The sequence below is a fragment of the Meles meles genome, chromosome 17 (genome assembly GCF_922984935.1).
Source record: "Meles meles chromosome 17, mMelMel3.1 paternal haplotype, whole genome shotgun sequence".
Lineage (NCBI taxonomy): Eukaryota > Metazoa > Chordata > Mammalia > Carnivora > Mustelidae > Meles > Meles meles.
The window spans coordinates 50992210-51063335 of NC_060082.1; the positions used below are offsets into that span (position 1 = coordinate 50992210).

Genomic DNA, 71126 nt, shown 5'->3' on the forward strand with positions numbered 1-71126 from the left:
TTTTTTTTAATCATTTAATCTTCACAAAAATATCTGAAATTATGCTAATAATAATGCTAACTATTGTCCTCACTTTGGAATGAGGAAACTAATGTTGAGAAAGGCTAACTAATTAGGGGCGGCTAAGTGCCTCAGTTGGTTAAGCGTTGGATCTCAGAGACTCAGGTCCTGATCTCAGGGTCACAAATTCAAGTCCTGCTTTGGGCTCCACTCTGGGTGTAGAGTCTACTTAAAAAAATAAATAAATAGATGGTACTTGGAGCGGCCAGACCTTCCGGCTTAACGCTCATCTTCGGTGCCTGCAGCATCTTCTGCTTCTTTCCTGGGCAGTGCTATCTGGCGGCCAGAAAGTCACCATGTCTATTCTCAAGATCCATGCCAGAGAGATCTTCAACTCTCGTGGGAATCCCACTGTTGAGGTTGACCTCTACACTTCCAAAGGTCTCTTCAGAGCTGCTGTGCCCAGTGGTGCGTCCACTGGTATCTATGATGCCCTTGAGCTCCGGGAGAATGACAAGACCCGCTACCTGGGGAAAGGTGTCTCAAAGGCTGTTGAGCACATCAGTAAAACTATTGCACCTGCCCTGATTAGCAAGACACTGAACGTTGTGGAGCAAGAGAAGATTGACAGACTGATGATTGAGATGGACGGAACAAAAAATAAATCTATATTTGGTGCGAACACCATTCTGGGTGTGTTCCTGGCTGTATGCAAGGCGGGGGGCCATCGAGAAGGGGGGTGCCTCTGTACCGCCACATTGCCAACTTGGCGGGCAATGCTGAAATTATCCTGCGGGTTCTGGCTTTCAACGTCATCAACCGTGGCTCCCACGCCGGCAACAAGCTGGCCATGCAAGAGTTCATGATCCTGCCCGTGGGTGCGGCTGGCTTCTGGAAGGCCATGCGCATCAGGGCCAAGGTCTACCACAACCTGAAGAATGTTATCAAGGACAAATATGGGAAGGAGACACCAACGTGGGGGATGAAGGCGGGTTTGCGCCTAACATCCTGGAGAGCAAAGAAGCTCTGGAGCTGCTGAAGAATGCTGTCGGGACAGCCGGCTACACCGACAAGGTGGTCATGGTATGGAAATAGCTGCCTCAGAGTTCTTCTGGTCGGGCAAGTATGACCTGGACTTTAAGTCCCCCAATGACCCCAGCAGGTACATCACGCCCGACGAGCTGGCCAACTCGTACAAGTCCTTCACCAAGGATTACCTAGTGGTGTCCATCGAAGACCCCTTTGACCAGGATGACTGGGAAGCTTGGCAGAAGTGCACTGCCAGCACCGGCATCCAGGTCGTGGGGGACGATCTCACTGTGACCAGCCCAAAGTGGATTTCCAAGGCCATGGGCGAGAAATCGTGCAACTGCTTCCTGCTGAAGGTCAACCAGATCGGCTCCGTGACTGAGTCTCTCTAGGTGTGTGCAAGCTGGCCCAGTCCAATGGTTGGGGCATCATGGTGTTACATCGCTCTGGGGAGACCGAGGATATCTTCATCACTGACCTAGTGGTGGGACTTTGCACTGGGCAGATCAAGACGGGGCACCTTGCCGATCTGAGCACTTGGCAAAGTACAACCAGATCCCCAGAACTGAAGAGGAATTGGGTAGCAGGCTAAGTTCGCCGGCAGAAACTTCTGAAATCCCCTCACCAAGTAAGCTCCAGGTGGTGCACCCCAGGTCCTGTGGTCCTGAGTCGGCTCATTAGACCTCTGCTCCCCCTTTTGCCCCCAGCCAAGAGTGGCTGGGGCCTCTGCTAGTTAACTGCCCACTGCCCCCCTATGCTGTTCTCGCTGCTTCCTTAGAACTGCTGCAGAAGCCTGACCCGACCATCTGGAACCCTGCTGGAAACCCTAGCTCTGTAATCATGAGGTTGGCCCAAATCATTGTTTTCTCACCTCACTTCCCACCCAGTGTCTGGAGCCAAGTCTGTCTACATACTAATCTCTAGGTGTCCACAGGGGAGATCCCCAGTGGTTCTGTGAGCAGAATAAAAAGGCCTCAGTGACCCGTAGGGAAAATAAATAAATAAATAAATAAATAAAGGCTAACTAATTACCATGAGTCCACACAGCTAATAAATGCGAGTCTGGGTTGGAGCTCCAGACCCCAGGTCTGGGTCTTCATACAATGGCAGAATTCAGGTATTTTGGCTCATGGAGATCAGGGAAAGGGAAGAGGCAGCTTAGAAGAGATTCTGGAAGGTCCTTCATATCACACCCTGGTGTGTGGCTGTCTCTCCACCTCTCTCTACAGGCACAGAGGCTGCCCTGGCCCCTGGTTCGTAGGGCTAGCCTTCAAAGTTCCACTTGAAGAATAATTCAAACTCCCTTCCAGATGGAGGGGCCAGACTCAACTCCCGACCGGCCATACTGAATTCCTGTGGCTGCCGGTATGTAGTCGGCATTGCAACTTCTCCACGGTGCAGTGGGGTAAACCAGGCTCTCACACTCGTAGAAACGTGTCTGGTGTCCCAATCATCCCAGGCAGCAGTTGATGATCTAATAGAAAGCTACAGATTAAGATGGTTAGAGAGTCCAAAGTCCCCTATTTACATTTTATTTGCCTGCTTGTTCCCTATAGCTATGTACCTGTCCAATCTCTGTGTAAAAAGCCCAGGATCCAAAGGGATATTGACTCTGAATCTCATAATCTTTAAGAAAAAATTCAGAAATGACTGCAATCTCCTGTTTGAGCTTTCCTTATAACCTGTACCATCTGAACAAAATAGGATTGCCGAAGAGAACACTATAATCTGAGGCATAGAGGGGTTTATCTAGGTGGAACCATCATGTTCCAGCCTGAAACTCTGCTTCTCCCTATTTTTCTCCATTTACTCATTTGTTGACAGGACAGAACTTAAAAACTAATGGCAGTAATAAATATTCTTCGTATCAGCAAATGCTGGTGACAACTAATGCTTACAACTAGCATCATCTCTATTTGACAGATAAAGTAATCAAGGTTCAGAGGCTTGCCAAAGGTCCCGAAGGCAGGAGGTGAAAGATTGGAATTCAAGCCCAGGTCCAGCTAGAGCCAAAGACTGGTGGTTGCTCCTGGGCCACAGTGCCTCTTAGACCCCTCCTCACCACTCATTCCCCTGTGTCCTGGGACTGCACCAACCATATCTGGGGAGAACCTCAAGACCATATGGGACACGATGAATGGCCCTGATTCTAAAATAACCAGCGAGGTCACTCCTTCCTCACCCTGATTCATGGAAATGGGAAAGATGCCATTAAGGCATATACACCCCTGCCTCAGAAACGCGAGACAGCTGCTAATAGGGCCAGCCTAGACAGCAGTCCCTGGCTTTCTGCAGAAACAGTCTTGTTTTAAGCCAACATCAAATGTGCTTATTCAGAGGACCCTTTCTCCCCATCCCTCCTTAAATCCCTAAAGTGCACTTCTATTTTCTATTAATTTATTTATATATTTTTATTATTATATTTATTTATTAATTTTCGATTTCTTTATCCCCAGAATTTTATTCCCAGGACTGTCCCAGTCTAGGGAAGAAACTAAAGGTTGGAGTGAGCATGAAAACATGTGCTTCTCATTAGATTGTCTGGAACATGAGTTGTAACCTGCCCAACTTCAACACTTGGAATAGAAACACAGCACACGGTTGAAAATACAATTAATGCTATATTCCCACCAGAACTCTGACTGCTCAAGATCTCTGGCTCCCTACTGACTCATCAGACCCCAAATAAATGCCACCGTCTGGCATTCAAGGTCTTCTGTTAGCTGTGTCTCCAGGTCCTCCTCTTCAAGCCTCCTGTTTGGAGCCCCCCAAAACTCCCTGGCTTGGCAAACAGGCTGCCCCTTCCCTCAACATCTCTCCATCTTGGTTCCTCGGCTTGTGCCTGAAACTCCCTCTCACCTCTATGCACCTCCTCTAACTCCATCATTTCTTTTAAAGCTCAAAAGAAAAGTCTCCAAGAAGCCCTTCCTCACCAGCCCCTATGCCAGTATGTCTTTTTATTAGTACCCAGTCAATGAACCATTTCCTGAGCACTTCCCATGGGTCATCAAGCCCTTTTCTGACCAACATGTACTGGGCCCTTTCTATGTGCCAGGCATTGTGCTAAATGCTCTGCATGTCACCCTAGTGCTCTGCTCCCTGTTACAGAAAACCTTCTCAAAGAAGTTGTTTATCCTCATGTCTCAACTCCTGTCCTCTCACGCTCTTTTGAACCAACTTCAAACGGACTCTTGTCCCCACCTCTGCGCTGAAATTGCTCTTTTCAAGGTCACTAATGATTTCTATGCTTCTAAATCCAACGGTCAATTTCCAGTGTTCTTCTTCATTGATGTCTCAGCAGTATTTGTACAAGAATCTGACTACGTTATCTCGTTTCATAATGAATGAGTTTTTTTTAAAGATTTTTATTTATTTATTTGACAGACAGAGATCACAAGTAGGCAGAGAGGCAGGCAGAGAGAGAAAGGGGAAAGCAGGCTCCCCACCGAGCAGAGAGCTCAATGTGGGGCTCGATCCCAGGACCCTGGGATCATGACCTGAGCTGAAGGCAGAGGCTTAAGCCACCCAGGTGCCCCCATAATGAATGAGTTTTAAGAGACGTTAGATAATATTCCAAAAAATTCTTCATATTTGACCTCATGAAATAAGAATGGGATAAATACATATACACATACACATAAAATCACTATAATTGTGTCAGCTACAATTGTAGTCTGACATAAGTACAGTTACTCAAATAACTGGTATTGCTGTTAGCGATATATATTTTTTTCCGTAAATGTTAACTTGGATAGAATTCTAAACAAAGCAAAGTACGATTTTTTTTTATTTAAATGATTAAATATTACATGTTTGGTAAGTTATACTGAAGATATTTTACAAAGTAGAGATAGAGTCTAGACTCAAATAATTTAATTACATTTTTTTCCACTAAAGTGAACGCTTGATAGTAAAAGTTGTATGGACATGGGGCACAACTCAGGAGCAGAGATGGTGACCGGCTTTATTCTGAACTATCTTTCTGAGGTTGTTTGCATAGCAAACAGATTTCAAACACAGAGCTAGTGTCCCCCTCAGAGCAAAGGGTAGGCATACTTACTGCACATTACAAAAGATTCAAGTTTCCTCCGCCTGCGGTTCCACTCCTGTCATGCAACTGTATCTCTGTCATTTCCTGTCATTTCTTGTATCTCTGGCCCTTCCACACTGCCCTGGGGAACTGAGACTCAGGGAACTAGGGAAGGAAAAGGCAGATACTCTGTCTACCGTGATTATCGTGATTATCGTACTAAAGGTCTTTATCTATGACCCCAGAGGCTCATGTCTTCTGCCAGCATCCGTGAGGCTGTGGTAGGCTGACTTCCTGGCTTGTAAATCAGGTAAAATTCAGACCCTTCAGAGTTCTTGACAGTCGTTCCACTGACACTTACTACAAGTATATCCTTACACCCAAATCTATATTTTAGTCTTGATGTCTTGCTGAACTCCAGGCATTTCTAATTAATTGCCTTCACTACCTGAATATCAAACGGGCATCTCAAACCAGATAAACTCCTTATCTTTTCCCCCAAATCCTTTTTCTCCTGAAGCATTTGCCAACACACACACAAAAATGCAAATTCATCTTTCCAGTTTTTCAGACTGAAAAATCTTGGCATCATTTTTGGGGCCTTTCTTGCTCTTATATTACTCATCTAATGGCTCTCTCAATCCTTTTGGCACTACCTTCAAAAAACATGCAAAAATCTGACCACTTCTCACCATCTTCACCCTTCCTCCTGGTTGTCAGCACTATTGGCCTCCATGTGGATAACTGCCATAGTTTTAACCAGTCTCTCCCCAAATATCCATGTGACTCCCCAGCTTACCACTCAGGTCTCTGCTCGAATGTCACCATTGGCCTTCAAAGATGATCCCACTGAAAACAGCCGTCTCTCAAAGGCCTGGCATGTCCTATTCCTTTGCCCCATTTCATTTTTCTCTTCAGCCTTTACCAGCATCTAATACATAGATGCTCATTTTTTATTGTCTTTCTCCTTCCAATAATTTCTTTCCCATTTCCCTCTATTCCGTTGGAATGCTACTGTTAGTCTTTTCAGGGTGTGTCTTTTTTTTTTTTTTAAGATTTCTTATATTATTTATTTGACCGAGAGAAAGAGGACACAAGTAGGCAGAAAGGCAGGCAGAGAGGGGGAAGCAGGCTCGCCGCTGAGCAGAGAGCCTGATTCGGGGCTAGATCCCAGGACTCTGGGATCCTGACCTTAGCCTAAGGCAGAGGCTTTAACTCACTGAGCCACCCAGGTGTCCTGGGTGTGTCTTTTATTAAAGGTGTTCCTGTTCTTTAGCAGCTCCTAGACTGCGGGTACTGGGCCGTGTTCACCCTTTGACTCTCACAGCTCCTAACACAGTTGCGGTAACAACATAGACTCTAGTTGGTTGAATCAGCCCAACCTATCCAGGTGCAAGCTGGAAGCAATTTATTCTTTCCTACCATGGCCCCCTAAAACTTGCTCTGTGGAACCAATTTTCTTTGCTCCTGGGCCAAAATCTCAGTCACTCAGAAACAAAACAAAACAAAACAAAACAAAATACAAGTGTTCAGTCTGGTACAGTCATCAAATAATCTAGCCCAACTCATGTGCATTATCTAAACTCCGAACTTTTGTCCAGTTTAAAACTCATCTTCTAACTCAGGCTGCTCTTGGCTAAGAAGTTCACAGAGGTGATGGGGATGGCTGAGATGGTGTGTGGTCAGTTTTGCTCTCTTCCTCGCTTCACCTCTGTCCACTCTCTAGCTATCCTTCCTGATCTGTCCCAGGTTGGCTCAGAGAAAACGAGATTGCGGAAAGGCATGTGGTCATATGAGGCTAATATATTTGCCCATGCCCTCTTCATGATCCTCTTTCTAGAGATAACTCTGGTGCGTCCTCAGAGATTGTACACTGAGGCTACCCCAATGCTGGCTATGCCTTGTCTTCACATGACCACCTGTGACTCCCCCTTTCAACCCCTTAGGTCCCTTCACCCCTCTAGGCGGCCTTCTAGGGAAAGAACCCTTGAAGAAGCCCAGTCCCGCTGACTTCCATAGGGTTTATATGCAGACTTCGGACACAACCGCCATTGCCCTTCTGTCAGTGGGCATGCACCCCACTCCCTCTGTGCCAGCTCTCAGCACTCTGTACCAGGTAGGAACAACCCCATGCAAACTTCCTGCTGCTGGGCTCCCAGGTGAGAGTCAGACGTAGCCCTCCCTCCCTCCAAGTAACACAGTTCTACTCTCCTCCCAGCACCTCCTGGAGTCCTTGTCCCATGGCTTGACATAGGGGGAGTGGACCTTCATCCCTCCCACTAGCCAGTGAGGATGGTTCAGAAAATGCACAGGACACTGACAATTCTCTGCAAAGAAATCCCCACTTTATAATCTTTTGTCAACATCAACTTCTTAGATGAGCTAGAGGTGGGTGGTAAGCAAAAGCCAGCAGCAGCATGACCCCAGGATTTCCTACAAAATCTGGAAAGCAGCTCCAGCCCCTCCACTTGGGTGAGAGGCAGCCCAGCGGGAGTGGAGTGCATGCCCACTGTCATTCCTCTTGGAATGACAATAGGATTTCCCACCAACAGTTTTATTACTAGCCTTTGAAACTCAGGACAAAAGGATGAGTTACAGGTAAGACCCTGTTTTAACATTTGTTGAACTGAATACCACAAACGGAACATGACAAGATACATCTCCAAATGAGGTCTACTACTCTTGAGACACATCCAAAGTCCATCTCTGCTAATCTGATGGATTGGATCATCTGATGGATTCTTAAGTTCCTTCCTGGGAAAGTCTTCCACCAGAAGCCTGGAGAAGCAGTGAAGGAGCAGTCTTTGATAGGAGAGATTTTTGGGTGGTGTGGCTGTAATGGACACTTGGAAAAGATGACCATGCCAGCCAAGAGTTTATAATGGGACAGAAACAGTGTGGGCAGTCCGTCCAGGACTGATTCTATCCAGGACACTGGGACCCTTTTATGACCGGCGAAAACTGCCTCTGCTGAGGTCTGCCTGTGGCAATCCTAAATGTCCTTATTTAAACATTAGTATTGACCTGAAGCTCCCCTCTCCTTTTTTTTTTTTTTTTTTTTGCCCCCAAACTCCATATCCCAGTAGAAATTCCTGGGGATATGCTTCTCACCAGCTTAGGGACTGGAATAAAAGAGAACAACAGAAATAAGCACGAGGGACATTAACTCTCATTATTCAAGCACATACAATCACCTGCATGTTTGCCTATTATAAAACAAGTCATCTAATCTCTGCAATTATTCTGAGGAGTAAATAGAACTAATCCCTGGAAAAACTGAGGCTCGAACCGATTAAGAGATTTTCCTCACGAACACAAAGATAGAAGAAACAGAATAGGTACAACTTGCTACAACCAAAACATTCCCTGGATTTTCCTGCCAGTTCTCACTGTGTGCACCACCTGAACGACCACTGCTCACCCCTACCTTTCCAGATCCTACCATTCTTAGAGGGCAGCTTCTATCTACCTCCCTGCATATGGCAGTCTTGGTTCCCTCCAAGGTGGAAGCAATCGCTTCTTCCTCGATCTGATGGAAATGTGTACCTCTGTTGTGACATGTCACAGTCATCGCACCCTCCCAACCCCACATAGAATGTGGCCATTTGTGTGCCCCTTATTTCCTCTACTACAACGTGGAATCCTTGAGGGCAGGGACAGTGCCTCAGCCACCTTGATATTACCCAAAGCATATAATAAAAGCCTTAGAGCACATTTCTTGTGCTCTACAGATGGTATTCCACACACGTTTGTTGAATGAGCAACAGAGAGGCATTGCAAAAAATGAAATCTTGGGTATACTGATTTCTCAGAGCACCTTGTTTGCAGCTCAGATGAACAAGATCTGAAGGTCCGCTGTCATCAAAAGCAAACGCTGGCCCGTCTCCAGAGGGCATCTACCCCATCCTGGCTTCTGCTTCAAAGTTTCCCCTAACTCCCAGTCTCAGCCTCTTGATCTTTCCCTGTTTGCTCATTAAAGTTAATTTGGGACACGAAAAGATCTAGGACTGAATATTTCATTAAGGTCAGGTCTTCTCAATGCACCAACTGCAGACAAAGCGTAAACATAGCACAGAGGTCGCCAGTACGAGGCCAGTGCCTGTAGTACCTGTTTAAAGCCCAAACCCTCTGTTCGTGGACTCATATCTTCAGTCAGCTTTGGGAATGCTAAGTCTACCGAGAGAAGTAGGTCATGTCTCTTTGTGAGTCTTCAAGGAGCTCCGAGGCTCTCCTTCAGGGAAGGGGAAGGGGAAGGGGAATCAGGAAACAGCAATTTGTATGAAAATAGTCTTGTCTAGAGTCCTGGGTATGGACTAGGACAATGGCTAACAATGTCAGCTACCATTTTCTGAGTTCTTACTGTGTATCAAGGATTGTACCTAGTGTTTTTACATGGATTACTTTTTTCTAATCTTCACAGTGACCCCCTGAGGAGATATTATTATTGATCCTATATTATACTTATGGGGAGTAAACAAAATTCCAACCATGGAATAAGAGAGTCTAACTATGGCAGAGTTCTCCTAGAGTCTGGACTACTCAATGCCTCACTATATTTTTTTCTTAGGCTATCTTAGAATGTTCTAGTCTTTCTTAGCAGGCAAGAAAGATTCTAACCAAGAGCTGGTACAGCCGATAGTGTGGCTTTGAATGAGATACTGGTGAGGCGAGGCCTTGATTTGTATTAAATTTCATATATAAAAATTCATTTATGAGGAATGAAAGAATAGAGGTTGTCAGTTCAACTACTGGTGCTACAAGAACCCAAGGACACGGGCGCCTCGGTGGCTCAGTGGGGGTAAAGCCTCTGCCTTCTGCTCAGGTCATGATCTCAGGGTCCTGGAATCGAGCCCCCCATCGGGCTCTCTGCTCGGCAGGGAGCCTGCTTCCCTTCCTCTCTCTCTGCCTGCCTCTCTGCCTACTTGTGATCTCTGTCTGTCAAATAAATATATAAAATCTTTAAAAAAAAAAAAGAACCCAATGACAATTTTGCCTTACGTGACATGTCTGGTGGCACGTCAAGTTTCCAAGATTCCACAAGATCGTTTGTAAAGTTTAACAAAACAGGAGCTGAAGGAGTCGGGGAAGTTGGAGAACACAGAAACACAGTAATGTGTCAACCAATCTCAAGTCCCCAAACCTTCAATTTCAACAGACAATTTCAGTGGAAATTTTAAATCTAGTAAGTGTAAGTTACTCATTCGGATGGAAATATTTTCGAAGGAGGAACTGGGGTCAGGACCAAAAAATGTAACATGGAACCATAAAAGAAGTCCAAATATATCAAATATATCACAGTAAGAGTGAGTGTCTTAAATTCCCCTGTCGAAGTAACACAGATTTTCCAGAACAAGTTAAAATACAAAGTTAAGCTAAGTATATGATAAGCTTAAACAATAAGCACAGGAGGGTTGAAAACATAGGCATTAAAGTAGACTAGAAAAATTAAAGAAAGTAGATGTTAAAATGCTAACATCAGACAAAAGAAAACTAAAGATGAGAATCATCAGTAATTAAAAGGGGACATATGTGTTTTCTTCTATTATATTCAATTCACCGAGAAGACATGATAAGTACATATTTAATGTATTAATATTGGGCAGCTATATACATAAAATAAAAATGGAAAGAAATAAAAAGAGAGTGAGCAAATTCAGAGTCATAGTCAAAAACCATAATAGAGAGGCATCTGAGTGGCTCAGTCAGTTAAAGTTCTGCCTTCAGCTCAGGTCATGATCCTGAAGTCCTGGGATTGAGCCCCATGTTGGGCTCCCTGCTCAGTGGGGAGTCTGCTCCTCCTTCTCCCTCTGCCCCTCCCCCTGCTCTTTCTTGCTCTCTCAAATAAATAAGTAAATAAACAAACAAATAAAATGTTTTTTAAAAAAATAAATGACATTTTTTAAAAAACCATAATACAGCCATCTCAGAAGTGATATCATATCAAAATGAATAGGAATATAGAATATTCAAACACTTCTCATGGGACCTTTATGAAGAAAAACAATGTAGTTTTTTTTAAGATTTTATTTATTTGTTTGACAGACAGAGATTACAAGTAGGCAGAGAGGCAAGCAAAGAGAGAAAGGAGGAAGCAGGCTCCCAGCCGAGCAGAGAGCCCGATGCGGGACCTGATCCCAGGACTCTGGGATCATGACCTGAGCCGAAGGCAGAGGCCTTAACCCACTGAGCCACCCAGGCGCCCAAAACAACGTAGTTTTAAGAAACAGAAATAACATCAACATAAAAAGGATAATTTTAAAAGGATGCAATTTGTTTGAAAATTTAAAGATGCTTTCCTATATAACGTTTGGATTAAGTAGAAAATAAAAATAGAAATGTAAAAACTGAACGGTGAACGGTAACGAGAGCACTCCATATTTCAAAACTTGTGGGATGCAGCTAGAATGGACTTAGGTAAAAAAGGAAGTGTCCTTGCCATTCCCCTGAGCCTTCAGGCTTCCTACACCAGAACTGTACCGTTCAGCACAACAGCTACTGTCCACATGTGGCTAGTTAAATTTAAATAATTAAAATGAAAAATTCACGTTCCTAGTTGCACTGGCCACATTCCAAGTACTCCATAGCCACCAGGGGCTAGAAGTTATCATATTGGACAGGAGAGATTATAGAAGACCCCCGTCTTTACAGAAAGTTCTCTTTGGTAGTGTTTCTCTGGAATTTGCCGGGGAAATTCCAGTATGTCAACTTCACTGGGTGTAAGCCAACATTAAGTCCATCTTTCAACTGGCCAACCTAGCAGACTCTTTATACCAGAATCTCAGGAAAGTAAACTCATATTGATGGCTGTGTTTCTATCGGTGATCCAATCTCACTTTACATGGTCAAACATCTTTAGAATTTATTCACATCCATGCTCCCCACACTCTTGCCAATACTGACTGGTGAGGCCTTGTAACTCCTTGGATTTATTGGTTTCCTCTCCCACTTCAGACAAGGTCTTGTATATCCTTGTCTGGGCTATATTGAAATCTACTCTTGTTATGGACATAGTGGTATTAAGAGTGTTGGAAGTGGGTCCTATAGAAACTGGGATCCCCTTGGACGAGACTCTCCCTGGTGCAGACACTGAAAGGTGTTCATGCAGAGGAAGACTTCTCTCAGGTGGGAGGAGGGGTTTCCTCCATCAGAAAGGCAGGTTCAAAGGAACTGAGGAAGTCAAATTTCTCAGCCTCACCTATTTCCTGGTCCTGTCCCAGAATTACTCCTCCTATAAGTGCCCCTGATTTTTTTTTTAAGATTTTTTTATTTACTTGTCAGAGAAAGCACAAGCACATGCAGGAGGAGTGGCAGGCAGAGAAAGAAGCAGGCTCCCCGCTGAGTAAGGAGCCCAAGTTGGATCGGAACTCGAACCCAGGACTCTGGCATCATGACCGGAGCTGAAGGCAGACGCCTAACTGACTGAGCCACCCAGGCATCCCTAAGTGCCCTTGATGTAGAGACTGGTGGACCAAGCACTTGATGGACACAACCACTCTAGAACCCATATGTTACCCTGGTTTCTTAGCTGTATCTGCCTTGTAATGGTAAGAGAAATGAAGGATTCCTTGAAAACAGGTATAAAGGCTTTTGAAAGAATCTGACTCTAGAACATTCCCTGAGTTACTGGCAGTTTTCAGGACATATCTAGGGATGATTCTGATTAAACTTGAACCTCCCCCATGAACAACTCCTGTCAATGAAATCTTCTAAAATGCACTCTATATACAACCCAGCATGACATTCTCTAATTCTAACTAATTTTGTAATTAATATCTATTTGTATATTTTCTGTGTCTGTGTGTACTACACACTTAATTACATTGTAAGCTTTATGAGGACAAGATTATCTGACAGCATTTAGTTAATTCACATCCACTAGCTTCCTGAGGACGTTCTTGCTCACCTTGGCATTTCACACCAGACAAGTGTCAGTGGTTGTGCCTGAGGATCCTTGAGAACGGGGGTGGGGGGACAGGTCTGAGGGGCATTTCAGTGTGGAACAATGTGGAACAGGCAGCACATGAAGGACCTCCAGGGGCTCCTGTGGTCAAACGGTTTTTCCCTCATGAAACAGCTGTCAAAGCACTCATTGTCCACAGACTCTGGAGCTGTCTGCCAGTTCTGCTAATCATTCACCACCTTTGGCTTCCTTCTCAGCTACTTGTGGGCAGTGTCTGGTTTGGGACGGGTGATCCCTATCTTCAAAGCCCGAGATCAGGATGTTCATGTTTTAATGAACAACACGTAGTGCTGGTGCCTGGCCAAGGTGGGGGGCCTGAGCATCCCAGACGGGACCTTAAGTGCAGCTACTTGTCCTCATACATGCCCCTTCCAACCTGGTATTGCTGCTGGGTCAGTGCTGGTCATCTCCCTCCTCCCCTGACCACTGCTTCACAGCTGCCAGGAGTGGTCAAACATGGAGATAAATGTGATGGTCAAACGATGAATGGTATCTGCTTGTCGCTCAACGTCTACTATGTCCATTAAACCCACAGCACTGAGGTGCTGGAGATACTACTACTAGTATTAGTAGTATAGTTACTTCTGATACCTGCAGTCCATTCAAGGTAGAGCTGGGCTACTCAGGAACATATACTTGCTCTTTGCTGATGGTAAATACTTAGTAGAGCAATGGGTTTTGCTGTACTGAGGGCCAGTTCCTCTCAGAGAAGCTCAACAATTTGGCAGGTCAAGGCAAGAACCACAGAGATTTCTCCTCCCTAGTCCACTCTATGACAATGTCATACTCTTGGATTCCCTCTGTACCTCCTCTCCCCGAGCATTCAGCTCTTTGAAGTTTCCTGGGTGATTTGACCACTTAAAAAGGAAAACTTGTGGGTGACAAAATCATTCCTTTCTATGCAAAACCCCCAAGTGTTTCCCTCCCTCCTCCTCCCCATCTATTCCCCCACCTTGCCTCTCCATTTAGAGAACACAGATGACAGTTCTTTCTTTTCTTTAATAGAGAAGCCACAAGTCAATTAGGGGGAAATTGGGACTGGAATCCTGGTCTCTCAATTTCCAGTCATTTTTCTCCCAAAGCTGGGATTTTACAGCAAAATGTTAACAGTCATTCTCATCAGGTTTGGAACTGCAGGTGCTTATTTTTCTCTCATTTTGCTTATGTGTTTTTCTAAATTTTTTCTATAAAGTCTATGTGTTAGTTTTGGATTTGTTTGGGTATTCCAGCTACAATAGCAAACAGATGTGAAAATTTCCATTGCTCAAGAAAAACAGTTCATTCCTTGTTTATTTATAGTCCAAAATGAGTGTTCCTGAACAATGTATAGTTCCCTAGGAGGAGTAACCCAGGAAACCTGTTCCTTCCATCCTAGGCATCCTCCATCCTTAACAACATACGGTAATCTATGATATTCTGTATAAAGCCAGAGAAAGGAAAATACATTGGAAGAGTATGTGAAGGAGGATTTTATGGGTGAGGCCAGGAAGTAATCGGTATCATTTCCATTTACACCCCACTGGCTAGAACTCAGTTGCCAGGCTACATCTAACTGCAAGGCAGGGTAGGACATGTAGTTTATCAATGCCCAAAGGAAGAAAAGGAAATGAATATAGTGAAATGCTGGCCAATGTATGCCATGCTTGTGTAAGAAAGGAAAGTTGAATTTTAAAGTGGGATAAGGAAGTCAGGTTCCTCTGTAAAGCAATCTTCAGCTCTCTCTTTACAGCACTTTTACATCCAAATCCTCACTCTCCCACTACTAAGAAATGGCCTCCATCTCCAAGGGCATGGACGGATTGGATTTTTTCCTGTTATTTATTAAGTAGTGGTAGGAAAGGGAGATAGGTGGTGAGGGTTCATAATCAGCACTGTGATCTGGGTGTAACCACTCCTCCTTCCCACTGGGGGTGCTATGAGCATACAAATGTTGCCTCTCTGCCCCACAGCATTGTTCTAGCCTGAGGACAAATCATTATGCAGAAAACTGTGATGTCAGCATCCTTCACATTGAGTGATGAACTTCCTCCTCTTCCACACACCTATCACTCTCAGAGTAACTCCTATTCCATATACCTCCTGCAATAAACGAGAACCACTTGTGTGCCAAGGGCCTGCCTCACATTCTCTGTACCTTGTTCTTTATCATCCCCTCAAATGAAGACTCTTGCCCTGATGCATTGACTTAGATGCAACTGGCTATCATCTAATGCTTAGGTCTTTTCTTAACTATATGTATTAGATACATAGTAAATGATAATTTATAAACTTCCATGTTTGGAAAGAATATGGTTGCTTTCAATATATGGCCAAAGATATGAGTATGGGTTCTTAAAAGATGAACAAATATTTGTGAGTAGCCCAGGCCTTTTCTGGTTAGTCTCCAGTTCATGTACCACTCCTCTAAGTGCTGCTCCTCTAAGCACTAGACAGAAGCAGAAGAAAGCAGGCCACGGGAGAGAGACAGTATGACCAAAAGCATCGGAAATTGGAAGGGGAGATGAACCATGAGAGACTGTGGACTCTGAAAAACAACCTGAGGGTTTTGAAGGGGCGGAGGGTGGGAGGTTGGGGAACCAGGTGGTGGGTAATAGGAAGGGCACGTATTGCATGGAGCTCTGGGTGTGGTGCAAAAACAATGAATACTGTTGTGCTGAAAATAAATTAAAAAAAAAAAGTCTAAACACAGAGCTCATGAGAACATACATTTTCACAGGTGCATACTAGGAAATATTCACCTTCCTTTTTTTGGGCAGACGTCAGTTTGTTCCCAGTGTACTAGAATGGAATGGAACAATGAGACTCATATCACCCAAAGTATAGGCTCCTGTCCAGAACTTTATCATCTCTCTCTGCAGTGGGAAGAGGGAGATGATAAAAGTAGGTAGAAGTTAGCTTTGAATATGCAGTCCAAAACTTGAAGGGCCCTCAATGGAGAGGAAAGAAGAGAGATCCTGAGTTTTGGTCTTCAGTCTGTAGTAGGACAGACCTGTAATTTCATGGAAAAGTTCATATGTCATTTCTACCTAGGGCTATATCTTTGCTCTTATGGACTGTATCAGGCCACAGTGGTTTTTAAGACCATGATAGTCAGTGACTCACTCCTTTATCCTTCATGCTCCCCCTCCCCCAAGAATAAAGGAATATGGGCCAGGCTGTGGAAAATATCCTATGGAGGTTTGCTGAAGATGTTGACTGGTTCCATCTTAGCGGTTTATGTGGTCTTGTCCTGATGATGTGATGGTACTCATGGACAAGAATGCTCCGAGATTTCTGTATCCCAGAGAGTGGCAGGACCTCACCATGTTCATCCTCCTCACCCTCAACCGCTGTGTAGATGTCATGAGCAAGACCTTGCTGCCTCAGAGGTGTGTGCTTCTAGAAAAAGGTTCCCTGACCCTGACCTTCTATGTGCTCCTGTTATTGTTGACGTCACATGTCTAACCAATTTTAATAAAAATCAGATTTTTTAAAAGTAGGATCTTTTTTTTCACTGTCAAGTTGTCAAAAATTGTCCAAAGTATTAAAGAAATAATACTACCTATTGCTGGAGAAGATGTAGAGAAAGAGATCTAGGGAATTATCATACACTGTCTACATTTCCTTGAAGTCAGTTTGGCAGAGTGTGCGAAGTAAACAATTCCATTTCTTGCTGTCTTCAGTGGACATCTGTCGTATACACCATCTTTGAAAGAGCCTCCCAACATTTTGGACAATTTCCACATTATCAGGCCTGACTTTTTGGTAGATTTTTATATTTAATCCCTGCTCTCCCTTGTGGCTAGCTAGGGTACAGGTATGTGACCAGTTAGACACACCTACTTATGACTCAAAGGCACCAATGAGCAATGTGAGGAAATTGGCTGTGCATGGGTTTCTGTTCTGTAGAGGAGTAGTGACAAAGATAGGAACCTATGTTCATCACTATACTGGTTCTGCCCCATAGTACTGGGGTTAGTGCCAAAAAGAGCAACCTAAGCCCATTTTGTGAACTAACTTATCTATTTAAATAGATTCTTCCTCTTAAACTAGCCAGAATAGATTCTTATTATCTGTAGCTAGGAACTCTGATACAGCATCTAGTCTAGAAATACTCATACAACTATATAAAGAGCATATACAAGAATGGTCACTGAAGCATTTTTTTTTCTATCAAGAACTTCTAGAAACTTTCATCAGTGGTGAAATTATTAAATAATTTATAGAGCACTATACAGGAATTAAAAAGAACAGGGAGATCTGAATGTCAGGACATTCAGATCTCCAAGATGAAGTGAAAAAAGCTAAGTCCAAAAAATGTGGGGTGGTTACGATCCAGATTCTGGAGACAGGTAGGTTCTTGTTGACCTCAGAAGGTCTTAATTTTTCTCCTTATACCTGCCAAGAATGGTCAGGACCACAAGGCAATCAGGAGAGATGGTATCATAATGGTGCAGTGAACTTCACTTAACATATCCTACAGAAAATTCCCGATTTGAATACTAATTCAATCAGATTTTAACCTATAACTAATGTGACTTTATAAAATTTATCATTAAAGCCTGGATACTTGAGGGAAAAAAAGGCAAAATTAATATTTGTACTGGGACAACAGGTAAAAACCAAACTGCTACAGACACACCGGAATTTATGGGTACCCTTCCTATAACCTAAAAAGAGGTGTGCTGTATGTCTTCAGTTTGCCCTTCCAAATCCACCTTTCACCTCCATTCTGTTCCCTCTCCCAGGAGACTGCCCTGGTCTGTAGCACATCACTGAGCTCCTCATCCTCTGGCTTCAGGCAACCTTTGGTCAATGATGAACCCCAGGAGGATGATGGATGAGAGTGAGATTAAGGTTTTTATTCTTTTAGCTCCTGCTTCTGGGGTTACCTTAGGCTGGCAGTACCTTGCCCCCAGGACACCATCAGTATCAGTTTCTCTGGCTACCATAAAAAATGATCACAAACTTAGTGGCTTAAAACAGAAATCTATTTTCTCACAGTTCTGGGTGTCAGAAGTCCAAAATCAAGGTGTTGATTCCTTCTAGAAGCTCTTGGGAGAATCTGTCCTGTATTTCTCCCCTAGCTTTTGATGACTGCTGGCATTCCTTGGCATTCCTTGGCCTGTAGATACATACTCTAATCTCAGCTTCCATCTTCACATTGTCTTCTCTTTTGTGTGCTTCTGTGGCTCAAATCATCCTCAGACTTTCTCATAAGGTTTCCTGTCCCTGGATTTAGAGCCCACCTTAAACCCAAGATGCTTTCATCTCAAGATCCTTTTTGTCACAAAGACCTTTTTGTCAAACAAGGTCATATTCACAGGTTCTAGGGGCTAGGACTTGGAAATATCTTTTTAGGGGCCACCATTCAATCCACTACACTGTCCTTGCTTATAGGAGAGCTTCTCCTATAAGCCGAGAGTTAACAGCTCCAACTGTTGCCCAGCTCTCTCTTGTGGTCTCCTTCTACCCTGCTGACATCTACATACGCAGTATCTTTATGAAACCCTCCTTGAACTATCCCAATTTGAGTTGCCATCTATTTCCTGTGGGGACCCTATCTGAAACGCCAGTGGAGCAATTTGCCCAGGAGGCCAGAATCCTTAAATACAATTCATGCTCAGATGTTCAGAATAGTGACAAGAGGAAAACTACAACTGGATTTCACAAACATGAACATACAAGGAAGGAGACTAATTTGTAAACATGTGGGTAATAAGGGGATTTTCCAAATTCAATCAAGGCAACCAAAGGATTAAATTAATTTATCAAAAAATCCTAAATGGCTACTATTTTACAAGTACTATGCAGGGATTAGCAATACAACAAGGAGAAAGATACAAAGATGTACATGATTATATTGCAACTTTTAATAAGGAATGGAAAGGAGGACTGAGTGGTGTGGTAAGCTGAATTCTAGGATGGCTTCCATGATTCCTGCCCCTGGTGTACACTCTGTACAATTCCCTCCCTTCGAATGGGACCAGTGAATATAGTGGATTATCAAGACCAAGATTGGTTCCTAATTGGTTGAGTCTGAATTACTGAAAAGAGATTGTTTGACTTTGTCAGGTGTAGTCTTTAGAAGAAGGTAAATCATCGAGGAGATGTACTCCTGTTGGCCTAAAAGAAAGCAAACATCCATGCTGTGATCTTCCTGTGGGGTCCCATGGCAAGGAACCCTGAGCAACCTGTAGATGCAGAGAGCCATCCTGGCTGACAGCCAGCAACAAAACAATAGCTTCAGTCTTAAAACTGCAAGAAACTGAATTTTGTCCATAGTCAATGAGCTTGCAAGAGGACCCTGAGCCTCAGATCAGAATCACAGCACCAGCCAATGTCTGAATTCAGCTTGGTGAGATTCCCAGCAGAGGTCTCAGCAAACCCATGTTGGATTTCTGATCCAAGGAAACTGAGATAATAAGTGGTTCACCTAAATTCCTATATTTATGTGAATGTGTTATGCAAAAATAGAAAACTAATATAGCTGGTATTAGTTCTGGGTGAAGGTGTACCCAGCATGGTCAGTGATGAGAAACACCGTATCTCATTAAGATGTGCGGGCCATTGCTGAAAGATTGTAACCAAAATGAAGCAGGGATCCTAATGAGAATGAGAAGCTTCAGGACCACCAAGTTCTTTTGCTCTCTGGCTATAACCACAAGGCAGCCTTTGTGAACTTGGTTTCTGGGGCTCCAGAAACAGTGGCTTGGACAGGGCCCCTGAGAATAATTCTAGACTTTGAGATACCAAAGGCAGAGGAGAGAACTGGTCGGAAGAAATCAACTTAACCTCTCAGATGGTTTATCACATCAAAGTTGATGGCCAAGTGTTGAATTTACATGAGCTTCCAGGGGCCTCTTGGACGCCTGGCAGACAATACTAACTAATGGATTTAAAACAGATAAATCCTTAAATCTTATTGGCTTAACACAAATGAAGGTTATTTCTCCCATGCTTATAAGCCTTCTACCTGGTCTCTCAGATATGACTCCTCCCATCTCATGACTTTGTTCTTCTCTAGTACCTCACAGTCTACATAATCAGCCGGTAAATATGGAAAAGGAAAGGGTGAAAAATAGGCAGAACTTTCAGGAGGCCCTGTCTTGACGTGGTGTACCTCACTTCCACACACAGTCTGCTGGACAAACGCAGTCACTGAGTGGCGGGGAAGTGTGGTCCCAGAACCACACTACATTGTGGGAGGGCAGCAAGAGTATTCAGTGATGATGAGGATATCCTTCCTAAATAGAAACGAGACAAATTAATCTCACACATGGAATTTGGAAATTTACCGTGGGGTTCCCAAATTACAGAATTAAGAATTCTGAAGAAGAGAGAGCAAAGGTTAACTCCTAACCTGGGCAGGCATATCTGGTGTAGAAGGGAAATGATCTATGGAAAAACAGGCCCAGGGTCTGTCCTTCAAGCTCTATCCTCAGCCATGGTTATGAGTTGGTCGCACAGTCATAAAGGAAGGACTAGGTAAAACAGAGGTAAGGTGAGTATATACTTCCACCTTGCCAAACGTTTCCAGAAGAAAAAGAAATTTGCAGCCATTGAAATGTGATCATTGAAAAGTACCTGAAATCGAGTATATAAACTGCGAAACCTAAGTCATAATTATACAATGAGTATAAAGCTCACATTCTAGAAAAATTCAAAGAGGAAAATTATGGGCTGGTGTGCCAAGAGAAATAAAGTACATATATCCTTTCAAACTGAGAAATTAGAATGTTGTTTTCCATCTCCTGTGAGCCTTGTTTTGGTAAGTCAATGACAAACCCCAAGGCTTAGTAACCATTACTTGAACTAAGATGAAAGTCTGGCCCAGGAACAAATGGGCTACTCTGACCTTGTGCATATTTCCATGGACCCACGTCCTGTGTGGTTCTTCTTGAGTTCTCAGCCTCTGGCTTTTTCTTCCTGTGGTGTATTTCTGCCTTGCAGCAAGGTGAGTTACAATCATTTTTTTGTTGATGATGATGATGATATCCCTCCTAAAAAGAAAGGAGATAAATTAAAAGATGGTTTTGGAAGACACCATACTAAAACCCCACAGCTATTAAGAAGTTTAGAGTGTAGTTCTCTAGATGTCATTTTTTTAAAAAAGAGTTTATTTATTTGAGATAGAGAGAGAGAGAGAATGAGTGGTGGGAAAGGGTAGACAGAGAGAGAAACAGACTCCCCGCTGGGCAGGATGACTGATGCGGGGCTCCTTCCCAGGACCCAGAGACCATGACCTGAGCTGAAAGCAGATGCTTCACCAACTGAGACACCCAGGGGCCCTACTAGGTGCCATTTTGACCAAACTTTTATCTCCTCCATGATCTGTTCTTTTCACTAAAACTTTAAAATTCACCTAACATGTCATTCCATACTGTCAAAATCTACACAATCCAATATGGTAGCTACTGACACACTTGAGTCATTGAGTGCTTGTAATATGGCCTGTCTGAACTGAGGTGTGCTGTAGGTAGAAAATAAACACTGGAAATTGATGACTTAGTATGAAATGAGGAAGCTGGTATACTTTATTTATAGTTTTTATATTAATTGCATGTTGCAATAACATTTTGGATATATTGGGTAAAAATAATCTCATTAAAATTAATTTCACCATTTTGTGTTTTCAATGTGCTGTTAGAAAATTTAAAATTACATGTAATATTTGATTTCTATGAAACAGAGTTAGTCCAAAGAGTCTCTGATGTCTGTTTTTTGTGTGTTGGTGTGTATGCAGAGGTATATGCCTTCAACTAAATTGTAAGCTCTTTGAGGGTAAGAACTATGTCATATACTTTTTTTATGTGCCCTGCTATACTCAGTAGAATCCACAGGAGTAGCAAATTCTTATTTACTGAATTCCTAAAGGCCTTCTTGCTCATTCTAGCATTTCATGCCAGACATGTGGGGTGGAGGGTGGGGCACGTCTGAGGGGCGTCTCAGTGTGGAACAGTGTGGAACAGGCAGCACATGAAGGACCTCCAGGGGCTCCTGTGGTCAAGCGGTTTTTTCCTTCATGAAACAGCTGTCCAGGCACTCATTGTCCACAGACTCTGGCGCTGTCTGCCGGTTCTGCTAATCATTCACCACCTTTGGCTTCCTTCTCAGCTACTTGTGGGCAGTGTCTGGTTTGGGACGGGTGATCCCTATCTTCAAAGCCCGAGATCAGGATGTTCATGTTTTAATGAACAACACGTAGTGCTGGTGCCTGGCCAAGGTGGGGGGCCTGAGCATCCCAGACGGGACCTTAAGTGGAGCTACTTGTCCTCATACATGCCACTTCCAACCTGGTATTGCTGCTGGGTCAGTGCTGCTCATCTCCCTCCACCCCTGACCACTGGCAGCCAGCTCACAGATGCCAGAAACAGCTGGGGAGATGAGTGTGGGAGCTGGAATGAACCCGGCTGCCCCCAGCATACAGGGACCACAGCCTTGAAGTATGAGGAGCAACATTAAAAGTGACTAAATTCAGTTCCCTGGGGCCCGTAGGCCTCGCACTCCCCAGCCCAGCCCTACCATTACTTAGGGGAGGGATGAACCCTGCGCTTCTCCCAGAGCAAGTCTAAAACCGAAGAGAATCCCTGGGCTTCTCTGCTCCCTGCCTCACTTCAGAAGTGTCAGCTCAGACTCTTCCTTTGAATCTCCCTGCTCCGAGCACTGAGCGCTGCTGGGGTCTCCGAGCATTTTGATACTTCACCAAAAGGAAGAAAGAAAAAGGAGACAAATATGCTCACTTCTGTGCAACAACATTCATGCTCTTTTATTTTCCCCTCAATAGAAAGTCAAGTTCAACACTCAATTTTTTTCAGCTAAGACGTATGACATTGAGCAGATGAGGAAAGAACTGGAATCAGGACCCAGATTTATGACTTCTAATTGATGCATTTTTCACTGCCATATACTGCCTTCTTAAAACGGCATTTCTATACCTCAATGGTGGCAATGGTCACCTCCAGGTTACAGGATTAAAGATGATTGTTAATGTTATTCTTTTTGCTTATATATTTACCTGATTTTTCTACAATGACTCTACATTAATTGAAAAAAAACAAAACAAAAAACCCACCTGAGTGCCTCAGCTTAACTGCTCAGCCAGTTAAGCATGACTGAGGGTCCTGAGATCAAGCCCCACACTGAGCTTCACACTGGGTGTGGAGCCTGCTTAAGATTCTCTCCCCTCGGGGCGCCTGGGTGGCTCAGTGGGTTAAAGCCTCTGCCTTCGGCTCAGGTCATGATCCCAGGGTCCTGGGATGGAGCCCTGCATGGAGCCCCGCATCGGGCTCTCTGCTCAGCCGGGAGCCTGCTTCCTCCTCTCTCTCTGCCTGCTCGTGATCTCTGTCTGTCAAATAAATAAACTCTTTAAAAAAAAAAAAGATTCTCTCCCCTCTCCCTATGCTACTTTCCCACCCCCGCTCACATGCTCTCTATAAAACAAAAGGAAAAAAAACCCCACCTAAAATTAAATTTTAAAACAAGCAATTCCTTCATAAGGCAGAATTAAACCTTTTTCCAAATTGCTTTCATCCTCAAATCTCAGCCCCTGCATATCTCTCAATAAGAAGAAGCAATCTGAATTATTGTCATCCTCAAGGGCAGAGAGAGATTTAATTTTTCTGGAATTAAGTGAACTTGAGAAGAAGTAGGTATTTGGATAGGAGGGAGGGATCGGAGACAGTGCTATAGCTGGGTATAAATTCTCCTCCTCTCTTCTAGGGCCATTGCTGGCATACAGGTGCTGCCTCTCTGCCCCTTGACATTGCTTGTACTGTAAGGACTGATGATTATGCAGAACACGGTGATGTCAGCATGGTTCATGCTGAGTGATGAACTTCCTTCCCCCTTCGCACAACTGCCATGCCCCGAAAAACTATTTCAGTACCTACTGCAATAAACCCCAATCCATGTGTGGGTCCAGGGCATGCCTCACATTCCTTCTGCCTTTTCCCTCCACCATCCTCTCTTGCTCTGTTTTCATTATTTTTTTTTCCATCCTCTCTGCTTTATACTCAGCTTCCTATTACCCAATACGTAGGACTCCGTCTTCTGAGGTGCGTCAGACACGAGTGGAGTAACAGATACATGAAGCTGACGGGCTAAGTCACACTAAAATAAAATGGCCAACAGCAGCTCACGGGGTCACTCACTCAACAGTGTCTGCATTTTAAGGATTTGACCTTAATCCCTTGTACCAGTTAGGGATGAATCCTGGGAGCAAAGTGATATGAAATATGAATTTCTTATGGCCACTAGACCTTACAGATTTGTAGCGGAGAAGTCTAGGGAAGGCTGCTATGGAATGCCGGTGGAGGTCATTTCAGGTCAGTGTGGCAGCGGTCAGGAGGAAGAATCCCGCAGCGAGTTAGGGAAGAGCAAGGACAGACCGAAACGTACGAGAACAATGTTTTAATTGTTCTGTGTCTGCCTCTCGCCACCTCATACTTCAATGGCAAGTGACCCTCCGAAGAAGCTGGTGCCCCGCCTCGAAGAGAAGCGAAGGGAGCTATGGGCGTGGTTGCTGCCCATGCCAAGGAGACGAGACAACAGATCAGGAAGAGAATGCAGGAGCTGCAAGGGCACCTGGCACCCTACACCTTCAGGGTGGGCTTGGGTTGCTCCTTCAGTTTTGCCTTCACATGCTCATATAAATCTCTCCTGTAGCCAACCCAACCTGGAACCATAGAAGGAAGGGTATTCTAGGAAATATGGCTTAAGCTCGGTGAAGCTGACCCACTACAAACACACCACAGTCTGTGAAAATCAAGGATCAGAGGACAGCTTTTTGGATCCATTTATCGTCCCGTAGAGATGCTGACGTGGGGGTAAGGGCACAGATGGAGATGTGAAGAAGTAAGAGGAGGAGGTGAAGGGAGATTTCTTGGGGATCTTCAGAATGTGTCTGTAAAGGAAAAGAAAAACCGCACTGGTGCTAGGTGTGTCATATATGGTCCCATATCCCAATGTTTATAAATATAGGTGTTCAGAAAGAAAACCCTACAACTGGACCAAAATTATGTCTGAATGGCCAGGCTACCTCAGGATACCACAGCAACCCTTACCCCTACCCCATGCCCCTTTCTCCTCGTTTGAGTGCTGGGCAGCACACGGGCAGGAAGCCATGGGAGAAAGGGACAGGTGTGCACAGGTGTGGACCCTTCTCAAGGGCCACAGAGAAGAGCCTCTAAAAGCACATTCACAAGCTTCCTTCTCTGGCAGAAGTCAGTTGGTTCCCAATGTACCAGAATGGAATGGAGCAATGAGGCTTTACGCCACCAAAGTCGTAGGCTTGTTTCAAGAAACATTTCCTCTGTGGGGGAGCAGTGGGTGGGCTGAGATGATAAAAGATGGTGGAAGGCAATTCTTTCCAAAGGCCAGAACTTGAAGTGGTCCCAGAAGGTGTGGACTTTCCCAAATTTTGCTCTTCTCTTTGTTAGGCAGATCTGTAGTTCAATGGGAACCTTTATTGGTCATGTGTACCCAGGACTATTTCTAATCTTATATGGACTGTATCAGTCAGTAGTAGTCTCCAAAGCTGTGATATTCAAAGACTCTCTGCCGGACCCTTCATGCCATCCTAGGAAGAAGGGAAGGTGGGCCAGGCTATGGAAGATATGCCACGGAGGTGTGCTGAAGATGGTGATTGGCTCCATCTTGATAGTTTATGAGATCCATTGCATTAAAGGAGGGTTGATACTGATGAACAGACTGTTGCCACCAACATTTATGTACCCCAAAGAGTGGCAGCACCTCACCATGTTCATCCTCCTCACCCTCAACGGCTGTGTTGATGTCATGAGCAAGAACTTGCTGCCTCAGAGGTGTGTGCTTCTAGAAAAAGGTTCCCTGGCCCTGACCTTCTACGTGCTCTTGCTGCTCTTGACATCACATGTCCAGGACTCAACGGGGATAGAGTTTCAAATACATTGTCTGCTCATCTTGCTGGTGTTCCTGTTGATGCTGGTGTTGACTGTAGAGCTGTGGACTCCTGACACATTTCACCTCTTGCTGATTGAGACTTTTCTGTTTCTGATGATGGGTTCCTGGCTGATACAGGCGGGCTTTATTCTGTACAAGCCAGTCACTGGTTACCCATGGCAGGATGATGACATCAGCGACATCATGTTTATCACCACCTTCTTCTGTTGGCATGTGATGATCAATGCTTTGTGTCTGCTGGGAATCTATGGCATCTCTTCCCTTTGGCATCGTTGTTACCGTCCCAGCTTGAAGCTGATGGGATCCAAAGGAGCTCCGTATCACAAGGACACTGTAGGACCCCTCTACAAATTACTGCAGGAAGTGGAGCAGTCAGAAAGCGAGGGCCAGGCTCTTCTCCTTTCAGAAAGCTCTTCCTGAGACAGCCTAGGATGCTCTGCACATTGTCCACCCATCTTCCTCCATGCGGGGTCTCTCAGTCATGTGCACTGGACCCTTTTTTGGGACCGGGTGAAGGTAATGGTCATGAAGGAGCACAGTTGGTTTCCATCTGCTGGCCCATCTCCTGTCATTGAATGTCTAATTGCTGAGGAGATGAGGAGAGAGGGGCCTGAGAAAGGGATGCTGATGGGATGGTGGTGGGAAGAGCACCAGGGGAGCAGGTGAGTGTGCCAATGAAGCCGGGGTTGGGGGGTGGGGGACAGTGGATGTGATAGAAGGGAGGCTTTCAAAGGAAGGAGAGCAGAGTCATGCCTTCACCAGCTACTTCTCCAGGGACGAGTGACTGCCTTTCACCTGAGACTATAATGATTTCTCACAATTCAAAACTGGAATCATTGAAGTCTCATCCTGATAAGAAAAGTGGGTACTTCAGTTTGCTCACCAAAGTGGCACCATCACATGGAAGTAATATAAACAGAATTTAGAATTAATTTATACTGGTTGAAAGCATGCTTTGTATCCCCCTTCCCACTTCTAAGGATTGCCTTCATTTCAAATCCGAATTAATGAGACTTGATCAATGTTTTACTTTAGTAACACTTCAAGTGGGCAGAATTCAAATATAGAATTCAAAGGCTTAGTACTTCTTCGGATTCCTATTTTATTACTCCTGTTCCAGTCAAAGCTTACCTATTTCCCTATCGCCACCTTTGCACATGTTATTTCCTCAATTGTACACTTGGGTCTTTGCAAATTTCACTCCCTTGCATCTCACAGAAAGCCACCGGACAATCACATGTTTACCATGTTGTTTGGTACCCAGCATAAAACCCAACTTCACCCTCACCCCACTGAGTACCCTCCAGGAGGCCCTCTCCAAGAACTCTTATTGACTCCTCTGTTCTGGAACTCTTAGGTGCTTATACAAAATCCACTTTATTAAGCTGTTCATATAGCTGATACATTGCGCTTTGTACTATCTCTGAAATCATCTTTTTTGAGGGGAGGTTTTTCTCACCACCTAAAGACTCCTAACGGGTAGGGACTTCGCCAGATCCAAGTGACAAACTTTCCTGAATATGCACCGGATGTATAGCATGGGTGATGCTGAATAAAGGCTTATTTGCTTCCAGAATCTCCGCCTACCCCTGTTTCTTCTAAATGTTTTTCAAGACAGGTCCAAGGTTCTGTGAAACTTCGGGAAACACCAACAGTCCTAAAGCCTGAGTCATGTTCTTAGTAATGGGCCCACTCTCTTCCTCGTTCCTGGGATAACAAAATCCACCAAACTATTTCTAAATTGTTTACTGTTATTGCTTGTTAATCCTCAAAAGCTTTTCTATAAGGAACTTCCAGAAAACTGAGACTCAGAAGGTTGACTTACCCACGTCTTAGAGCCGGTACAAAGTAAGACAGGATTTCGAATACAGGTGTGTCTGACTCTTGCCAGTGGCTATGTCCTCTGGGCTACAGTGACTTTGCTAATAGCAGCGGTGAAGGAAGTGATCCTCAAATTGAAATTTTTTGAAAAAAAGAAAACAGGAGAAAAGCGAGGAAGGAAGGAAGAAAAATGGTCACCCAGAAGGCCCAGTTGGAATGAGTGGCACTGTATAAGTACTCCAGATGTCCCCTAAAGGGCATGTCTATGTCAGATTTCTGTCCACCACCCAGTGCCCCTACCCTGGCCTCCCCTGGGAGTGAGAGTCTGGCAGACTTTCAGCTTCTGGCTGGGTCTTAAATTTCTGGGCTCAGATCCGAGGGAGGGCTAAGGATAAGACTTGTTTGTAACCACGTTTTCTGATCGTCGCCATTCCCCCCTTGACTCTTGGGTTCTAGACTCTTCAGTGACTCTTCGTGGTGGACATCCTTTTCTCTTTACCTCTTGCACACACTGGTGGGCGATGAGGAAAAAGCACTAAACATTCTTCAGCGGCTCTTTCCTGGTTATTTGAAACCTACTTTTATAATAATAAAGAAACCACTGGTAATCAACTCACACTCCCAACACAGTATCTCTTAGATGTCAGTGTAGGTAATAAACTTGCATGTTATTAATTAACTATATTGGAGATAATAACACAGAGGCCCTCCCCTTGCAGGCCAGTGGTGGTGGTGGGGAATTCCCACTCTTAAGCTTTGGGGATATTCTTCACAAAATTACACCAGAGGGCGCTAGGATCACGCCACCCAGCCAAGCCTCAGGCTCTCCATTGTGGTAAACAAGTCTCCCAGAACTAGTTTTAAAGAAGTGGGGGGAGGGGATAGGAGGTTAGGAAAAATAAGGAACTAAGTCTAAGTATTGCCCAAGCAAGCATCCCCAGAACATATCCCAGGGTTGTTTCCCATTAAAATCTGGTATGTGAACGGGAAGCAAACAGGGTTTCAAATCAACGAATGGGACAGAGGGTAGAAGGCAGGACTGGGGAACCCATGGAGGGAATGACTAAAGGACACACTCTGGTCCAAGCAAATTTTCTTTTCTTTTTTTTTTTTTTTTACCACGATGCTAAATTTCCTAAGCTTTTACTTACTTATTTATTTATTTACTAACGTATAATGTATTATTAGCCCCAGGGGTGCAGGTCTGTGGATCTCCGGGTTTACACACTTCACAGCACTCACCGTAGCACATACCCTCCCCAATGTCCATAACCCCACCACCCTCTCCTTAGCCGCACCCCCCCACCCCTGCAACCCACAGTTTGTTTTCCTAAGCTTTTAAAAATAAGCGTCGCTAATGTTCCAATCAATCTAGAGAAGAGAGATCCATGCATATATTGAGAATAAGGAACAAGATTTATCTATGAAAGTCCCAGATTCACGAAATGAAACTGGGGACAGATGATTAAATAGGCAAAATGTTCTCCAAAGATTCCTTTAAAGAGAACCTGACATAAAGTATTCCCCACAAAGAGTACATAGAATGTCCACTCTGTGGGAGACTCTGGACAAGACACCCTGTAGGATTCGGAGGTAGACTGGCTGGCCCCCTCAGCGAGCGCTTTGCTCAGTGGGAATGAGAGGGATTGCAGGGGTGTGGCGGTGGGGGCCCAGGAGAACACCCACAGCAGACTGGAGGAAGGAAAACAGAAAAGGCTCCCAAGGGAGTTGCACCTGGGATGTGCACTTGGCTGTGAAGTACCACCCTAGGGTGACTTCCTCAAGCTACTGCAGGTCATAGGCGCCTCGGGCCGCCTCACCTTTCAGAACCATGAGCAGATTAGTTCCAGAAGTGCGTGGCTTTAATTTTCTCGGTAGGACTTATTTCCTCACGGTGTTAGCGAAGATGAACTTAACTCCCCAGGTTCCTATTGGAATGAAGATTCTGAGTAGGGCTCAAGCCCAGCCAAACTTCCATCCTAACACACACTTTGGGAAATGGAGTGTTCCCTATATTCGAGTGATTTCAAGGGGCCTTCAACAAACCTCAAATTAGGCTAAAGAGCAGATAGCTGAGATGGGAGCTTCTCGTTTCCTGAGTTTAAGAATATCAGACAATCGGTCTGGGGCCATACCATCCTGGACACACACCCCATCTTGAGGAGTCTGGGAAGCTCAGCCGGGTCAGGCCTGGTTAGTACTTGGATGGGAGACTATCAAACAACCGGGAAGGATATAAAGAGCAAGTCTTCTGTGTTCAGTGTTCAGTACTGAATTGAAGGAAAACCTGGTCTTTCCTTCCTTATTTATGGAGAGTGAAATTGGAAAGCTTGGCCAATGGTAGCTTCTCCCCAGAATTTGGTTTAAGAGTCATGATATCAACTTCCAAGGCTGTTTGTTTTGTTCTTTTTGTTTTCTTCTCGTTTTGTTTTAAGATTATACTATGGTCTATTCTTTGGGAAAGAACTGGTGTTGTTTTATTTAAAAAAAAAAAAAAAAAAGCATAGTTTACAATCTGGGTTGGGTTTCCAGGGTGTTCCTCAAGTCTTAGCTGAACTAAGAGTTTTGTTGAATGCTTACTGAAATCATTCAAATATAAGGAAAACTGCACTTCCCAACTGCCTGTTAGGGTTGAAAGTTTGATTATGTTTGAGCCCTACTCCCAATCCTGTCTATGGTGAGTCCAAGACAACCACACAGGCCCGGGAAGGCACTTCTAGACCACTAGATTAAGAACTTTACAGGGCTCCTGGGTGGATCGGTCGGTTAATCATCTGCCTTTGGCTCAGGTTGTGATCCTAGCGTCCTGGGGTCCTGGGCTCTCTGCTCAGCGGGGAGCCTGCTTTTCCCTCTCCATTTGCCTGCTGCTCTGCCGGCTTGGGTGCTCTCTCACACTCTCAAGTAAGTAAGTAAATAAATAAATAAATAAATAAATAATAAAAATCTTTAAAAGCTTTACAACTGGCAAGTGGAATTTGGTCCTTTAGGAGACAGAGAGAAACTGAGAGAAGAATTCACAGACAAAGCCCACCCAAGACAAGGCCTTTATATTACAGGTAGCAGGACAACACAGAAGGAGAGCTCTTAGTCCCTAGCCCTTCCTGTAGATTCGGAGCAAAAAATGTTTACCTGTTTACTGCTCTCCCACTCCACTCACCTGTGGGACGTCGCTACCTTATTCTAAGAGAGAAAAACCTGACTTCAAAGCACATGTAATAGAACCCCCCCATCAGCTCTGATACTTGGTGTACCAAGAGATGGAACAGTTCACCGGTTCCAGCATGCTAATGCTCTTTTATGGAGAGGGTGGAAAATGGGGGCGAGTGGCAATTTAGGGAAGAAGGGGGAAGAGCACAAAGGACAAAGTCAAACTGAATGGCACAGGCAGTCCTCCTTTTAACTTCTCTAAAAGTACAGTCTGGGTTTCTGGGGGCGAACCAGTTAGTTTCTCCTGCTCTTTCTTCCCCTCATACTCTTTAAAGCTTCCCTGATCGGTCCCCAGACTCATTTGGGCCCTAATTGGGCTGGTTTTAGTAAGTAGGGGGCCGACCAAGGACAAGGCTTCTTGTTCCTTCCTGAAAGACTCAGTGGCCATGTATTACGTTTCTAACCTTCACCAAGTATGCTTCTGGTCACATGAATGGATCAAAGCAAATCCATTTGCATTCTCGGAAAAGCAGCTCAAAGCACATGTTTTCTTGATGGTGCCGCTGTCATTTCTGTGTGATCAACAAACATCACCTATTGAACACTCACTCTGGACACTACTGGGAGATAGAAAGATGGATTAATTGTTTAAGGCAGTGAAGATCCCTAGCAAATGAAACCACACAGCAAAATATAATCCTGTAAGTTTTAAACATTGCATTTACTTCTTGCTATCCCGTTTTCTATTATGCCTTCCACCTGCATCTCAGAATCTGGTGGCGATGAGTTCAGTAGAAGGCTCTGGTTTTTGCTGAGGCAGTTGGGCAACAGAAAACTACCATCTTTTAAAATAAAAACATTACCTTTCCTCTCCCCCACTTTCCCACAACTCAGGACTGAGTCAGAATGTTGTACTTCATGGCTTGTTATGGGGAAAGAAAGAATCCAATCTCTTTGGATTACCTTGACCTATAATAATTATAATTACTGTTTTCCAAGTTTACCATATGCATCTAGTGTATGTGCTTATCAGAAGGAATCCTTACAATACAGTTTCAACAGTTAACTGTTATCTCTATTATGTGGGCAAGAAAACTGTGGTTTCATGTGGATGAGAAAGCTAACACAAAGCTGGTAAGACATGAAGCCCGGATTTGAACGGCTGTTTGTATGACACGAACCCCAGCCTTTGAACATATTGTAATACTTCAACATACAGCACTCAAACTCAAGATGGACCCTCTCAAGGGTTTGCAAGGAACTCTACCCAGTGCAGAAGGTCACCTGTCTGAAATATACCAAAATCCCCTTTGAGGTAAAATTTGCATCTGTCACTTGAAAGCACTACAGTGTCAGACACTCTGGAAGGATGGTGACCAGAGAAGCCAAGTTGTGTGTGTGTGGTCACAGGCAACATTTCTTTTCCATAATTGTGGTACGAAAAATAACCACAAGAACAAACTTCTTCCCTTCCTTTTCCAAAGGCAATGAAGCCTGACTTCTTGGTCTTCAAACAGAAAATTCTCCAAGTCTCAAACACTGGGGCTTCTGAAAGATGCAATAAAGACTAGACACCATCAGGGGGATTTCAGGCAAGAAAAAATACTCAAGCAAGGGCATTGGTGGCAATGAAAATATGGTAGGTGTGCGGGCGTTGTGTGTGTCTCTCTGTATACTATATAGTTATTATATATCTGTTGACAAGCATGCATTTCAATACTGTGTTCACAGACACATTTTCTCAACCATTATAGCAAGGCTGACAGGAGAAAGGGGTACCGATTTGAATTTTCCAGATTAAAAAGAAGGCGCGATAAGTTCCTTGAAAAAGAAACCAAAGCATTACTTTTTTTTTTTTTAAGATTTTATTTATTCATTTGACAGAGAGATCACAAGTAGGCAGAGAGGCAGGCAGAGAGAGAGGAGGAAGCAGGCTCCTTGCGGAGCAGAGAGCCCGATGTGGGACTCGATCCCAGGACCCTGAGATCATGACCTGAGCCGAAGGCAGCGGCTTAATCCACTGAGCCACCCAGGCGCCCCCAAAGCATTACTTTCAAACATTCTAAAATTTGGACGTACCCCGGGCTTCCAAGGGGGGCTCGCGAAGACCTCACTTTTCTTTCAGCTGCCCTTAGGGAACAGTTCGCACCCAGAATTTCAGACCTGGTGGGCGGCTCTAAAGGTCCTCTCTCCAAGGGCTTTATTTGCAGATGAGGAAGCCTGGGCCCAGAGAGGGGCTGCGAGACTTGTCTCGGAGTGTCCCAGGCGGCATCTGACAGGCCCCCTGACCCTTCCCGTGCCCGCCCGGGTCCTCTCCACCGCAGGACCTAAGCACAGCGAGTGGATGACTGAAGCGAGAACGCTCATTGCGGTTCCTCACCCCAGCCCCACGGCGAGGGCAGGCGGGCGGGCGGGCGCGCTGCAGGCCCGGCTCCCGCAGGCCCTCCTCGGGCCGCCCCCTCGGTGCCCCACCACCGCCCGGCCGCGGCCCCCGCTCCCGCACCGCGCCTCAAACCAGACGCCAGCGCCGAGCAGGGCTGCAGGTTCTCTAACAACAAAAGGCAAAACGACGTCCCCGGGGATCAGAACGTCCTTAGGGAGCCTTGGGGTCTGCGGTAGGACCTCGAAAAAGACAGGCCTCTCCTGCAAAACTATCCAACCTGAAGGTGGCCGGGGCGGAGGCCGGGCCGTGTGCGGGGCGCCTCGCTCCGGCCCGGGGGTGGGGGCTGAGGGGACGGCCCCAGGCCCGCGGTGGGCGCGCCAGGGCGAGCGGCAGCCGGGGCAGGCGGGGTCCTTCCTGCCAGGAACTCGCCTGTCCGCGCGCCGCCCGCCTGCCTTTCCTCCGCTCCCCTCCCCCTCGCAAGCCCCCTCCCCCTCAAGGCCCTTTCCCTTTCTTTCTTTCCCGGCCCTCGAGTCCCCACCCCGACGGCGCCGGCTCCACAGCTCGCCCAATGGCAGCGGGACCCGGGCGCGCATCAGCCGATCCGCCCCGGCTCCCGGCCGCTGGGAGCCAATCAGGGCGCCGGGGGCGGCCCGGGCCGCGGATAAAAAATGCGGGGCAGCCCGCAGCCTGCAGAGCCGAGAATGGGAGAAGAGAGGACCCTCTGAACAGCACGCCGGCCTCCTCTCCTCACCTCATCTCGCTCTCGAGGCCTGCCCGTCCCGCCGCCTGCTCGCCGCCCAGGTAAGCGCGCCGCCGTCCCGGGGGCTGGAAGTGGTGCGCGCCGCCCCTGCAGCCCCCCGAACCCCCTGAGCCCGGCCTGTCGGCCCCGCGGCCGGGGGCAGCCCCTTGCACCTCCCGTCCCTAAGGTGCTCCTCTGCCCCGCGCCCTCCGCGTGCTCTCGCCGCCCGCGGCTCCCGGAGGCTCTGGGCTGGCGATTGTAGGGTGCGCTGCTCGCCCGGCTCGGAGGAGGGCGGGGAGTTGTTTTGATCTCTTTCGCCGCTCGCGGCCCTAAGCGCCGCCCCTGGAGGTCGCTTTTCGAGGCGAACGGTGGAACCGCTGCTCGGCCCAGCGCTCCCACCTCGGCGGTGCTGTGTGCACCGCGGACGGAGTAGCCGGGTGGCCCCTTGGGAGGCTCGCTCCTGCTCCGCGGTGGCGGGCCTTGGAGGATCGTCGTGGTTTGGAGGCTCTCTAGACGCTTACACGGAGGCGAGTGGCCGTGAGGGTCGCTGGTACGGGCCGCTCCTGCGCGGGGTCCCGGGGGCCTTGCACTGTGACTGAACAATGGGGAGCCCGGGCTGCGGTTTGGCCGGCGGGCGCCGCGGGCGGAGAGGCCTGGAGGGGCAGAGGCAGCGGCGGTCCGCTGTCCCTCCCCCGCGACATCCCCACTCCCTCCCAGCCCCGGCCCTTGGAGGGATATGGCCCCCTCGGCCTGGCCTTGAGATCCAGACCCGGGCCCGAGGGGCAGGGCGCCGACTTTAGGGACGTTTTAGTGGGAAAGGGCTACCCTCAAAGTGGATTATCCCAACTGCCCCGGGGGCGGGAAGCGGGTAACCCCCCCCAGCCGCAAATCCGCGAAGACCACCAACAACGAAGATGAAGATGAAGGGGAGTCGCGGTCCTCGGAGTCCCCCTCCAACTGCTTCGGCTTCGTCGCCTACTCCATGAACTCTGGAGAGAAATCACGAGTCAAGATTAAGACCGTCACCCACCAGCCCTCGTATTTCTCCTCGTCCCGGTGCGATCCCGAACGCTCCCTGACCCCTCCTTCTCCGTCTCCGTCTCCCTCGCCCAGAAAGCTCCGGTGCATGGACCAGCGAGAACCGGAGAGCCAGGAGAGGCGCGAACGCAACTCCAAAAGAAGGGCCAGGGAGGGCTACCCCAACGATCCGGCTGACCTTCTGTGGCTGGGGTGAGTGAAGAGTCAGGGAAGAAGACCCCGGAGCCGGAAACAGCTGCAGAGACAGCTAGGAAGTGCAGAATCCCATTTTTACCCTGCATACACTCAGGGCACCACGTTACCAGTCGGTAACAGTAGACTAGAATGTTGGCATCCAACTCGTCTCACGGAAAAGAGCAGGAAGTCTGGAACTGAGGCTTACAGGGAGGAAGTGTGGCTGGATATTGATGGTGGTCCCAGGTTGGGGAGGAAGGCCAGAGACTGGGTTGTAGGCTTTATAGTGGGAGCTGAAGGGGTGGCGGAGGTTTGGGGGCAGTATGTGACCCACGGAGACCTCTGCACCGCGGTTATACAGAGCAGTATGGAAAAGGACCGGTTCTGCAATCCAGTGCTGGCGACCAGACCAAGGAGGTTCTGCTCTTCCCCAAGGGAAGGGGTGAGGCTCTTGGAGGGAGAAGCAGTTCTGTTTTCAGTTGGGCAAACATGGACGGTTGCCCATAGAAACTTAGCCACTGTACTTCAGAAAGTTGCCCAAGTCGTTGGAGAACAATGTGTTCCCTTTCCAGCCACTCTGGGCCACTGAGCTGGGGGGGGGGGGGGGTCGGTGTCCAACATTTCCTCTTGTGTTGGGTTTCTCTTGTTTCAGAGGTTTTGTGGCAGTGGCTCGCAGTTTTTAGCGTGCCCAGCTTTTAAAAACCCAGATCTTTTTTGTTACCGAAGTGGGAATTTCCTCATTAAAGTTCTCTGGTGGGATCTGACAATGTCCTTTGCAAATGCAGAGGGAGAAGGGAGAAGACCCGCGGAAAGGATGGCGGTGTGCATGCCTCTCAGAATCCAACACAGATCAGCTCTTTGATACTTGGGGGATTTGCAATTGCGCTGCTGTTAGGAAAACCCCACCAGGCTTTTGACTACTCTAGCTAGCCCCCTTGTTTCTTCTTCCTAATGTCTCAGTGTGTGGGGGTGCTTTAAGGGAGAGGGGAGAATCTTCAAAAAGGGTTTTTCCCAGAGGTGCCGGCTAGAATGCAAGGAAAAGAAGAGATGGAACCAGACACCATAGCAGCCCAGCTTTTCTGTGGCTGGATTTCACTCATGTTGGGAGAGAGAGACCTTCTGCAAATGCTCTCTTTCCAAACTTTAGTGTTTCACCCAGTGCTTTAGTATAAAATATAAAACGCTTCCCCTACCTTGGCTACACTGACGAAATAGAGCTTAGTCCTCACAAGTGTGGATTCTAGCTCAAGGAGGCCTAGAGGCAGATTTTGTCTAATCCAAAAGCTTAAATTCCTCTGAAAGCAGCATGAAGAAGTATTTACCCTGGAGAGTGGCTTCCAAAGGGAGGGGACAACATTTCCCACTGGGAGTTTTTGCTTTAATTGTCCTCACTGAGTCATTCTTGCCAGAGGATCAGTTTGGAGTTGGTAATCATTTTTTGGTTGGTTCTTCTCAGCAGAACAACGTCCACCATGGCCACCTCCGCGAGCTCCCACCTGAACAAAGGCATCAAGCAGTTGTACATGTCCCTGCCTCAGGGCGAGAAAGTGCAAGCTATGTATATTTGGATTGACGGGACGGGAGAAGGATTGCGTTGCAAGACCCGGACCTTGGACAGTGAGCCCAAGTGTATAGAAGGTGAGAGACCGAGCAGAGTGGGAGCTGGGGGGGAGGGGGGGGTAGGAACAGCCTGAAAGCAAGCCACTAGATTTGGCCACTTTATTATTCTGTGTGTCAAGCTTTCCTGAGGCAGGGTTTCTCAGACTTCATTCATTCAACGCTAAGCTCCTCCGCTGCCTCAAAGTGTGGCAACAATGGACCCCTTTATTTCAATAGAATCTTCCATGTAAGCCAGTATATTGAGGAAAAAAGATTAAAAGTCTAGTTGGGGCAGGAGGGAGTTGGAGACTTTGCTGACTTGGGCATGCCCACTTAATTCGCTCTGAGACATCCCTAAGAACCCAGTTTGAAAACCACTGCTCTACCCTGACTATGCTTATCTACTGTATAAACTCTATAGAGTACTGTTTCGGATTCCTATCAGTGAGGTTCTGGATGTGAAGCAGACTCTACGTGAAGTGGTTTCCTAATAGGACTGGCCGATCCATCGATCCATCGTTTGTTTCTGGTTGATTCCACTTTTGGAAATTCTTAAACCACCTGATTGCTTATCAACACTAGGGGCTCTTAGATAAAGAGTCTGTGACCTTCACTTTTCAGTCTAGAGCAAACCATAGCCCTCCTCCTGGAAGGGGACTAGAGAAAAAAATAATCACCTCTTACCTACTTTTAGGATGGCTTACTCTTCTGATAGTAGTCACACTGGAGTGAATGCATAAACATAAAATAAAGTATACGGCGTGTACCTGCTTTGTGGCAGGTATTAGACAGGTGCTGGGGAGGGGGTACAAGGTAAGAGAGTCTGATCTCTCTGCTTTCAGAGAACTCCTGGTCAACTTGAGAGATGAAGAAACCCACCTTTAAAACATAGTGGGGAAAGTCGATAAGTGACCATGGGAGCACCCTTGACCACTTACCCGGCTAGTTATCCATTTCCTTGTCTGTAGAATAAGGGCATGACTTGAGCTAGAACAGTCCCTAGATGCAGTGGGGAGAAGAGTTAAGCAACACAGGTGGCCTAGTAGGGGAATCAGAATCTGGTTCTCCTGTTCCAGTTTTTTAAATGATGACTGACTTCCTGGTTGTCAGAATATTTCAGTTTGTCTCCTTGGTATCTGGTAGACAGACTTGGTATCTGGTAGAAGATACGTCAGGTGTTCCTTGGGTAGTTGATGCAGTGGTCTGTGCGGCTCCCACAGGAAGGACATGAAAGCCTTGTGCACTTGTCAGAGTTTGCATATGAATAGCAGGAGTCCCACATCTCTGACTTTCTGGAAAGAAAATGTAGCTCTTTAGGCATGGAAAGGTTCAGGAAGGGGCTTTATTCTTGTCTGAAAAGCTCTGCAGTTGTAAATTAATTTTCCGTTCTCTTTTTACCCCAGAGTTGCCTGAGTGGAATTTTGATGGCTCTAGTACCTTTCAGTCTGAAGGCTCCAACAGTGACATGTATCTCGTCCCCGTTGCCATGTTTCGGGACCCTTTCCGCAAGGACCCCAACAAGCTGGTGTTCTGTGAAGTCTTCAAGTACAACCGGAAGCCTGCAGGTGTGTATTGGAGAGGCAGGGATGCTCCCTCCTTAATCCTTGAACGTTGTAAAGGGGAAGTACAGGAGATCCGGAAACCAGTACTGGGAACACTAGACTAGATGAGACGATCTCAGGTCTCAGAACTGTTTCAGGGGTCTGGGCGAGTAGACCTGGATCTCCACTCCAAACTTCCTCATTCACAGGTGGTGTGAACAGCAGGGTCTCCTCTACTGGTTGTGTAAATAAAACAACAGTGAATTCCTTTAAATCTCTCCACCAGTAGAGCTCCCCCATGACATAGCCCTCCCACCTGCCTCTAGATTTGAAAAACATGGCTTCTGAAGTTCGAATGGTGGGTTTGAATTCTGGATCTGTCACTTATCTGGCTATGAGCGTTGGCAAACGATTTATCCTCTGTCCTTCGTTTTCCTGATTTTAAAAGGTGGGGTGGGGGATAAAATACATCTCCCGTCTGGGTTCACCGATAACCTACATGTGCCTCAAGTTCACTGTATGCGTTTTTGGCTTTTGCCTGGCATGGCTGTTGATCATGATTCTCCGCCGATCATCTTGTTACCATAGCAGAAGCCCCCCCCCCCCCCCCCCCCCCCGTCTTCCCTGCTCTTTAGTCTCTTGCTACACTCTGCCAGTGCGACTTGTGACGAGTCAGTCCGTGCCTGCACCTTAATTGCCTTTGTTTTGGGAGGCAGTACCATTCTCGTAAAGGGCATGAGCTCTGAAGCCAAGGTAATTGCCGCCTTCCCGGTTCTGCTACTCGCCGTGTAAGCTGGGCAGGCCGCCCAGGGTCTCTGAGCTGAGCTGCGTTTTCTCCTGTGTAAAAGTAGAGGCTTTAATACGTCCCTCAGGGTTGCCAGATAGACTCCTGTTGTGGGTTTTCCATAATACAGAGGTCTTAAAGTGGTGTTTTGGGATGTACTTAACCAGCTGATAAGAAGTCTGTATTTACTTACTTTAAAGTTCTTCTCCAGCTTAGACGACTCCAGCTGAGCTCCTCTCATTTTAATATTTTACTTTTGTGCTAGGCAGTTTAGCCCTTCATCTTCTCACCTGGAATGGGAGGCCCCCAATAGACAAATGATTCTCTCAAGGAAAATTACAGGTTTGGCTCTAAATGCTTGAGAAACTAGGGATAAGTCTGACAACTAAAGCGGCTGTCTTGTGCACAGAGAGCTGAAGTGCCTGACCTGTGGCACTTGGGAGGTGGCCAGCATGCAGATAAGGTGCAGACCTGCTCTGTTCTGGATCCAGGGTCATGGGGTTTGTTTGTGACCCAGGAGTCTCCCTGCAGATGTATGATTACCGCTTCGCCCATTTTCTTTTTCTTTTCTTTTTAGAAGATTTTATTTATTTGACAGATCACAAGTAGGCAGAGAGGCAGGCAGAGAGAGAGGAGGAAGCAGGCTCCCTGCTGAGCAGAGAGCCTGATGCGGGGCTTGATCCTAGGACCCCGGGATCGTGACCTGAGCCGAAGGCAGAGGCTTTAACCCACTGAGCCACCCAGGCTCCCCTGCTTCGCCCATTTTCTACATTTAGGCTGATGGGACACAAAAAAGGTTTTTTATTCTGGGTCAGTTCACCTTAGAGTCCACACTTCAGCTTTGTGGAATCCAAAGCCCTTTTCCCCAGCAGCACTGGGATTCAGTGGATTTGCCCATATGGCTCTAATGGTGCATTGACTCTTTGTTTCTAGAGACCAATTTGAGGCATACCTGTAAACGGATAATGGACATGGTGAGCAATCAGCATCCTTGGTTTGGAATGGAGCAGGAATATACTCTCATGGGCACAGATGGGCACCCTTTTGGTTGGCCTTCCAACGGCTTCCCTGGGCCCCAAGGTAAGTCGTCTACCTGCCCCGTGAGATGGACCTCCTGCTACCTAGTTGCTTCATTGCCAAGGACAGACTCCCTCCCCAGAGATGATAGTGACGACTCATGGATCAGAAAGCTGTGGGCATATCACCGAGGCTGGCTGAAATAATGTGGAGAAGAGCCTTCTTGTTACCCAAATCCGGACATGGTTTTTTTTTTTTTTTTTAACCTTTTAAATTTATTTATTTATTTTCAGCGTAACAGTATTCATTGTTTTTGCACAATACCCAGTGCTCCATGCAATACGTGCCCTCCCTATTGCCCACCACCTGGTTCCCCCAACCTCCCACCCCCGCCCCTTCAAAACTCTCGGGTTATTTTTCAGAGTCCATAGTCTCTTATGGTTCGCCTCCCCTTCCAATTTCCCTCAACTTCCTTCTCCTCTCCATCTCCCAATGTCCTCCATGCCATTTGTTATGCTCCACAAATAAGTGAAACCATATGATATTTGACTCTCTCTGCTTGACTTATTTCACTCAGCATAATCACTTCCAGTCCCTGGACATGGATTTTTATTTTTTATTTTTATCTATTTATCTTTAAAAAGATTTTATTTATTTATTTGGCAGAGATCACAAGTAGGCAGGGAAGCAGGCAGAGAGGGGGTGGGCAGGCTTCCCACTGAGCAGACGGCCCGGTGTAGGGCTTGATCCCAGGACCCTGGAATCGTGACCTGAGCTGAAGGCAGAGGCGTTAACCCACTGAGCCACCCAGGCGCCCCCGGACTTGGAGTTTTAGACATTAACATGGAGGGAAACCCTTCGGGTCCACTGACGTTATGGCCAAGAGGAGTCCCCTGCATGCCACACCCCTGCCTCCCTGTGAAGGCAGGCATAGTGACTGCAGAAAGCAAGTGTTGAGAGCTTTCTGATCTCTGACTTTTGTGGAAAGGGATTTCTTGGTTTCCTCTCTCTTGACCTTTCATCTTAATGCCTCTGCAGGGCCATACTACTGTGGTGTGGGAGCAGACAGAGCCTATGGGAGGGATATCGTGGAGGCTCACTACCGAGCCTGCTTGTACGCTGGCATCAAGATTGCTGGGACAAATGCTGAGGTCATGCCTGCCCAGGTAAATGACGTGTTCATCTGGAGGACATAGGGGCCAGGGGGACGTGTACTGACACCCCTCATTTACCCAGAACTTAGGTGGGTTGGAATAGAGGTGAGAAAAGAACAGGGCTTGGAGCTTGTGAATTGGGCTAAGAAATTGGCATTATTTTTAAAGGCCAGCCATGTTGTTCTCTCTAGTGGGAATTCCAGATAGGACCCTGCGAAGGAATCGACATGGGAGACCATCTCTGGGTGGCCCGTTTCATCTTGCATCGTGTATGTGAAGACTTCGGAGTGATAGCAACCTTTGATCCTAAGCCCATTCCTGGGAACTGGAATGGTGCAGGCTGCCACACCAACTTCAGCACCAAGGCCATGCGCGAGGAGAATGGTCTGAAGTGAGTGCCTTCTCGTGATGGGTCCATCTTCCTTTCTTTGCTGGCATACTTGCCAAGGGTTTGATGTGTTGGGGCTAATAAGTAAGCCAGACTTCTCCATTAGTACTTTAGCTTTTAGCACTTGGCTTTGAAAGTTATCTCCTAACTCTCTTGTTCGTATTTGAAGAGGACCAAAACATACTCTAGGGGTAGAATCCAAGAATAGCTACTGGAAAAGGGGACCCAATTTAATGTGTTTGAAAATCTTCAGTATGAAATAACTTAGTAACGATAAAAGCATTGAATGAACTTAATGCTTCTGGGTGGGGCAGGGTCTTTGATTAGGGTCTTCTCATTCAGCAAATACCATCTGCTGAGCATCCAGCACCATGCTGAGGCCCTGAGTGGGACACACGGGTAAGAAGGCAGAGTTGCTCCCCTCGTGGATCATTTGATCTGTGGGGAGAGCGTTTCAGTAAACAGTCTGATAGATGAGTCCCTTCATTCTTAGTTCCATACGTGCACCTGCCACTGAAGGGCAGACTTCTGGGTTCCAGGTTGGACCCCCGTCTTTTCTCCTCCTAGGTACATTGAGGAGTCCATCGAGAAACTGAGCAAGCGGCACCACTACCACATCCGAGCCTACGACCCCAAGGGGGGCCTGGATAACGCCCGGCGCCTGACTGGATTCCACGAAACGTCCAACATCAACGACTTCTCCGCCGGCGTGGCCAACCGTGGGGCCAGTATCCGCATTCCCCGGACTGTCGGCCAGGAGAAGAAGGGTTACTTTGAAGACCGTCGCCCCTCTGCCAACTGTGACCCCTTTTCCGTGACAGAAGCCCTCATCCGCACGTGTCTTCTCAATGAAACTGGCGATGAACCCTTCCAGTACAAGAACTAAGTGGACTAGACTTGCAGCCGTCAAACCCCTCCTCATTCTCCATCCTGCCTCCATGTTTGCCCCCCTCTCGACTGTCCTAATAGCTGTAACTCAAAGGGCGGAATATCAAGGTCTTTTTTTATTCCTCATGCCCAGTTAATATCTCTTTGCTTCCTTTGGCCAGGATAGAGGGGTCAGGTTCTTAATCTTTTCACACCCCCGCCCCCCCCCATCTTTTTTTTCCCTGTCACTGAAGCTGTCTAGTACGTTAGCGGGGAGGGGGGGGTGGGGAGACATAACCACTGTTTCCAGTTAATCAGGTGTGTTTGTCCAGTAGGCGTAGCGATCCGGACAGAGCGTAGTGTTTGTGAAGGGAGGGGGAGGGCTCTTTCTTCCAGGTAGCTGAGTGTTGGGGGAGGGGGGTTACTTACTTACTCTGGGGTTAGGTTAGGATTTCCCCCTCTTGGTGGGGAGTTCCACTTGGTGTCAGGTTATAACCAACTTTCTATTAAAAGTGAGACTTAGGAGAGAGCCAGGCAGAAAAATGCACCCCCGTCCTCCTGGTACAGGGCTTCCCTCACCCGGGTTGAGATGGCCCTCCCCTGAAGACAAGCTCAGCATAAGGATGGATTGACCTACCTTAGAAGAGTTGTTCTTAACTGCTTGGTCCTTCATTTATAACACAAAGCAGAGTAGTATTTTTATATTTAAATGTAAAAACAAAAAAAATTATATATATGGGTGTGCAGATACGTGTGTTTTTTTTCTAAAGGAGGAAGAACGTTCTGGTCACTGGGGAGCCAAACTGGAGATGAATAGTCTGGTTGGAAATAAGGGATCTCCTCTTGAGTGGGGGTGAGGGAGGCAGTGCTTGCAAAGCTGGCTCTCTGGGGCCCTTTGCCGTTCCCTTGCTGTCACCGGAGGGTCCTCCGTCCTCTGCCCACTCTTCGGAGGTGGGGGTGGACACCCGGTCGGCTTGACAGGTGCAGGCACGTTGCGGAAGGAGCACTCACCTGAGCCCCGCGGCTTTGGTTTAAAAGACACACATGCCCACACGGATTTAGAAATCAGAGTTGGCTGGTCAACTTGAGCATGTTACTGACAAGGGGTGATTGGGATTATTTTCTGGCGGGACTAGCATGTCACTAAAGCAGGCCTTTTGTTTGATATATTAAAATTTTTTAAAAAGCAAACCCAGAAGTTTAGATTTTAATCCTGTTTGTAGGGTTTCTGAGTCCCTTTGGTTTGACAGAATGGCGTGTTTGCTTCAACGGTCCCCTTCCCATCTCTGCTCTTTGAGAAGACCGGAGTCAGAACACTGGTCGTTTTGTGTCCTGGTGTTGAATCTCTGAGTGTGAGATTCTCCTTCCCTTTGTTCAGATTCCTGAGGAGTTTCTTTTTCTTTTATAATAAAAAGCAAACCCCACCTTGGTCCCTCCCATCTTCTCTACCGTGTCTGGCTGTTTTCATGTGGTTCCCGTTGGCCGCCCAGGCCAGCCGTGGCTTCCTCTTGCTGTGACGACTTCTAATTGCCATGTACAGTCTGTTCAGCGGTAGACAGCTCAATGTAAACAGACTGTTAACTGCCCAGAGCAGCTCTTATAAATCAACCTAACATTTATAAGATCTCTTCTGACTTGATTCTTTGTGTTTCTTTTAAATCCCTATGTGCTTTTTTCCTTTACTTTCCTACCCGAAAAGGGGATTTTTTTTTTTTTTAAGAGATGAAACTCAAGTTGTTCAAGGAATTTTTAAAAATCTATCCTGAATCACACAGCCAACCAGCTCTTCCTGTACTTTGGGTGTTGGGAATCCCAGGATGAAGGCATATCCCAGCTGAACAGTTTAGTAGGAGGATACAAACTCCAACCCTCCGCTCTCTCTGCTCCACACCTTGGCTTTCACTTACAATGCTGCAACATTGTCTTAAGCACCCCTCTGCCTTAATTTTAAAGCAGCCTGAAAATGTGTTACAGAGGCTTCTCATTTCCCTGCTGGTCTTGATTTTACCCTTACTCACCTGCCGGGGGTGGTTCTACATGGCCCATATTGACCCGGTGGCTGCCCTGGTTGAAGCCTTCCAAGGTCGACTGCTCTCAGGGCCAGCTAGCAGGGATGTGCCTTGGACATGCCTTCCGTGGCAGTAGCCCAATGAGCTGCTCACAATTCCCCCTAAAGTTCCACGGGACATCTCTGTGCCCTTGTTCTTTGTCCCTTTGGTGGGAAGTTAGTTTTTCTCTCACCTTTCCTGGTGTATCTTAGTTCATGTCCATGCAGGTAGGAGCTCCCTTCGCCATAGTGCTGTGCATGTACCTCTAGCCAAAAGCACTATTCTTCCAACCCCTGAAGCTAACATGCCAGGTGTTGTGTGCTATAAGAATTACCGTCTTTAAAAGATGGTGTCCTCTGATAGCTTGGAAGTTGGTGGGTCCTGTCACAGCAAACTTAAGAGATGACCTTTATCGGGGGAGGGGGCAGGTGTATATTTTGCTCTAGTTGTAAGCAATCCTAGATATTCGTGTTTGCTTTGTTTTGTTTTTTCCCTAGGAAGGTTGGCTCCCCACATTTTCAAAGCTGGATGATGTTACTGCTTTGCTGGGTATGGTTGCAGTTTATATTGGCTGTTTTCAGCATGATTATCAAGAGTGCCCTCTGTCACTCAGCATTCCCCTGGTTTTGCTGATAAATTGTGGGGTTTTCTTTCTATGGAAGCTCTACTTCCCCCTTCCCAGCCGAAATTGGCTTCCGTTCACTGGAGCACCCTTGCAGTCCAGGGCGGGTGAAAGGGGACGTGGGAGGGTATGTTATCTGCACCACAAGCACCAGATCATGGCAGTGGCCTAAGCAGAGTTCCCCAGCAAAGATCACACGAAAAGGACTCCAAATTAATGTGATCAGACTTCGGTGGAAACAAGTTTATTTCCTTCTCTACCCACTCACCTAGAATTAGCTTTGACCTACCAGTTGCGGTGTAATTCCCTTGTATTCTAAGGTGGTTTTTTTTTTATAGCTCATTTAACAGACTCTGGGTTACTCGATAAGTTATCAGTGATAGATTAAGCAGAATGGCAGTCAAGCCTTCAGTCTTAAAGAGACAGAGGCCAGTGTTCACAAAAGGAGTCCTCAACTTTGAACATCAGTTTCCTCAATTTCCTCCTGCCGGTTACTGAGTAGGAGCTCTATGACAGCACAGGCTACTAGAGCAATGTCAGGGAGTGAATGGAGGATTCCGTGACATTCCTTGGATGGTCACATTGGGGCCATTTCACAAGGCCGGTCTGTGCTGCTGGGGGGAGCTCACGGGAACACTCACATGCGAGCATGGACATTCCTGAAAATACCTGTGGCTCCAAGACTTCAACTAACTCACCAAAGTCTTCCTTAGATAATTCCAGAAACTGCTCGGCCCTCGCACCAATGAAGTCAAGTCTAGAAAGTAACTTGCTATCCTAAAGAAAGCCCATCCCTCAACAGGGCTTTCTGATTATATACTTCGGGAAGGCAGGGGTCCCGGTTTTCTCTCTCAGCACTCTATCCCAGTCCTGTCGTGGTGCCTGAGCAACTTGCTTAATGAATTATTTTTAACTCTCAGTTTTGTGAGTTCTAAGCCTTTTGGCTGTATTGGCGACATCAAACCCATGAGATCTCGGTGGTCTGGCTGTGTTCTAACCTGGGTCATGGCACCAAAGCTAAGTTCTGTTTCACTGAGCTTAATGACTGCTGGCTTGGTTCATTCTGGCTGGATTCAGGCTGCCAAGAGCCTTGTGTTGCTTTATGAGTTATAACTAATATGAAGTGGCAATTCATTATGTAATTCCAAAGGCTTCAGGTCAATTGCAACTGTAAACAAATTTGAGCTGACTAGAGCCCTGCCATTTTATAGCCTTTAGCTCGATCACCAACCACTCATTTAAGAAAATGTCATACTTGATTTTACAATATGCAGATATACTCACATTCCCATGGGCACAGGCTAGCCATACACCATATGTGGACTTGCATATATGTACACATCAGACACGCAGTACAGGTCTCCTACATGAACCTTTTCCCCAAGATACAGCATCTTATGAAGGAGACAGGAACTTAGGAGTATCCCTTCTAGAAGCAGCACACCCTCGGTAGAATTCACCGGGCTGATAAGCTGTCACTGGGAGTGGGAAGGCAGGCCATAAAGCTGTTAAGTCTTCAAGCATGGTTCTGCGGCCAGCTCTTTCTCTGCTTTAGGGATTGGAGATTTTCAGGGACTGTCAACTTAGAAGTATTTGTCTACGGTTCACTGCCAAGAGCCCTCTGATGTCAGGGGCTGGTGTCGTAGTCCCACATTCCCAAGGGGTGTGGGTGTGGTTCCTTACTGCCAGTTCATGAGTTGTTTTCTGGGAGCCTTGGACGTCAGCAAATTGTCCTCTTTATCACGAATTTCAGGTTGAGTTACCTGCATTGTCTTGGGACCGCCGCTTGTCTCGGTTTGCTCAGCTTCTGCCCCCTGTCTAAGGCCTGGTCGGCAGACCTGTGTACTTCACTCCAGGGGCGTGGACTCACAAATCTAAACTCTGCCTAGAAGCCTTACTGTACTTTCAGTAAAAGTTCAGAGTAACTCCTTCCTTGGACTACCATATGATTATTATATTGACATTAAATGGGAGAGAAGTTCAAGATATCTCCAAAATTTAATAAAATGGGCACCAAATAGACACTATTTGGGGTATTCGACACAAGCATATGAATGAAAGGGTCAAATGAATGGAAATTTTTCTCTTTCTCTTCTTATGCCCTCCTCTTCTTACAGCTAAAAGGATGTCATTGGCATCAACAACCACTATGGGACTTCTGGTCCTATTGCTATATATATTTGCTTATCTTCAAATGATTTTGCAAGCTGTTTTGATAACTCAAATTTGATAACATCAAATAATATTATGTATAAAGAAGTACAGTATTATATTGGTAGAGGGGAGAGAGGAGGATTGGTTTTTTTTGTTTGTTGGGTTGGTTGGTTAGTTTTGTTCTTGTTTGGGAAAAGTAAACACGTGTCTCTGGGAAGGAATCTGTGATTTGTTAGGAACTAAGTTTAGAGAGACAGAGCTGTAAGGAGTATCCACTTCTCTGGGTCTTCCTTTAGAAGAGGTCAGAAAATGAAATACTGGAATTCTCCCTAAGGAGCCTCCCACCAGCCTCATTCCTAGGTGGGCTTGGGATCCAGAACCGCCAACTTAGAAACATTTTTACATACCTATATTATGACCTAGCCCACTTAAGTTACTCAGCCAAATTAGCCTTCAGTAAATGTTTGTTGAATTAGATTGTTAGAGAAAAGTCACTACCAATATTGTTGGCTAGAGGAAGCGGATAAAAACCTACAGTAGGATGGGGAGGCAGTTTATTCACAAGCATCAGTCTTAGGTGTTAATGGCTTGTGTATGAGCTGCCCCACTCCTGCAGTTAATTCCAGAGTACCTGGTTCAGAAATATCTTCTCCCTGATCCAAAATGCAGAGCCTTTTGGGGGTGATCATCCCTATCTTCTCCCTGATCCAAAATGCAGAGCCTTTGGGGGTGATCATCCCAATTGTTATATCCTGGTAGCTGCTGAGTGTTCTAGATTCTTTTCTTTCCCCTAGGAGGGGATGAGATTCCTTCCAGATTTAGAATTCTGTGTTATGAACTATCATCTCCAAAACTGAAATAAAGCATTTCAATCTTAAGTGTGCTTTCTGGGAGCACAAGAGTGATCTCCTAGTTTATGAATACATATTTGCCATCAGCGTTCTTAGCGGAACTCAGAAAGTCAGATATGTTAGAGAAGACTGAAAGAAAGAAATGACCAAACCATATTTTAATACAGCATTTCTTTGGGGAGAAAATTATGAGGTGACATTTTAGTATGGCTAGTAATAGGAATATTTAACCCTAAGTGATTTAAAACTCATTTCTTCTACATGAGAGAGAATCATTCCTCTGTTCGAAGACTCCAGCTTCATGGCATTCTAGAGCTGGGTAGCAATTTTCCTTAGGTGGCTTGTCCCGGGGCTCTCCATCCCCAAGGGATGTCTATTATTGGAAAACATCCTAGGTGTGTTGTCTGTTGCTCCATAACAAATCACCCCAAACTGTAGTTCCATAAAACAGCGAATATCTAAGATTTCATACGGTTTCCTAGGGCCAGGAATCTGGAAGTGACTTAGCTGGGTGGTTCTGCCTCAGAGTTTCTTTGGAGGTTATAATTAAACTGTCAGGACTGCGACCCATGAAGATGTGATTAGAACTGCAGGTCATGCTTCCCATGACTGTCAGCGGGAGGCTTCGGTTCCTTGCCACGTGGACTTCATAGTGTTACTCAGGACATGTCTTGCCCAGAGTGAGTGGATCAAGAAAGCAAATCCGAGAGGGAGAGAGAAAGTATGTGGAAGGCACAGCCTTTTTATAACCTAATCTTAGAAGTGATAACCCATCACTTTTTGCTGTACTCTAAATGCTAGATGTGAGTCACTAAATTCAGTCCACATTTGGAGGAAGGAAACGCTCCACTTTTCGAGGAGATGTGTATCTAAGAATTTGTGGGTAAATTTAAAAATTCACCACAATGGACTCTTGTCCCCTACCCTCCCTTGTCAACGTTGGCCCTGAGCCAATAGTAAAGATCAAACTACTGTCCTAGGGAGAAAGTCTTTTATTTGGGCTTCTGGTTTCTTTCCTTTGACTCTTGTTCTTATTTGTGCCCTTCTGTTTGTCAGAGAGTGGAAATCAGGATTTCTAGGACATTGTCTGCACTTTATTAGACGTGAGGAATAATATTGATTGCTTCTCTCCCTTTCTCCATCCCAAAGAGCAGGAGGGTCCTCTGAGAGCCATTTTCAGTGAACCTAGAGCAGACAGGAAGAGACAATGTCTACAGGGACCAAAAAAGCCTGAAGGTGTGTGTTAATGCATATAAAGTAATGGCTATCCTGGATTCCTATCGGCCTTCCCAAACCAGTTGCAACCTCTGCCTTCACATTAGACCCACCGCAAGCCCATGCCTGCATGACATCTCCCCATCAGAGACACACCTGAGAGTCATCCTAACCACATCTCGTCTAGATTGAAGTGTTGGGAGAAGACATATATACACAATGTGATTGATTCCCTCCTTACCCTAGACTAAACTTTCTCTAATCCTAGAACCAAAATAAAACAAAACAAAAACTTCATGAACCAACAACCCTTCTTCTGATCCTTAAGGAAGAAAAGCAGATTCTCAGCAGAAAGAATATAAACTCAGAAACCCCCAGAGATGTCTATATTCTTTTTTTTTTTTTAAAGATTATTTATTTATTTATTTGACAGACAGAGATCACAAGTAGGCAGAGAGGCAGGCGGGGGTGGGGTGGGGTGGTGGGAAGCAGGCTCCCCTCTGAGTAGAGAGCCTGATGTGGGCTTGATCCCAGGACCCCGGAATCAAGACCTGAGCCAAAGGCAGAGGCTTTAACCCACTGAGCCACCCAGGTGCCCCAAGACTCCTATATTCTTGCCACAGCATTCCTGGGAGGGAACCTAAAGGGGTCCAATTTATATTTCTGCTCGAATCATCAGGATGTGGGAACCAGGGACATTCCCCAGGGGATAAGGTTATCATAAGCCATTTCAGGACGCTTCAAAATATTGGTATGACCCTGCCCTTTTGTCTACACAACTACTGAAAAAGCAAGAAACACTTCCAGAATCCATGATGTGGATCATGCAAAGTTTTTAGTGGAGATGCCGACTAAGAATTCCAGAGGCAGTCACCGAGGGTGGAAAGGACAGAAGACTCTTGTCCTCGTCCTCTTATGATTGAACCATCTGGTCTCCCCTTACCAACACCCACTCTGCCCCCACCCTCCCTTGTCTCTGACATGTTCTTTCTCTGCCTTTAGCAGATCAGGAAACTCCAAGACCCGACTGAATGCACCTCAGGAGAGACTCGGGGGGTCTCGTGCCTTCGGGAGAGACTGGGGGCCCATGACCCCGGGGCTGCTGACCCTCCTTGCAAACAGTCCAAGAAAGTCAGAAAGCACCAGGTGTTTCTGTCCACTCCGGATCTCGCTCAGCCTGGCACGGCAGGCAGCAGGGTTATTTTGCTTTCATAAGCCATATTATGTAAGATCTGGAACAGTGACGCTGAGCCAACTTAGAGGTCACAACAGAAGGGGAGGAGAAGAACAAAGAAATGGAGAGAGAATGAGGAAGGAGCAGGAAGGGAGAAAGAGAAGAGAGAGAGGGGACAAAGGGAGGGGAGGGTGGAGACAGAGGGAGACCATTTAATTTTCACTGCCTGTTCATACGTTCTTGGTCTCCAGTGACAGCGTACGCTACCTACCTGTAAAGTTCTTCCCCCTCATTTTAGCTGTACCAGAGGTCTCCTCTGTTCACAATCTGCGGAGGACCTCAGTGAATGTCAGCTGCCTGCAGGCGTCACCCCGGGGCCCGTTGGTGTCTCCGTTGGAGGCCGCAGCCGCTGGCATGGTGGAGCACTGAGTGTTCTTGTGGGAGCACACGCAGGGGTGACTGTGAAGGTCATTCCTGAGCCTGCCATGCTTGCTGGTGAGTGGGGAAGCTCCAAAGGGAGCTGGAGACCTGAGGCATCCTTCCTTTGCTGTATTTCAGAAGGTAATAGCCTACTTCCAGGAACTTGGGTAGACAGGAGGAACAGGTACCAAAGATAGGGTAGAGGGTTCTGAATTTACACCCACAAAACATCACTTTGAATCAGTTCAGAGCCCTCTACTCTGTCTTTGGCATCTGCTCCCGAGGTCTGTCCAGTATCTGGGAAAATACCCAATCCATGTTTTCAAATAAGGAGACGAGTTCTTATGGATCTGAGCTCATCTTTCTTCCTCTTCTACCTTTTGAGCGTCTGTTTTAAAAACTTACAAACTCTTGGGGCGCCTGGGTGGCTCAGTGGATTAAGCCACTGCCTTTGGCTCAGGTCATGATCTCAGGGTCCTGGGATCAAGCCCCGCGTCGGGCTCTCTGCTCCGCAGGGAGCCTGCTTCCTCCTCTCTCTCTGCCTGCCTCTCTGCCTACTTGTGATCTCTCTCTCTGTCAAATAAATAAAATAAAATTAAAAAAAAAAAACCAACTTACAAACTCTTTTTCAGGGACACCTGGGTGGCTCAGTTGGTTAAGCGTCTGCCTTTGGCTCAGCTCATGACCCAGGATCCTGGGATCAGGTCCCGTGTCAGGCTCCTTGCTCAGCGGGGAGCCTGCTTCTCCCTCTGCCTGCCACTCCCCCTGCTTGTGCTCTCTCTCCGTCTCTCTGATAAATAAATAAAATCTTAAACAAAAATCTGTATCAGGAAAGACTTTCTCTGTAAAGATGAAGATCAAGATCAAGATTTTACCCTGCATTGGCAATTACTGATGTCAGGTGCTGTTGACTCATTTCACTGCACAACAACCCTTTGTAGCGGCCTTACTATTGTTGTTCCCATTTTACAGAGAAGAGGGCTGAGGTACTGAAAGTGCGGCCGCCACTGGTAAGACGCAGAGTCAGGACCTGACCCCAAGCAGCCTAATTCCACAGTTTTTCGGGTCTCAGTCTGTTTGCTCATCTTGAACATGGCAGTGGTAACTGGCCTGTTGCTGAGAGGGCAGAGTCAGTGTGAAAGTTCTCTGTAACCTGTGTGCTGTGGCATCAAGACACATTTCTTAGACAAGAGCTACAAGAGTCACAGATCCCTTACTCTTTGTTTTCCCCTTTCTTGTGACATGGCCACAGTTTTGTTTGAGAGCTGGTGTTCTTGTGTCTGCTCCTTTGCCTTCGTGTCTCCCAGGAGAGAACATTTCTTTGCGGGACTCGATCCCAGGATCCCAGGATCCCAGGATCATGACCTGAGCCGAGGGCAGACGCCTACCTGACTGAACCACCCAGGTGTCCCTGGAAGAGAACATTGCTGATGAGATAAGTTGTTTGACTTCTTGACGCTCTCTTCTTCTCCCTTACAAAGGGCAATCTCCCAATTTATATCTTTAATTAACACTGACTGGGAAGCCCCCTGGCGCGGGGATGGAGAGAGGAGGGGACAGAGGAGGATCCTAAGGAGACTATGTCATACCCACTTCGCTGTCTTGTGTGATCTGAAAAGACCGAAGCATAACAATGACGACTCTGTGGGGTTCTTGAAACAATGGCAACCAGGGGCTAAAATGATGAATGAGGAAGGAAAACCAGCAGCATGCATTGTCCACTGTGATTTTGGCAGTTAACTCGGTTCCTCCCATCTAAGTAGGCAGTCATACTGGCAAAGGCAGGTGGACAGGAAGTTCAGTGAGGAAAGGAACACAGAAGCTAAGGGTGATTTCCCTGAGGTTCCTCAGAGCAATGCTTTCTGGATGTACAAGTGGCAATTGCTTTACAGCGAGTATATTCTTTGACCATCTAAATGTTGCTTTTCCAAAGGCAAAGGACTTAATTCATATACTGTTTGGTTTTAATTGGCAGGAGGACATTAGTCTAAGCCATAACGAACTTGTTATTTCTGTGCCACTTTTTCCTCACATTTCACAACCATACACAAGATGGTCTTCTAAAAGTCCAAACTAACCAAAGAGTTCCGTGCTCCTCGCACTATCGTCTTTCCCACAGTTGTGGCAACGGGGACAAATTGTAAGCTTTCAGAATCAGGGACCTCACCCTAAAGCTAACTGCATAATAATCTCCAAAGGAGGAAGAGCAGAGTATAGATTTGTGAGAACCATTCCAAATGATTCTTTTCAGTTGATCTCAGGAAATAGCTAGTGGCTTCAGAAGACTGAGCAAAGCCATGATTTGGGGCTCAAAGAGCCTGAGTTCACTCTCCACCTGGCATTAGTTTACTTAAACTTAGTAAGATTAATGGTCCATTCCTGTAAGGTCGAGCTTATAATACCTCAAGCTGCACAAGGGTCTTGTAGCTGCTAAGCCTACCCTCCTCCCTCAGGCATTAGGATGATTCTGGACTATACTTTGAACTGACTACCCTATACTAATTTCATCAAGCCCCGATCTCTACTTTTCTCAAACCAACTGGAGCCCACACCTTAGCCTTTATCACAGAGTCTTTTCATGTCCACGCTGCTCCACACATCCCCTAGTGTGGACCCATCCACTCCCCGCTTCTCCACGTCTGACCCTTCCACTGTGCTCTCTGGAACTAGTCCTAACTTATTCTCTGCATCTGCCCTCCAACTCATCACCTTGACCAACACCTTCAGGACAAGGCTTTCCTTCGGGGTCAGTTGGATGTATGAATCCAGAGCTCTGGATCTGAAGATGCCACTCTGAGTTCTTGGTCTTTCCTTATCTCCCACGTCTTAACTCCTTTCCTTTTTTGTCTCCCTCACTGGCTCCTCTCTCCTGACCGGCTTCAACCTCTGCATTTTAGAGAGTTTCTAGGGCTCTATCCTAGACTTTTAAAATGTACATCTTCCCCCAGATAACCCTCAGGCTCTGTGCTCCAATTTTTCTCTCCTTTGGGCTCTAGACTTGTGTATCCAACTTCGCTCTTGATAACCCAGTTGGCTCGTTACTAGGAACCTAAAACTTAAATATGACCAATATGGAGCTCTTTGTTTCAAAGCACCCTTTCTAAGACTCATCCTCCCCATCTCTCCAGCACCATCCATTGTTGCCAAACCTGCTCATTAACCTTAATCTAGTAATTACTCTTAATTAATCTTAATCTTCCTTTTCATTCATGACATGCTCTCTTCTAGTCTTGTCCCTCAGCAAATCTGTACATTTTATTTACAAATACATTTCGAATCCTTCCATTTTCACCCACCTCCACCATGGCGTTCCCAGCCCCAAGCACTACATCTCTCACTTGTCCTTCTACTTTAGCCTCGCAAATGGCCTCCCTCCTTCAACTCTAAGCTCCAGTGAATGTATTTCCCAACAGCAACCAGAGTAATCTTTCAAAAACCTAAATCAGGGATGCCCTATCTCTTCTAAAACTTTTCTTTCTTTTTTTTTAATTAAGATTTTGTTTATTTGTCAGAGAGAGCGCGCGCGTAAGCAGGGGGAGTGGAGTGGCTGAGGCAGAGAGAGAAGCAGGCTCCTCCCTGAGCAGGAAGCCTCATGTGGGACTTGATCCCATGACCCTGGGATCATGACCTGAGCAGAAGGCAGATGCTTAACTGACTGAGCCATCAAGGTGTCCCTGTTCTAAAACCTTTCAATGGTTTTCCATCAACGTTGCGATGAAATGTATGCTCCATTCTGCTGCCTGTTAGGCCCTGCATTCATCTGCACTCTTTCTGCTTTTCTGATTTCATCTTAGACCAGAGTGCCTTTTCTCCCTGAGTTCAGTCCTACTGTCCCATTTTCTGGTCTGTGAACACACCAAGATGGGGATCGCTGAATATGTTATTTCTTCAGTAAGCAAAGCATCTTCCCCATTTCCAAGCAGAGCTGTCTGACTCTCAAGATCTCAGGTCACTGCCACCTTCCCAGAGCAAGCTTTTCCCTGACCTCCTCTAAAGCCTTGACGTTGTCCTCTGTTTATTCCATCATGTTAATCTTAGGGTTTTTTCATCACAAGTATCAGAGTTGGCACAACATTACCAATCTATTGTACCAATCTACCAAGCTCATCTGTTTATTTGTGCATTCATTATCTTAATTCCTTATTCAATAATTCAATATGATTTACTAGAAAGATTTGGGGATGTGGAATTTGATGGAAGATTAATTGTCAGTCCCATTATTTACCTATTCTGTGGTATTGTGATTAATTTCCTCACTCTGTGCCTTATTTTTCTCATCAGTAGAATGGGATTAACATAGCATTAAAAGGTTTTTGTTAGGATTAATGAGACAACATTCATTCAGTGCTAAGCAGAATTTTTCCTGCTACTACGCATTGGTCATAGTATTTCTAAAGATGCTCACCTTCTTATAATTGCATCCCAAGTAAAATCATTAAGAATTATTTATAATGTCTTCGTAAAGATGTCCCATTTTTGTGGTAGGAATCAAGGAAATGTTGTAAGCGCCTTGATCACACAAACCAATAGAATGAACATGAGTAGAATGGCCATGATCCTTAGAGACCAGGGAAGGAAGGCAAAGCTTCCTGGGTCCACATGGTCAAACACTGCCAGCCAGATAAGCCCAGAAGATCCAGCAGAGACAAGATAACATTTTCAAGTAGCTCTATGCCTGCTCTGGGCTCTGGGGCTCAGAATTAGGACTGGCCATTGGAACCTGGGTTGTCGAGTGATTTGTTTAAAAGTCTGGATTGCTTTCTTTACTCCTAGGAACGAAGCTAGGTAGAAGAACTATCCCTTCTATTTTATCTAAATTCTGACTTTCTCCCATCTCTCTTAGACCATGTCTCTGTGGAAGGTAACTTCTGCATCAAAGGAAAAAGAAACACTACACTTAAAACCAGAAGTCCTGGGTCTGGGCACTGGTTCTGCCAGATACAGCATAGAAAGAAATTCTGGACCTTTCTTGCAGGTTGGAATCACTGGCAGTCTCACAGACATTGCTAGCGGAAGTGTGAATTGGGACATCCTTATGTGAGGGCGGTTTGGCAATTTACATCATTATTTCCAATGTACATAACCTTTTGACACTCAGCATTCTCTTTCTAGGCATGTACATGCTTGCCTGTGTATCTAAAGACATGTACAGGAAGGGTCATCGTCCCATTGTTTATATTAGCAAACTATTGGAATCAGTTGGTTAGAAAAATATGGCCCATCCATACATGTTATACAGTTGTTAACAAGAATGAAAGAGGTCTATTTGTACAGCTAGGGAAATAAGAGCTATATTGTTAGGTGAACAAGCAAGGTGCCAAGCAGCATACTGTATTCTACCTTTGGTGTGTGTGTGCATGGAACACACACACTCACAGACACACAGACTTACACACTTATATTCATAGACTGTTCCTGGAGAAACTTGCAAGTACTGATGGTAGTGACTTAACGGGAGACCGGGGTAGGAAAGAATTGTTTTTGGTTGTTTTTCCCCAGTTTGGGGTTTAAAAAAAAAAGCATGCATTTGTGATATTTTGAAAAACAAAGTCTATACTTTTTAGTACCATGGCACTGAGTTTATAAAACTTAGCAAGTGCAGGAGAGGTGTCTAATCCTATTATCTTCGGGCAAGGCACTTAATCTTGGTGAGATTTTTCATCACCTATAACATGATTGTAATGATGTACAGTCCTCAGGATTAAGTCAGGCCACTATGTGGACGTGCCAAAGCACGCTAGTTGGGAACACAGCAAATGTCCAACGAATGCTCGTCAGGCCCGCCCTCCATCCACCCCGACCATAGGTAGAGCCATGGGCCCATCATCTCGCACAGCTTGGGTTTCCTTTCTTAGGCCAGGGAAGTTGCCGTGGGTGCCATAGCTATTTAAATCAACTGACCTTTCCTGCTAAGGCTTCAGGACATCTCTATTTTAGGCTGGGGATGACTAAGGTTGCTGATGACGGAGGTTGCTGGGGATGTGTTGGGAGGTGGGGCAGGGGTGGGGCAGGGGTGGGGCTGTGCCTTCCTCAGACCCGTATGACCCACTGGCTCTCGTTCCCTGCAAATTTCTCTTGATAGAGATGCCTGCCTGCTGGACTGGTAATCTCTGAGAAGATAGAAACAGCGGAGTTCATGGCTCCAATTCCCATCCTCTCCTTGGCCTGAAGTCTTTGCCAGAGTTTTAATTTCCTTTCTCCATGGTCACCTATGGACTGTGGCTGCCTCAAGCCCTCTCCTGAGGGTATGGAGCTCTGTCAAAGCAGCAGGGTTGGACCTGAGGACTTTCTGGGGGACAAACACCTTGATCTAGAGACACGGACAAGGACATTTCATTATCTTTCTAAGAGACACTGTCAGGATGCCATTGTCCCGCTAGGTCCCTTCAAGCCATGTGACCCACCAAGGGAAGCCATGTGATTTAACCACTCCTACCTCAATTTCCATGAGATCTCCTTGGTCCCATGCCCATCGTACAACCTAAACAAAAGTAGTGTGCTTGCTAACTCCAGAGAGTAAACCCATTCCTCTAACACCATCACCTCCTACTAGAAAACTCTTGGAGTTACGCTGACCATGCCCAAGGTTACACCCCTGACATGGTTTCCACAACGCTTCGCACAGATACCATATGTCATGAGAAACAACTTACAGAGTTCCTCTGATCCTTTTAGCTTTTGTTTATAAAAAGTTTTTTACAAAGTGTTAGTGTTATGTACCAACTAGGCTGAGCCGTGGTGCCCAGATAGTTGGTCAAACATTATTCTGGATGTTTCTGTGAGGGTATTTTTGGATGAAGTTGACATTTAAATTGGTGGACCTTGGGTAAAGTTTACCCTCATCCAATCTGACGATGGCCTTTAATAGAACAAAGACTGGCTTTCTCTGAGCCAGAAGGAATTCTGCTTTGACTTGAATTGCGACGCTTCCTCAATCTCCCACATGCCGGCTTACCCCATCAGGTTTTGGACTCGCTAAGGCTGCACAACAGTGTGAGCCAATGCCTTAAAATAAATCTATCCCATTCTTCTCCGTCTTCCTCCTTCCTGTCTCTCCCTATCTCTGTCTCTCTCTCTTCCCCCCTCTCCATTTGTATTTACAGATTTCTCCTATGAGCAAATAAAACCCAATTAGATAGTTTTTTATCAACATCAACCAAAGTCACAACAAAGAAAGGCACGCTTTGAGAAACCTAAAAAAAATATGTTAGGTGTTAAAATTAAATGGTAGAACAAAAGTTGATTTTCCTAGATTTTCTAAGGGTTGAATCATGAAAATGCATTATTTTATAGTGAAAACATTTAACATTCATTTCTTTCTTTTTTTTATATATTTTATTTATTTGACAGAGAGAAATCACAAGTAGGCAGAGAGGCAGGCAGAGAGAGAGGAGGAAGCAGGCTCCCTGCGGAGCAGAGAGCCCGATGTGGGGCTCCATACCAGGACCCTGAGATCATGACCTGAGCCCAAGGCAGAGGCTTTAACCCACTGAGCCACCCAGGCACCCCTAACATTCATTTCTTAATAGGGAAGCTGATGTTATGACAAAAACAGAATTTTGAATTAAAATTAACTTCAAAGTAAAACAAAAGAAAGAAAACCAGCCCTGTGCTTGCTCTGCAAATCTAGCTTTAAATCAAATAGCCCAAGGATCTCTTTCCACCAGATTCTGCCCCTAAGACCCTCTGTCTGGAAGTCCTGCCATTGCTTCGGTGTTCCTGATTTGGCAATCTGCAAAGGCTACTTGCCAAGCTTGAGCTGGGCAAGCACTTGCTTGCAGCTAGTTTCCATCTGATTCTCACAGCTACGGGAGAGGAAGGTTATTCTTACATAAGAGATCAAGAAGGTGAGATTCCAGGAAGTAATATGATTTGCTTAAGGTCTCACAGCTAGTTAAGAGGCGGAGGCAGAATTTGAACCCTAGTTTCCTAACTCCATCCCCAGCCCTCTGGTCTCTGTATCATAGCTGTATCTCCCTGGATCCCAGGAGTTGCGGGAAAGGGCAACACCAAGGGCGTGGTTCATTCTAGATCAGCTTTTGTATTGATGGGGGTGGGATGTTAAAATATTAAAATATGCATATGATCAGAATTTTGCATACCACCCTCCGCGGGGTGGGGGGGCACCTCCCACCCCACCAAGTCTTCATGTTCTACACAACAATTCCTGCTCCCAAGGAAGGCCAGTTCCCCCCTTACATCCCAGAAGGGCTGTGGGCTCTGATCCTCTTTGGCTTGTGCCGCAGCCCCTTTCTGGCCTCCATGATGGTCCCATTTATTCTTCCTTTACCATAGTTTCCACACCAGAGAAAATCAACCTCCTTCCCCGCCTCCATTAGAGCAAGGAGAGGACGTCTGTGGACATTGAAAGGGGTGAGGTGAGGGCGTGGGAGGAAAGTAGAGAGTGGGGCACGGCTGAGGTAGCTTGGGAGAGTGGAGAAAAGGCTGCTGAGGGAATCAAAAGGGAATCCAAAGAAGTGGTCAAGAGCACAGTCTCTGGAGAAAGATTACGTGGGTTCAAATCCCAGATCTTCTTTGACCGTCTCTGTGCGATCTCAGCTGAATTACTTCGTCTGTCAGAGTATCTGTAAAGTTCCTGTCATATATGCTCTGTATTTGCTTTTATAATCCCCAATTCAGCTGTGTGACTTGGGCAGCTCACTTCCTTTCTCGGACCTTCGTTTCTTCTTGTTGATCAAGGGAATGGGTTTTGGATTAGGTGGTCCACTTCCGTCTACGGCCATACCACCCTGAACGCACCCGATCTCGAGTGATCTCGGAAGCTAAGCAGGGTCGGGCCTGGTTAGTACTTGGATGGGAGGTGGTCCACTTTCCTTTCCAACATTCACGTTCTAGGCTTTTGACTTCTTTTTAGTCATTGGAAAATACTCACAAGTTTTCATCCAGAGCTGGCTCGATGCACAGCCCTTTGAATGACCATTTAAGTAGAATGTCATTTCAGTAAAAAGTCATTTAAAGATCACAGTACCTTCCCTCACTCAGCACCTACCATGATAAGTTTGTGTCTTCGGACATGACAAATGTTTTGAGTTTTAAGATTTTTCTAGTTGAAGTTCAAATTCTCTGGGAGATCCTGAAAGCCAAGAAGATTGAAGGACCCTAACGGCAAAAAGGGAGAGCAGGCACCCCGGGAGGCGAGTGGAGGGTTGTGACTGCAGCCTGGCGTCGGTCTAACATCCCCACTCGGTTTGTCCCCGCAGTCCGACTGCTACTTCCTTGGCCTAGACAGGCCTGCCTTCCTCCCTCCCATCCTGTTGTTAAGCTCCTACCGTATCTGTTCCCTCGCTGACAGATGTTAGGAAAGTCTGGTCAACCCCGGCTGCCCACACTCGCTGGCCAGCTGCCTACATGTCCCCATCCTCCCTGGCCTAAGGAGCTTGACCCACTTGACTCTTCCTCAAAATGCTCCTCCCCTTTACAGCCAGTGCCTGACATTCCTGTCTCTTCTTCAGCTCGTTTTCTGTCCCCCTTTGACTTTCTGACAACCTCTACCTCCGCTGGAGCTGAGCCTTGGGCAAGCCTGGCTCTTGCGGGTGGTCAGGCTCAGGGCATTGTCTTGGGGGATAGAATTCTGGAGAGTTAGCACTCCTACTCCATTTCCAGGGTGTGTACGTCTCCTCTTTGCCCCATGCTCCTTTTTCCACTCCCCCTCCCCAACCCGGAAATGTCCCCCGTCCCTTGCCTGCTTTTGAAACAAATGTTCCAGGAGCTGCCCAGGCAGGTTCAAAACAAGCAGCTGCCAGAGCCCTGCCCTGCCCCCCACGCAGCTCGCTGCAGCTATAAGTAGCCTGGGATCTATAGCTCTAAACCCCAGAGTCAGGTTGCAGGTGCTTGACTCCAGCTGACTGTCCTGGCCTGTGTTTTTTTGCTGAGGGGGATCTGAGGCCCAGGGCAGCCCCTGGCTCCATTCCACATTTCCCTGTGTCTTTGTGGGCTGACGCTCTGTCTGATGGCTGGCTGTGGCTGGCACGTGCCCCAGGCCTGGTGGTCCCTGGGAAAATTGGAGTGAAGCAGCAAATCTTTTACATTTCTAAAGCCAGGCGAGGCTGAGACCTTTCAGGGAGCTTGTTCTTTCCCCCGAAGGAGCCTCTCTAGACCCCCACGCCTCTCTAGACCCCCACGTGTTCGTTAGACTGCATTCATCAGCCCGGAACCTGACTGCAGGCTTAACCCAAGTTATTTTTCTTGCACAATAAGAAGTTGGAGGTAGGTGCCTGGGCTCTGCAGCTGCTGGAGGATGTAATTAATGTAGCAAACTCCTTTGAGACCGCTTTTGCATCTCCAGGATTATTTCTGCATTCTAGGCAAGAAAAAAGAGCAATGGTGAAGGGCAAAAGGCCAAAGTGGCCCTTAACACCGGCACTGGCCCCTTTAACGAGCTCTCCTGCAAACATGCTCTGCCTGCATCTCAACGCCAGCCCGTGCACGTGAAGGGGCCTGTGAGAGTTTTAAATGAATTCCGACACCTAGCACCAAGTCAGGTTCTCTTAGTGCAAAAGAAAGGGGAAAGGGATATTGCATATGTAGGTAGCCCTGTCTTCCATGATGGTACTTCCCCTGAGGATCCCCGTTCAAGTTCACAAACATTTCCGGCTGTACTGCCGAAGATCGGCTGCGGTCACCACACTTGGGCAAGAGGTTGTGCAGGTTAAGAGTTTGGACTCTGGGGGCGCCTGGGTGGCTCAGTGGATTAAGCCGCTGCCTTCGGCTCAGGTCATGATCTCAGGGTCCTGGGATCGAGCCCCGCATCGGGCTCTTTGCTCCGCAGGGAGCCTGCTTCCTCCTCTCTCTCTGCCTGCCTCTCTGCCTACTTGTGATCTCTCACTGTCAAATAAATAAAATAAAATCTTTAAAAAAAAAAAAAAAAAAAAAAAAAAAAAAAAAAGAGTTTGGACTCTGGAGTCAGAAGCACATGTGTTCACATCCCTGTTCTGTACTCACTGGCCTTATGGGCTTGGTAAAGTAGGGGTAATAATTGTTCCTACTTCTAGGGTTCTGGTCCGGATGAAATGATTTAATAACTAGGTAGCCCAAGGTACATAATAAGAGTTCAAGAAACGTTAGCTGTTGTTACTGGATTGCTTCACAGATCATATTGCGTTCTATTTTAATGCATCATTTAAAAGATGGTGACGCCTTCTCTTCTTTACTTTAAGTATGAAAACAATGGTTTTCTCTAAACGACTGACCCATAAATTCACTTGCTTTGTCAAAATTAAAAATACTACAGAGAAGGCTCAAGGCCCCTTTGACAATCCCGTGGCTTCAACCATCCCTTTCCCCAATCCCTGGGAGCGAACACTGATCACTTTGTTTTTCCTTCAGAACTTCCCTTATACATTTCATATAATCATGTTAATGATGTTATATGATCTTATACATTTCATATAATCATGTTACATGCAAATACGGAAGTTTTTTTTTTTTTAACATTTCATCATACCATAGGATATGGATCCTCTTTCAGCAGCCTTTTTCTTTTGTTTTCAACTCAGCTGTCTATCTTGGCAATCTCTTCTTTTATTATCGATAGCTTTCCCAAATTATCTTTTGTTTTCCTTTGCCAAATTGCTCTGTGGTATTCGTAACATGGATATATAATACTATTGTTTATTCAGCCAATCCCTATTAATTGACACATAGGTCGTTTCCAACTCAGGCTGTTGCAAAACAACGATGCAAAGATTACCCCTATACATGCGCCTCTTTCGTGCATGGGGACACCATAAAATGAAACTCCTGGGTTTTCGGATGAGGGCATTTTACATATTTATGATCCTGCCAGTAACTCTCACTCTCTGGCAGAGAGAGCTGTATCTAAGAATGTGTTTTTTTCCATCTTCAACTCAGGTCTCCCTTTGGGCCTAGCACAGCCCAAGTTCAATAAACTTTTGTTAAATTGTATGCTCCCCCACGATTTCGTGTGGAGATCACACAGAGAAGATGACGTATCTGAAGGCCTCCTTAGACACGTGACCTTCGGTAATTCTTTCTGTTGCGTTCAAACGCTCTCTCCTCTCTCTCTCTAATGTTAGTTACACTTTGGTTCTTTTCTAGTTCTAAGAGCCAGGGAGGACAAGCCTAATTCCCATTTCACATGATGTGCCCGGCCCGTATCAGACTGTAATTCCTACTTCTCACTCCGCTGTGCCCATTTAAAATTTTTCAGGGTTTTTGTGAAGATAAATGAGATAATATTTGTGAAAGTAGCACGAGTTCTTTTCAAGGCTGGAATGTAGTGTGGCAACGCTATGTCCTACGTTTCTTAGAACAGATTAATTTTTATCTGATGAACTTGCATTTCATATTATTTAAGCTTTTGAATATGGAATACGGTCACATGGCTGAAAAATTCAAAAGTACAAAAAGGTACACATCGAAAAGTCTAGCTCCTGTCCTTAGTCCCCATTTTTCCAGTTCTTGACTCCTCTGTCCGTGCCCTAGGTAACCACTTTAATTAATTTCTTGGGTATTATTTTATAATTTCTTCACTATTTATGTATGTAAAAATAAAAATGTTTCCCCACTGTGTCCTCTCAGATTGTCTCTCATTTCTTTCCGTTCACATTGTATCTTTGAGATATTTCTAGCTAAGAACGTAGAGTGCTTCCCAATGATCACTTCTGACTTTTTCTATCACAGAAATTTAGAACTTAGTGTATAAAAAGAAGAAATTTAAGATTTTATTTTTTATTTTATTTTAGAGCGAGAAAGAGCAGGGGGGAGCAGAGAAAGAGAATGTTAGGCAGACTCTACACTGAGCAGGGAGCCAGGCTTGGGACTGGATCTCACGACCTTGAGATCATGACCCCAGCTGAAACCATGAGTATGATGCTTACCAGCTGAGCCAGCCAGGTGGCCCAAAACTAGTGTATAGAAAATTTAACCTCTCATATAACCTTGACCCAGCTTCAGCAATTGATAATTTGCCTATTTTAAAATCTATTCTTCTACTTTAAAAACTTTTACTGTAGGATTTTAAGGCAAATGCCTTACAGCATGTCATATTTTCATTTTTGTTTTTCTTTATTATTTTTAACGGATACACAGATACTCTGATATAAAGATATGTACCATGATCTATATCAGCAGCCCTCCACTGATGGATATTGAAGTTATTTTCATAGTATAGTTCTTTTTAATAAAACAGAATTGCTATATATGTATGGATACAGATATATCCAAAAATACACAGTATAATTATTTTACTGCTTAAAAATCTCAGATAAACAAATTCACTAATCAGAAAAAGAAATCCTTGATGGCTCAGTTTGGAGTTCATAAACTCTCATCACCGAAAGACCTGAGCAGCAGCCTTGGAGTCTCTGATCTGGGAAGCCAGGAGCTGCCCTTTTCCTGTTGCTTCTCTCAAAATGCTGTAAGAGCTTTGGTTTTAAGTACCTGCCTGTATGAATACTCTCCTACATTATCATGATGAAGAAAGGTACTAATTTTCTGAATCCCATCTTCCGTCTTTTTCTTTGCAAAGCTTTTCTCAACGTACCCAGATTTGGTCCAGAGTTTCCTAATCTCAGCACCATAGACATATGGGGCTGGATAATTTTTTTGCTTTGCGGGGCTGTCCTGGGCATGGCACCGTGCTTAGCAACACCCTGGTTCCTATGTATTAGATATCAGTAGCGCTCTGCTCCCCCACTTCCATCTTGACAATCAAAAATGTCTCCAGATATTGCCAAATGCCCCCTGGGCTGCAGTCTCCCCACCTTGACAACTATGGCTTCGGACTTAGGGCAAACAAAGGGGAAATGGACAAGGAGGCCAGTAGCAGACACAGAAACACCTCATGGTCTACCATCTAATATATAAAGAAGAGCAATTAGACTAAATCATGACTTGGTTTCTTTTTTTTTTTTTTTTTTAAAGACTTTATTTATTCATTTGACAGACAGAGATCACAAGTAGGAAGAGAGGCACGCTGAGAGAGAGGAGGAAGCAGGCTCCTCACTGAGCAGAGAGCCCAATGCATGACTCGATCATGATCATGATCAGGGATCATGACTTGAGCTGAAGGCAGAGGCTTAACCCACTGAGCCACCCAAGCACCTCACTGGTTTCATTTTGTATCCCAGAACCAATTGCTTATCTGTTTACTTAACCAAGAAGTTCTAACCTACTACTTTAAACAGGGTTTGGGAGTAGAAGCAGAAGCAGAAGGCTAATGAATGAATTTGTTAATCCCTCTTTTCAGACTGTGACCTTGATTGATAATAGTTCTCAGCAGTGACATATCTCAAGTACTGTTTCTTTTTTTACCTCTGATAAATCACGTTTCGTGCATTGATTTTGTGATTCAATGCCTTGTTTTCCGTTAAATGTCTCATAGTTAACTCGACGAAGTTGAAACATTTTTTTTTATATGTGACATGTATTTGTATCCAAGTCTTGATTAATTTCTGCATCAAAAGCTCTTTTTCAGTCTCAGGTCTCTGTGGCTTTCAGATTGTGTATTTAGTTTTAGACTTGGCCACTGACTTCATATGAGAAAGTGGAAGAGGAGTATGAAGGAGTCTCTCCTTCATCCTCATTTTTGGGAAACAACCTGTCTTCTTTGCAGAGCGAAGAATGGAACTGAATTTTCCCAGCTTAGAATGTAAACGTGCTGTCAGATGCCTAGAAATCCTGCCCAGCTATGAAGGATCAGTTCCCTTGCCTACTCTTCCACGAGGTCTTTGCACCTGCCTGTCTCATCCTCTCTGCTCTGACAAATTTTGAAACTGCTTGAGATCATGGCAAAGTGGGGAACACATGTCCCCCTTGAACTCGGACCCTCCATTTGGCTGTGAGCACCTGGAGAGCATGAACTCATTTATAGAAATCCCTGTAATCCTCAGTTTCCATTATCTTATTTGGCACATGCTAGTCGCCCAATAAATCGCAGTTTAGTTTGAACTGATTAGCTAATTGAGCCCTTTCTTCTCAAGAGTCCTGACTGCTTGACAAATGTTTATTGGTTACACTTTTTGGAGTTTATGCCTTTGGAATATTTCCTCCATACCCTGAGATTAGCATTCCTATGTCACCTTCAGTGAGAGATGACTTTCATCGTCATCATCGTCATCATCAACCTCATCCTCAACATCAACATCACCATCACTGTCAATAAATGCCTCTTAGGATGACTGGGAGGCTCAGTCAGTTAAATGTCTGCCTTCGGCTCAGGTCATGATCCTGGGGTCCTGGGACTGAGCCCCACATCAGGGTTCTTGCTCAGCGGGAGTCTGCTTCTCTCTCTCCCTCTGCTGCTCTCCCTGCTTATGCTTTCTCTCGTGCTTTCACTCTCTCTCTCTCTCTCTCTCTGGCAAATAAATAAATAATCTGAAAAATTATAAAATAAGTGCATCTTATATGCGGGACATTTTATACACAATCTCATCTGAAATCCTGCAATTGCATTGCAAAGTAGGCATTCTCATACCCATTTTTCTGATGAATTAGAAAGCTTAAGTTAAGCTCAGAGAGGTTGACGAACTGACCCAAGATCACCCAACTCATTAGCAGGTAAGCTAGCATACAATTTGGATCTTTGACGGCTAAACACCTGCTCATTCCGCTGTGTCATTTCGCTACGGGATGGAAGAGAGTGTCTGGTGATGCTCTGATGTGGCATGAAAACTTTAGTCAAAGACATTCTTAATTTCTTTTCTTGTAGGACATTCAAAACCTTGGTGATCTCTCAGATTTCTCTCCACGGGAGTGTCCTTTATCTGTTAGGGTTGGAAAGACACAGGTCACCTGAACAGAGGCTTATTTTCAGCAATGCGGGGATCCACAGGAAGGGTCATCTGGGGGTACTGAGAACCCTCCAGCATGCTGATCTCATTTCCTCCTGTCCTGTAGGTCATAGCTCCAGCATTGTGCAAGGAGAAGTAAAAGCAGTGTGGAAGGGAATGCATGAGGCAAAGCCAGCAAGAGCAGTTGGGTTAAGGCAGGCCCTGAGCACCTCAAAGCCCTATTGAGGCCTTTCTATGCCAGCTGCTCAGGGACCTGTTGAGCAATCCTTCTTCTTCTTCTTCTTTTTTTTTTTTTCCATTTTCCTACTCCTTTGTTCCTTTGGTTAGGGGGATGATGTCACTTATTATCCAAACGAAGATGATTTTGAAAAAAGAGAACTGTTAATAATACACAGTGATGGGGCATGTGGGTGGCTCAGTAGGTTAAAGCCTCTGCCTTCAGCTCAGGTCATGATCTCAGGGTCCTGGGATCGAGCTCTGCTTCGGGCTCTCTGCTCAGTGGGGAGCCTGCTTCCCCCTGCTTACCTCTCTGCCTGTGTGTGATCTCTGTCTGTCAAATACATGAATAAAAAAAAAAATCTAAAAAAAAAATACACAGTGATACCAGAACTCTTCTGGGGACACCAGGATGCACGGTGGACGTCTGGAATATCTGGAAGTCCTATTTCCATAACATTTCAGAAACCCAGAAGTCAGTGTCCCTGTCACCTTTAAACACAGAGAACACAACTGTCCAGGCTTGCTGGAAAACCCCCAAAGGCAGTCAAAACAGATGGGGCCTTTTCTGAATTGAATGACTTTGCATAAGCCACACCACCAAACTGAACTCAATGTTCTTATGTATATAATGGGCACAATGGTATTTATTTTCAGGGGATTACATGGAATAAGTAAGATGTCTTATGTCCTATGTCTGGTGCCGAGTCTTTCTCAGAGGAGTTGGGGGCCCCTGGTGGCTGGTGGGGACAAGGAGACCACTGAACATTTGGTCCAAGTTCAAATGGAACTTTGGAGAACTTGAGAATGATCAGAATCTCAGGTTTCTGTGCTTTGAGGGTTCTTGGCTCATTCTTAGTTGATGCAAGTGGAGCCCACTCCTTTGCACTGGTTAAGAACTATGCGTCCACTAGCTGGGAATGAAGACGGGACAAAAGAAGAGAAGGAAGCGCTTCAGGGGCTGCTCCTGCTGCCCCCAGGAAGGCTCAGGGGAGGTATGGACACAATCCCACCCGTGACAATGCAGAGAGAGCCTGGAAGCTCATCTTGGTTGCTGTGTTGGCAGTTTCCAGCAGAATAAAAAAAGAACTGAAGGAAAGAGTTGAGATCCTAAGTGTGGGGCCGGAAAAGGCCTCAGTTTTGGCCTTTTACCTGTTTTCTTGGGCCTGGCTATAGACTTGCAATCTGCTGATTGGGCAATGATCCTTCAGGCACCCCAGCTCAGGGAGCATTTTTCAAGACTAATTAGAGTTTCAGAGAGACTGTCTGGGGCAGGACTTCCCTGTTGAAATGGCTCCCACCTTAGGTTTCTTTGTTCTTAGGGAAGGAGAGGGGGGCGGGGACCCTGCTTGCCTGAGACCTACTAGGTTTGCTTAGAAAGGAGGACCAGTGAGCCCGATGCTTGCGTGGGTTGGTCCTGACTTTGTTAGTTAGGCTGGAACAGCTAGAAGATGGGCCATGTGACATCTGTCCCCTGAGACTCAGCGGAGAACATCAAGTAAATAAGAGTCAGGAATTCCATGGAAAGGGGCAAGGACGCAAGTGACTCAGGTTACGGGCTTTCAGAACAGCCCAGCATGCAGCTGGGCCCAGGCTGGCGCCCAGGGGCTGGCTGACTGTCACGCACCATCCCCTTCTTGCCTACTTGCGAGCCCGTCTGGTGTTGTCTCTCTTTTTCTGCCCTCCAGGCTTCCCTGCTCTTCCAGTGGGGTGAGGCACAGATGTGCTGAAATGCTAGAAGGCACATGGCTGGGGTGCTATTTCTGGCTCGGGCTTAGTGCAGAAGTCCTAGAAAGAATGTTTCTGACACCGCTTGCCTTCTGATAATCCAGGAAGCTCAAGGACAAACTGAGGGGCTGTGCTCGGTACTCGTTCAGACAATTGGCTTGCAGACCGGGGCATCCAAAGGGAAGAGGGCAGGAGGGTGCTGGAGGTCCTGACTCGGCCCCTACGTTGCTCCCCAGCGGCGGGCTGCTTCATTTATTTATTCATCCATGCACTTGTTAACCACTGACATCTGCTGCCAGACTTTGCTCTGGGCACTCGATAGACATAAAAGAACAAAGCCGACTTGACATTCCTGCTTTCATGGGTTTTATATTCTAGCAAGGGGAAGATAGATAATACGTAGTAACATCATAAAACAGTGACATGTTTAGTGTTAGAAGATGTGAAATACTCTGGAAAGAAGAGAGAGTGGAGGCGAGAAAAGGGGATGGGGAGTGCCCTGAGGAGGCTGCTGTCACGACTAGATGTCGTGGAGAAAGCGATGTCGAAGTCTTGAAGGAAGAGGTTGAGTTAGTTCCCTCTGAGGGAAGAGTGACTGAGGTAGAGGAAACTGCTAGAGCAAAGGCTGGAGATGGGAAGAGGCGTGGCATGTTTGAGGAACAGCAAGGATGCCTGTGGAGCCAGAGCCAAGAGCACAGACAGGAGAAAAGCACGAGAAAGGGTCTGAGGGGTGAGTATGGGAGAGACCTTGATCCTATAGGGCCTCATACCCCTTTGTAGAGATTTTGACTTTTACTTTGAGTGAAATGGGAAGTCATTTCTGGACTTTTTTTTTTTTTAATTTTATTTATTTGAGAGAGAGAGAATGTACCTGAATGGAGGCAGGGGCTTGGGGGGAGAGAGAGGGAGAGAATCCCAAGCAGACTCCATGATAAGTAAGAAGCCTTACTTGGGGCTCCATCTCACAACTCATGAGATCATGACCCATGAGATCATGACCTGAGCCAAAATGAAGAGTCCAATGCCTAACAAATTAAGCCAGCCAGGCGCCCCATTTCCAGACTTTTGAGAAGTGGTGCGATCTGACAGGTTTCAGATGGAGCACTCTGGAAAGATGGCGGCCGCCGTGGCAGCACAGTATTTGGACATTTCTGAATCCCCACACCACAACTGAAAGAGAGACCGGAATGAAAACTACGAACACTTGGACAATATTTCCCTCAAAATTAGGTGACTAGGAATTCTCACAAACCCCAAAAGAGAAGTAGAAAGAAACCAATCACCCAAAGCCACAAGACCTGCAGGGTATCGGCATCTTTGCAGAGGAAAGGGACAGGACGGGAGGACACAAGAGCCACAAAATAGTCAACAGTTATTCTCCGTTCCTGAGCACAGTCCTACCTGAGGAGAAGCTGCTGGGGGTGGAGTCAAAAGAGGACAAAAGAGACGGGGGAGGGGTAAGACCCAGAAAGAGGCAGTGGAGAAGAGAACCACGAGATCTGAGAGATAAGCCAAGCACACATCCGGCCTTTCCTACGTAGACTGTAATACTAATGGAAGGAAACATCTCCTCATACAATGATTCTAGCTAATAAGTGGAAACAAAATCATGCAATTCGGATATGCCCATTTTGCAAACCCTAATGAATGAATGGGTTTAGGCAATGAGCGTCATTGGCTGCTAACATCAAAGAGTGAAAGCTGCAAAATGAAATTTATTAAAAACCATAAAACAAAAAGAATGAATGCCAGAGTTTATGTGTTTCCTATTGAAAGAATAAACCACAGCTTGCCAAAGGAATGAGACCAGAGTCTGACCTGACTTTGGATCCAGCTTTTTTTCTTTTCTTTTCTTTTTTAAACAGTTTAGGGTTTTTTGTGTTGGTTGTTTTGTTTTGTTTTTAGATTTTATTTATTTACTTGTCAGAGAGAGAGAGAGCGAGCACAAGCAGGGGGAGTGGCAGGCAGAGGAAGAAGCAGGTTCCCTGCTGAGCAAGAAGCCCAATGCAGGACTGGATCCCAGGACCCCGGGATCATGCCCTGAGCCCAAGGCAGATGCTTAACTGACTGAGCCATTGAGGGGTCCCAGGATCCTGCTTTCAATGTGCAGGACATCAAGAGGACACAGGAACGTGTTGAAATGCATCATGGTGTTCAATCTATAAAAACCCGTACTAGGGGAGAGCATGCAGATCATATGGCCCAGGTTCTTCAACAGGAAAAAAAGAAGGAAAAAAAAGTGATGGAGGGGATCCTGGAGATTAAAAGAGACTCAGAACACATACCAAGTTTTAAAAAGTAGGCAAGTCTGAGCTGTGGTCCGGGGGGATGTC

General features: G+C 46.0%; 2 protein-coding genes and 1 pseudogene across 5 annotated transcripts; all 3 read left to right on the top strand.

Annotated features, from left to right (window-relative positions):
- The first annotated feature begins 264 nt into the window (after positions 1–264).
- LOC123928073 lies at positions 265–1661 on the top strand (annotated as a pseudogene).
- Positions 1662–25454: 23793 nt separating this feature from the next.
- Positions 25455–26360, top strand: LOC123927618 (transmembrane epididymal protein 1A-like). Its single transcript, XM_045982298.1, has one exon. It carries the CDS (start codon positions 25455–25457, stop codon positions 26358–26360), a length of 906 nt encoding a protein of 301 aa, XP_045838254.1.
- Positions 26361–33962: 7602 nt separating this feature from the next.
- Positions 33963–44216, top strand: GLUL (glutamate-ammonia ligase). Of its 4 annotated transcripts, none has more exons than XM_045982915.1 (8): positions 33971–34092; positions 35144–35260; positions 36699–36880; positions 38245–38406; positions 40100–40246; positions 41222–41349; positions 41529–41728; positions 42293–44216. In XM_045982915.1, the coding sequence occupies exons 2-8, from the start codon at positions 35157–35159 to the stop codon at positions 42609–42611; spliced, it is 1242 nt and encodes a 413-aa protein (XP_045838871.1). In that variant the 5' UTR covers positions 33971–34092; positions 35144–35156; the 3' UTR covers positions 42612–44216. The 4 variants fall into 4 exon arrangements, with proteins under 4 accessions (XP_045838874.1, XP_045838871.1, XP_045838872.1 ...); XM_045982916.1 differs by having other exon boundaries at positions 36702–36880; XM_045982918.1 differs by lacking the exon at positions 35144–35260 and having other exon boundaries at positions 33963–34092.
- Positions 44217–71126: the final 26910 nt, after the last annotated feature.

What these genes read in the sequence shown, in the direction of transcription:
- LOC123927618 (XM_045982298.1), top strand. Translation starts at nt 25,455, where the DNA reads ATGGGAACCTTTATTGGTCATGTGTACCCAGGACTATTTCTAATCTTA.
- GLUL (XM_045982915.1), top strand. Translation starts at nt 35,157, where the DNA reads ATGGACCAGCGAGAACCGGAGAGCCAGGAGAGGCGCGAACGCAACTCC. An exon ending in TGAGCCCAAGTGTATAGAAG is followed by an intron (nt 36,881 to 38,244) that starts GTGAGAGACCGA and finishes TTTTTACCCCAG; the next exon opens with AGTTGCCTGAGTGGAATTTT. An exon ending in CGCGAGGAGAATGGTCTGAA is followed by an intron (nt 41,729 to 42,292) that starts GTGAGTGCCTTC and finishes TTCTCCTCCTAG; the next exon opens with GTACATTGAGGAGTCCATCG.